Source organism: Poecilia mexicana, unplaced genomic scaffold (genome assembly GCF_051168715.1).
Source record: "Poecilia mexicana isolate PSO_F unplaced genomic scaffold, ASM5116871v1 scaffold_19, whole genome shotgun sequence".
Lineage (NCBI taxonomy): Eukaryota > Metazoa > Chordata > Actinopteri > Cyprinodontiformes > Poeciliidae > Poecilia > Poecilia mexicana.
The window spans coordinates 19,579,821-19,642,299 of NW_028263388.1; the positions used below are offsets into that span (position 1 = coordinate 19,579,821).

General features: G+C 38.8%; 4 protein-coding genes across 5 annotated transcripts; 1 reads left to right on the forward strand and 3 right to left on the reverse strand.

Annotated features, from left to right (window-relative positions):
* Positions 1-290: 290 nt before the first annotated feature.
* sec31b (SEC31 homolog B, COPII coat complex component) lies at positions 291-15,215 on the reverse strand. Of its 2 annotated transcripts, XM_014976874.2 has the most exons (26): positions 15,103-15,215; positions 14,090-14,322; positions 13,447-13,642; positions 13,264-13,359; positions 12,856-12,996; positions 12,247-12,389; positions 12,056-12,155; positions 11,809-11,970; positions 11,305-11,457; positions 10,722-10,952; positions 10,564-10,638; positions 10,371-10,463; positions 10,168-10,279; positions 9,872-10,050; positions 9,203-9,329; positions 8,875-9,020; positions 8,180-8,353; positions 7,918-8,070; positions 7,624-7,816; positions 6,062-6,454; positions 5,861-5,899; positions 3,775-3,833; positions 2,758-2,883; positions 2,531-2,650; positions 2,349-2,420; positions 291-1,670 (listed from the first exon to the last, which is right to left on the reverse strand). In XM_014976874.2, exons 2-26 carry the CDS (start codon positions 14,290-14,292, stop codon positions 1,491-1,493), a joined length of 3,666 nt encoding a protein of 1,221 aa, XP_014832360.2. In that variant the 5' UTR covers positions 14,293-14,322; positions 15,103-15,215; the 3' UTR covers positions 291-1,490. The 2 variants fall into 2 exon arrangements, with proteins under 2 accessions (XP_014832360.2, XP_014832361.2); XM_014976875.2 differs by lacking the exon at positions 5,861-5,899.
* A 246-nt stretch (positions 15,216-15,461) lies between these two features.
* ndufb8 (NADH:ubiquinone oxidoreductase subunit B8) lies at positions 15,462-17,671 on the reverse strand. Its single transcript, XM_015001253.2, has 5 exons — positions 17,518-17,671; positions 17,171-17,297; positions 16,932-17,031; positions 16,298-16,453; positions 15,462-15,622 (listed from the first exon to the last, which is right to left on the reverse strand). Exons 1-5 carry the CDS (start codon positions 17,648-17,650, stop codon positions 15,530-15,532), a joined length of 609 nt encoding a protein of 202 aa, XP_014856739.2. The 5' UTR covers positions 17,651-17,671; the 3' UTR covers positions 15,462-15,529.
* Positions 17,672-18,437: 766 nt separating this feature from the next.
* Positions 18,438-20,445, reverse strand: gpx9 (glutathione peroxidase 9). The gene is made up of 5 exons (XM_015001254.2): positions 20,221-20,445; positions 20,038-20,131; positions 19,046-19,176; positions 18,817-18,947; positions 18,438-18,736 (listed from the first exon to the last, which is right to left on the reverse strand). The coding sequence occupies exons 1-5, from the start codon at positions 20,350-20,352 to the stop codon at positions 18,679-18,681; spliced, it is 546 nt and encodes a 181-aa protein (XP_014856740.2). The 5' UTR covers positions 20,353-20,445; the 3' UTR covers positions 18,438-18,678.
* Positions 20,446-21,475: 1,030 nt separating this feature from the next.
* fbxl15 (F-box and leucine-rich repeat protein 15) lies at positions 21,476-27,804 on the forward strand. Its single transcript, XM_015001251.2, has 5 exons — positions 21,476-21,670; positions 23,604-23,763; positions 25,032-25,534; positions 26,217-26,444; positions 26,529-27,804. The coding sequence occupies exons 1-4, from the start codon at positions 21,645-21,647 to the stop codon at positions 26,404-26,406; spliced, it is 879 nt and encodes a 292-aa protein (XP_014856737.1). The 5' UTR covers positions 21,476-21,644; the 3' UTR covers positions 26,407-26,444; positions 26,529-27,804.
* Positions 27,805-62,479: the final 34,675 nt, after the last annotated feature.

Sequence of the window (62,479 nt, forward strand, 5' to 3'; positions counted from 1 at the left end):
ACTCCACTAACATAACATGAGAGATTATTGGCACCTGAATCTGGATTTAAATTAAAGATGCCAAGAGTATTTTCTTGAGCAGTGCTGGTAAGACATCTTCCCTGAAAATTTCAAAAATCCTGAATTATTGCTTCGACTTTTGCTTGATATCAGTCAAATGTATTAACATTCTAAATTAAACTAGACAATGCTTTGCCAGACTATCCCTGTAGATTAAATCCAACCTGTGACTAAAAGGACCTCTTGCACCCAGTGAATCAAAGAGACATTTTATGTTTGAAGACTTCAAATATCGTAAGTGGAACTTTATTTCAAAAAGATACCGAAATGAGTAAAGTAAGCAACATGGATTGTATAAATATCTGTGTAACCAAAACAGACACAGTGAGGCACTTTCCTGCCCTCTGCCGTCACAAAACAAACCCAGAGTTTAATTCTTTTTTTTTTTAAGTAGCTACAAAACTATGAACATCATCTGTAATTTGTCAGTTTGTAAAGATTTGATCATTACATCTATGAGATTTTTTTTTTTTTCAAAACAGATGTTACAAAATACAACATTGCTGTCTGCATGGAAGATGGAGTAACAGGACTTTAAACAGAGAGAGTGGCTAATTTCTTTATGATTCCACAGAAATTATTTGAAGTTTTGTTCTAAAAGCTACTGTTTGAATTCATCTTAGGATAAATGGAAAGCATGCACATTAATGCAAATATGGAGGGAAAAAATATCATTCACACAAGCTATCAAAGTTCAATCTGATAAAAAAAAAACAAAAAAAAAAAACGTTTGACGGGACATTCTTCTTCAGTGCTTTGGCCCAAAGACTCCCCACACCGTCATTACAAGAAATCAATCCTCGGAACAATCGGAAGTTCAAAAATGCTTTTGATGCCGTTTGTTTTTACAAAATGGTTCACACAGCTGTGTCAGTCTGTCCCTCCCTCACACAGAGAACACAGACGGAGTGGATTGTAAGGACGACCCAGATTTTATTCTCATGATTTATGAAAGTGTGAGCCCTGGATGTGTTGTTTTTGCAGCTGGAGCGCTGCATGCATTTTATTACACTTTTCCCCCCCAACCCCCCCCCCCTCCCCTCCCCCCAAACATCCACGAGCGCCATAAAGGAAAAATACACACTGCAGTACAATGTAACGCGTTTTATGGAAATACACCTGCTTTGCATCAACTGTTTTCATGTATTACATCACTATTTTCAACTCATATACTCAGCCACTTTCTGAATACATTCATGTTTTTTTTTTTTTTGTTGTAAAAATCAGCACAGCAACATCAACAGACATCTACACAGAAACCTCCACCTCACTGGCTCAAACAGCCGCGGCGTCCTCTGGGAGGGAGCGGGTTCCGTAACGCTAATCAGCCATTATTCTCGTCGTTGACACGTCATCGGCTCTTTAAGGAAATAAATATGCATTCAACAACATGGTAACACTGAAGAGTGGTCGGTGTTGTCTTCGGGGTGTTAGACGCCCAGCTTGTTGGCGATGGTCATGAGCACTTTGAGGATGGGCATGAAGGCAGAGATCTCGCTGAAGTTGCTGCTGCTGACCACCTGAGTGTGGATCTCCAGGCCCCGCTGGTAGTTTTGGCTCGCCACGCAGCGGCTGATCTCGTGGAGTCCGCTCAGGATGTTGTGAGAGAGCTTAAAAAAGAAGAAGTAGCATTTGGTAACTTGTTATGCCGTAGTTATGTTTTCCAGATTATTCAACTCTTGTATGTTTTTCTCAAATAAGCAGGGAACTTGAATCTTAAGTTTAACCTCTAAAATCCCCAGTCTAGTGGAATGGGCAGAATATTTCTGGGTTTAAGCCAATAAATAATTTACAATCAATTTGTTTTACCATTCATGTTTTTTTTTTGCTGTCTTTTTTCGTTTTGTAAGAGTAGTATAAACTCAGACTTCCTTGAACTGCTTATGAAAATTTATATTTTCCCCAATTTATTTTCATGCTGAAGAGGAGTAAAAAAAAAAAAGAAAGTAAATTTATAGATACATTTTATAGTACTGTCAGGCTTTTAATAAAAAAAAGATAGATTACTTTTTTTACCAGAAAAAAAAAGTTTTGGGCTCTGCTCTATAAGTTAGAGTATCAGTTAAAAAAAAAACATGCTGTAGACAAGAAAGCTGACATTTTTGTTTAGCGCTGTCATGGAGACACTCTGATCAGCTTCAGTTAGTTGACATCACGTCTCCGAGAACATATTGATCACCACGCAGCCTGCATGCTGACCACGAGCCGTCCGCTGCAGAACAGGCCCTCCCTGCTCCCGTTTGACTCAGGATATGAACGATTCTGCTTGAACACAAAGCGATCCTTACCGACTGCTCTCTCAGCTTGTCGTACAAGTGTCCCAAACGCTTTCCAGCATCATCGAGCTTCCTTTTTGTTTGCTGAAAAAGATTTATATGTTTTATGTTACCACATACTTTCCTCTGCAGGGAAAACAGGCTGCGAAATGACAACAAAAACCAACAGTAGAATGAAAACACGGCTGACTTACAGGATCTCCTGCAGCGAGCTGGCAGCGCTGCACCAAGCTGTCAAAGGTGGTTTTGAGGACCATGTGCTCCGCGGGGATTTCTTTCTGCTCCACTCTCTCTGCTGGCAGCTGCTGGAGGAGCTGAGCGACAAACACGCACAAATGAAAAAACATAAAAGCTGATGCCATTCCTGACGAGCGCAATACTGCTGAGGATTCAAGTAACCGGCCCTCCGTCGGAAACAAACCTGTACGTTTGGCTCCTGAGGGGCTCCGGGTGGGACTTGGGTGTGGTTGTGTGGCTGTGGGGCCTCCACTGGGAAACCCATCACAGGAGCAGTGATGGGGGCTGGTGGAGTGTAGTTATCAGGGAGCTGTACACACAGAAAGGTTCAAATGTGATACATAGAAATATGCCTTTTAATTTGTTTTCCTCGGCTGCAAAAAGTGAAACATAAACTGGTACTGAGGCTGGTTTTCCTCAGAGTATTTATTTTGAACAGACTATCAAAAGTAAAAAAAAAATGAAAGAAATAAGAATTAGTCATGCCAATTGAACACAATTTGTTCAAAAAGAAGCAGGTAGAAGATAAAAGATCTTTTGATCTTCTGAGTTGCTGCACTACTGTTTTCCTACTAACATGCAGCCTTAACTTCAGATGGGACTGAAGGTTTCTGTTCAGTAGGATGAATGTGAACTCTTACAATCAGTTTTGACACAAAACTTCCAGGAATCCACTGAGAAATTGATGATGAATAGAGATTTCAAGTGTCAAAATCAAGATCTCAGCAGTCTCCTGAAGCAGGACATGAACAAGAGGTGGCCAGACATCTGATGGACTAGAAGAATTTTTACAGGACAGGATGGACGAAAAAATATCTCAAAACACGATAAGATGAAAGAAAGAAAAACAAAACAAAACAAAAACCCTGAAAAGTATCACATTTGCATGCCAGAAAAGTTGTGAAACTGCTCATCATGTTTTCATTTTGTAGTATTAAAACATGACATTTTAACAGGAGTATTTACTCGTTTTAGATTCACAGTAAATGCTGCCACAGAAAAACCAAACTGACATTTTATGTCATTTATTGAACAACATTTGGCCTTAGGAGCAGTAGTAGTGTTTTTGAAAAATACTCGTATGTTAAGAAGAGACTAACATTGGCCAATGTTGATGCTGATATGCATCCCTACTATAAACATTAACCTTAAATGGTTGACTTCTTTTTTTTCTATCATCAAGCAATGAATGAATAAATACCTTCTTCTTCCTGGGTCCAGTGCGAACTGCTGGTGGATCATTCCAGCCATCATGTGGTCCTACATAAAAAATATTGTTAGTTTTTACATGGGGAAAAAAAAAATCCCAACAGATAGAAGTAGATGGCCAAAAATGCACGCAGAAAGCTGCTTTCATACTTGGAACTGATAACATGTACAAACAGTGTTGTGAAAACGCCGCAGACGAAACCAGTCAGACAAGACTTGTGTTTACTTGTGTGTGCAGCTCACTGTCTGCTGCTGAGGTGCAAAACTCATACAGTGTTTTGCAGAACTACACTGCTCAAAAAAAATAAAGGGAACACTCAAATAACACATCCTAGATCTGAATGAATGAAATATTCTCATTGAATACTTTGTTCTGTACAAAGTTGAATGTGCTGACAACAAAATCACACAAAAATCATCAATGGAAATCAAATTTATTAACCAATGGAGGCCTGGATTTGGAGCCACACACAAAATTAAAGTGAAATGTTCCCTTTATTTTTTTGAGCGGTATATTATATCCCTTGAATTTTTCCAAAATTGTGACGTTAACGGACGTTATTAGGTTTTATGTGAGGGACAAATCACAAATCACGCACATAACTGTGCACGGGAAGAAAGTGATTCACGATTTCCAAAGGTTTTTCCAAGTAATTACAAAAAGTGCGGCGTACGTTGGTGTGTGGTTTTCTTCCAGGACTGATCTGTATTGAGATCCACTCAACTCCCCAACGAGCCTCCCTGTTCTGGCCAAAGCAACAAATCCCCACAGCATGATGCTGCCACCACCATGCTGACTTATAACTTCCAACTCTGGAAGCTTTGCAGCAGCAATGTGACTAAATGAGGAAAAAGTCAAGGGGTATGAATACATTTTCAAGGTACTGTAGCTGGCATGTATCAACTCCTGAATTTTAGCATGGCAGATATGTTCTCTAGCTCGCCTCTCTCCCAGTTATTTGGCTTTTTTTTTTTTTCTTTAGCTTATGGACTTGCAAATGATTTCCCAATTAAGTCTGAATACGACGCTTTAGATTTCTTGTCACCTTTGAGGCAATGTTAGTCTGCATAGCAACACACTGCAAGTTAAAACATGTTTTTTCAACCGCTCAGATTTGATGGGTTTGAGCAAATTCAAACAGCGAAGTAAGGCAAAACATATGGGAAGCTTTCTATATGAAGTTCTCATAAGTAACAAATTAAACTACAAGCAATGCGTTCAGTTTAGGGTTAATAAATAGCTAGGAAAAAAATGTGGTGACATATAACGCCTACACTTTTATTTAATAATAAACCATATTAAGCAAGCCTTGAATGGTGATTGGCAGGAATCAAATAAAATCTTTTTTTTTTTTTTTCCTGACAGGTGATTGCATAACGTCTAAGCACAATCGGTAACAGCAGCACTGTTACAGAGAGAAGAGTCAAAGTGACCTACTTTCAGTATCAGTCAGAGAAAACACAGAAGTGTTGGAAGGTATTTAAATGACACATCAAGATAAAGCTTGAGGGAGTACAGCACAGCTGCAGTGTTTTGTCTTTCTGAACTTTCAGTTCTGGCAAAGAAGGTGCTGGAGTTGGAGATGGCTACGGTAAACATCTACGTTCTCCAAGAGCGCTTTGTCAGCAATGCTAACCATGCCTATCACTAAAACAAGGTGCTAATGATGGCTTAAAAAGTCAATTTGCTAATCATTAGAACAGCAAATTGTTCTGAATATTGTTGCTATATCTTCTATGCTACATTTTTGAGAATAAATAGGAAGAGGCTAGGTCAGTGGAGTACCAAAGCTAGAATCCAACCACAAAATTAGGATCATTGAATACTTCTAACTTAATGAAAAATAAACTTTAGTTACATTATTTTGGAATATAGAAACTCATTTCAGTCGTCTAAAACCTTTGAAATCTTCAGTTATTGGCTGATACAAGCGACAGACAAGCGGAAGCAATTCAACAGAAAAAGGAAACTTGCTTCAGCTATTGCATATGCATCATAGTCTACATGTTTCTGCTTTTCTGTTCATGCTGTTCTATTATTATAATTTTTTTTTTATATCAAGCACTCGTTGCGTCACCTTGATGATCACACTCGAAATTCAGCCAGGGAAACTTTCCTGCAAATTAAAAACGGTGTGACATCTGAATACAAGTGTTTTCTCATCACTATCACCCTACAGATGATGTTCTTATTTGGTAAAAATAATAATAATAAAAAAAATGTAACCAGGTTAAAGGAATTTCACTTCTGACTGGAACATAATTGATCCCATGTGTACCTGTAGGAGGGGGAGCAACTACAGGGGCCGGAAAGGGCTTTGCTGCAGGAGCTCCAGGGCCTCCTTGGGGATATCCAGCTCCCATAGGAGGGAAGGAACTAGATGCCATGGGGGGTGCTGGGCCTTGGCTGTGGAAGCTGCCAGGGAAAATGGGACCTGGTGCTCCTGGTTGCGAGCTGGGCGGCGTCATGCCTGCGGGTAAAGAGGTAGACGGTACAAATCCTATAGGAGGCACCCCGGGGCTCGGAGTAGGGGGCAGGCCTCCAGGGGTGGAGGATGAAGGTGGCAGTGGAGGCCCTGCCAGGCTTGCAGCTGGCATGGGCGGGCCAGTGGGAGAGAAGGGGCCGCCACTGGAAACGGGCTGAGGCTGGAATGGCTGATGAGAAGAGAAAGCTGGAAATGGACAGAAAGAGGAAACATTTACTTAAAACACAAAGTCTAGAAAATGATCATTCTAACATATTAATAAACAGTATTTTTTTAAAAAAATATTCTCTTTGACTTTTAAGTCAAAGAGAATATTGACATGTGTTGCAGATTTAATAAAAAAAACCCCAAAACACTAAGATGTCCAGAAGGAACAGGTAAACTTTAACTTCATAATGTTCTGGGTTTATACATTAATCTATCATTTCCATGTTTATGAATTTATATTAAATAGTAATAAAAAAACAATAAGTGTTAACTATATCATATTTTAGCTCTATCCTCATAATGGCTGCTAAAGAGTAGATGCAGCACAGTGAATCAAACACTGAGTAAAACCCAAGCTAAGAATTTCATGTATCCGTCTCTGAGCGGTGATTTAGGAGCAAATTCATTCTCTTTTGATGAGTTTACAAGTAGCGCGCTTCTCAAAAGAACTGTGCTCCCGAAGATTTAAAAAGTAAAAGCTCTGAGGAACATCAGAGTTCTCAGAAAGAGAAAAAGAATTCCCGCAGGTAAGTTGACAAAGAAAACAACAATCTTATCAGATCAAGTTTGTATGACCTGCTAAATCTGTCTGACCTTGCTGAAAGAACAAGGCGACTGTTCTGCTACTGATAAAGACGTTGTGAATTTTTATTTTACATTTACGAGCATGCGTATGAGAGAGCGAATGTGCAAGCGTGTGTATGCAAGCGTTCAGGTGGGAGTCTTTTACACTTTCAGATCAATCCATCTTCACATCGACTCTGCTGTGCGCTGATGAAACGCTCCCTCACAGCTAGACGCTGCTACCATTTTGCGCAGTGGGGGCGGCGTGTTAGTTTCACTTCACTAAAGTTTTGTCTGTAAACCACAAAGGTCCATTTTTGTCTTCTCAGACGAAAACATTTTTTTTTCCACTTTCATGCGGTGTGGCCTCTATGGCCTTAAATAGGTTTGTTATTTAAGTGTGCAGAAGTGTGTTAGTAGAGTCGTAGTTGCGATTTGGGAGATGCTTGGGCAAAGGGGTATTTTGCTTTATAACAGGAAGTCACACTCAAAGATTGTAGATTAAGAAATATGAAAAAATTCAAATAAGGATACGATACATTTTGCCAGACAGATTCTTTAAGCTAATTTTCAAGCTGCCAAACCTGGAGCTGTAGCAGGATGTTGCGGATAGGAAGGCCTTACAACTGGGCGGGTGGAACTGGGCGGATGTGCATGAGAGGATGGTGGCAGACCTGGGCCTGGGTTGGGTGGAGGAACTTGAGGAGTAAACATTGATGGCATTGGAGGCTGCTGTTGTGAAGGAACCTGTGGTGGAGCAGATGGCTGGAACTGACTCTAAGGTTAAAAAAAAAAAACAAACAAAACAGTATGTTGAGCAATTTAAACACAAATGCTGTGTGGAATCATGACTGAATTTACGGCTAAGCCATCTCTACCATGATTGGTGCTTTTGGTGCAGGAGGCTGAGCAGCAGGAGTGGGATTAGCTGTTGGCACGCCGACCTTGTTGAAGGAGTTTGGAGGTTGCTGTTGGGCAGCAGCCTCTCCCTGAGCATGGTACAGCCGGTCTCTCAGCATCCTGATGCCAGGCTGGTGAGAAAAAAAGTTGTACAGAAACCAAGATTTGGTTAATTCAAGTGAGAAATTACACAAAGTCAAACTAGAGGCTTTAAAATAAGATTTTTTATTTTTTTTTTACTTGGTCTGAGTTGTCAGGCAGGTATGTCATGGCAGTGGCTAAGCTGCCCTCTGCAGCCAGGATGCCAGCGTAGCAGGTCAGCTTCTCAGCCAGCACTGGGCTCTGCACTGCCACCTCACTGTTGCGGAGGCGCTCAATCGACTTCCGTAGCATCATCACTTTTTCAACCAGATCCTACAAAAAAAAAATAAAACAAAACACAATATTCACATAGATCCATGCACAGTTTTAACACAGGCTTCCTACTCCTTTCTCTTAAAGACTCAAATTTCTAACAAAAAGTGAGGAAAATCAATTTTCGTTCCAAACTGGTCAGACATAGATTAGATCTATTTCAAATACTAAAACACTTCTGAGCTGGATTATTCTGTATTAAAACAAAACACAACTCACTTTTTGATCTGTGAAACCAATATTTAGTTTGTACAAATTCATAAGAACAGAAGTTTAAATTATTGTTTGCCATCACACCTTTTTTTTTTTTTTTTACATAGTTTTTATGAGTGTATGAATCTGTACTATCACAGATTAACTCCAAAAACAATCAACTAGAAAACCAGCTCTTGTGAGGAAAATGAACATAATACATACTAAATAGTAAAATAAACTTTTAACATTTTGCTAATTTCTTAAAGGTCTAGAAAAATGTTAAAGTAGCTTTTATACCGATGCAAACATCCATACTGAGATTGTACCTCTAGCCCAAGAGGGGAAGAACATTCCCTGTGCAAGGCCCAACACTCCACCAGCTTTTCAATGTTCCCAGAGCAGATGTAACACAAACAGGCCTGCAGGCAGCGCTTCTCTGTGCCCTCGTGCACCAGCCGGTTTCCCAAGGTATCTGGCGGGACATATGGCAAAACTCCAAAATATTAAAGATAGAAGAACAACTGGAAATGGAGCAAGGACATGCATAGACTGGTGTTGGTGAGAAAGTCAAACCCTGAACTGCAATTTTACAATTCCCAGAGAGGGGAGGCATGTCAGGGTTCAAGTCGCACGCCAAGAAATGTTTAAACTTACCGCAAAAACAAGCAAAGTCTTCAGGGTGAGCGTAAGTCAGCAGAGCAGCAAGAGCTTCCTTCCAGTTGTCCAGCTCACAGTTCTGCACGATGTCCCTCCAGTTCTGGGTCACCACTGATGATATAAGCTGGAGTTTGTGGGAAATAAATTATGATTTAGCAAAACATTATGTTATATGAAGCTATATAGACTGATTACACACAGATATATACAGGCTACTTCAAGCATATATATTTAAATAGTTAATGCTACAGAAATCGGCTGTTCACAGAGTACTGTATCCATTGCACACTAAAGGAAAGTTGAGAGGAAGGAAAAATTGCAGTAGAAAATATGTATTACCTTGATTATCCAGGCCATTGTATGACATTTCTATATTGAAAATCCTTTTTTTCATCTGTAATATTCATATTTTCTGAAAAACTGAAGGTTGTTTTTGTGCTAACCCACAATAATCAGCAAAAATAACCTCTTATATATATATATATATATATATATATATATATATATATATATATATATATATATATATATATATATATATATATATATATATATATATATATATCACACTGGATGTAATGAATCCATATAATGTTTCTGACTGAAAAGATTTAACTTGTCATTAATATTCCAGTTTACTGAGAAACACCTGCATCACAATCTTACCATTGATATGCTGTTTTTTTGCTTGCTTAGGTATTTCTGCTGTGTCTTCTTGAGAAGGTCCTCTCCACCGCTGATGGACAGCAAAATGGCCTCAGCATAACGACCATCATTGAGACACAAATCCACGGCTCCCTCAAAGTTGCCAACCAGCAGCGCCTGGCTTATCAAACCGTCAGTGTCTGCAGAAACGATTGGCATTATGAATCAGGTGATCAACAGAAACTGCCTCGATTACAGTAAAAACAAACAGCAATGAGAAGAAAAGTTATTCTTATTTATTAAAGAAAGGTTTTTACCACATGATACAGGGATTTGGAAGGTGGAATTGTCCTTGGGAGTATGACTGAAGAAGTCTGCTGGTGAAATGGACCCTGAGGTTCTAGCATCAGCTGCAGCTTCATCTGATCTCTATAGAGAGAGAGAGAGAGAGAGAAAAAAGGAGATTTTATTCTTCCACTAGTTACGATTTCAAAACTCACAACTGTGGAGAACATCTGACCTCAGTTGTGAGACGCTGCATCTTCTCTGCAAGATCTTTGGCATCGACTCCATGGCCGTTGGACTGAAAATTCTTCCCCAGACATTTTGAAATCTACATGAAGATAATGTTTTTACAGCTACGACGTGGTATGACTCAAAGGAAAGGTAAGAAACATTAAAAACAAAAACAAAAACAAAAAAAAACAGAATACCTTTCTCTCCAATTCATCTTTGCTGAAACCCAAAAGTTTAAGGAATTTAATACGGGCCTCGTCCTCAAAGTTGACCTGTAATCCGAGGAATGTGACACGTCATAACCCCAGACTGAGTGAGAGATTCAGCTCGTGTCTAAACATGAGGAGACTCATACTAGAAGGAATTTCCATATGTCCTGTTCCGCATCCGACTTGGCGTTCTGAATCTTGGCCTGGCAGTAGTTGTTGAAGGAACCCGACTGCAGCGCCGCCTGAAGCTCCCTGGAGCGTTGGAGGAACTCTGTCTCCGTGGTAACCTGGCTCACAAACACTTGTCTGGGGACAGGCTGGGGGCTTTGCACCGGAGGAAGCTTTGGATTCTCAAAGGTTATCAGCTTTCCACCAAACTGAAAAAAAAAAAAAAAAAACCAGAAGAAAAACAAGTTCAATACTATGAAAAAACATGGTGTGTATCTAAATCCAAGAAGAATTCATCCCCTCTGAATATTTTCACATTTTCTTCCAAGTTTTTGCAACCACAAATTTAAATGCATTTTACTGGGATCACAGTAGTTCATAATGGTGAAAAGGAAGGTAAAAAAATATATGGTTTAGTTTTCAAACTTAAAATAACAATAATAAAAAAGAAATAAAAGAATCTGTAAAGCCAGCCTTTGTATTCAGACCCCTTTGTTTGGATACTCTTAAATAAAATCCAGGGCAACCAAACAGGATGAAATATTCTAATATCACACTTACCCCAAAGGAAGCTCCCACTGGCCTGCGCACCCATTTAGGTGGCTTCTTCAGAGGAGGAACGATGGTTTCCTGCACACTGGGCTGAGGAACTTGTAGAGGAGGCAGCACTTGTCCCGTACCAAAGGGATCCATTGTATCAAATGAAGAGGATATCTGGTAAAATATAAAGAACATGATTTGTTCAATTAACAACTGCATGCTAAATCAATTCAGTTGTTTGTAGAACAGAATATCTCTTTTTCCATTTCCAAATAAATACAAACACAGGAAAACTTTCACATGTTTAAATATGTGCATCAACTCTTTCTTTTTAGTACTTCCGCTATAATAAACTGTTGTTATGGATGTTTGTCAGGGGAAACACCAGTTCTCTAGGAAGTATTTTCTTTCCTCTTTCAAATTTAGCTATTAGTCAGCGTGATTTCCTTTACAACAGCACCATCTCGTGGACAGACAACTAAATGTTCAAAACTTTTAACATTTAAACTTTAAACTGGTAATCACCATGTCAGCTGTGCTTTGCTGCTGAGCCTTCAAGCTCCCTCCCATCACAGAGTAAACTGTGATTCTCCCATCAAACGACGCTGCTGAAAGAAGGGCCGGATTCCTGGGGCACCACTGGACATCAAAGCACCACTGGTTTGTAGTTGGAAGCTCGTAAATTACCTAAAATTTAAAAAAACAAGACACCAGTGAAGATCAATGCAGCCAATTTCAGAACTACATACTGGTAAATAAAAACTTCAAATACCTCTCCAGTGTTTGGATTCCAGCAGAGGATCCTGTTGTCTTTAGCGCTACTCAGGAGGAGCTCCGAATCGGATTGGCTCCACGAAATGGACAGAATTCCTCTGGAAGACGCCAGCGGCACAAAACTCAGAACAATCTAACAAAAATTCAATCAAATTTATGCCAACGAGAGATAAATCAATAAAACTGTACCGTTTATGATTTTCCAGCACTTTAAGGGGTGACGTAGCAAAGCGAAGGTCCCACATCTGGATGACTGGCTGTCGGTCATCTTCTGAGGCCAACACCAGCTGGGTGGCCACGTCAGGGTGCCACAGCATTCCCGAACAGTGCATCTTCAGTCACATAACAAGGTAGAATGCAAAAATCACAACACCCATTTACCATCAAAGTCTTTTCAATTAGATTTTTTTTATTTACTGGGCTGCACCTTTTATTTCAAAATTTCAGATATGAATAAAATTAAAATTGATAAGTTACTTTATTTCAGTTGTTCAAGTAAAAAAGTTAAATAAATAAAAGACATAAAGCCTTTATTTTTTTTTTTTAAAGTGAAATACTATTGCCTTTTTGATTACATTTTAAAGTGTGAAAGTTAGGGAACAGTATAGTCTGATTTCTATGTACTAGAAGAAACACTTACCAAACATTATATTATTGCAAATGTATTACGAATAGACAAAAAAATTGCTTAAAATAAATTATTAAGGGAGCCTTAATTACATGACCTGATGGACAACAGGCAAATCTCAATTATCTCTTTTTAATAACTGAAAAAAAAAGAAAAGAAAAACAACCAACCCTGTTGCTGTGATCACTGATCTTTATGATGGGCTCATTCTTCCTCAAGTCCCACACAACCGCTTTCCCACTGGGGTTAGCAGATGCCAGGATGTGCTGAACCTGCCTGTTCCACGACACAACACTGATGTCTTCAACGGGCTGAAACAGGAGAAAACAGCTGCTTGTCCAATACAAATCAGATAATTAACGGTCAGAGTGTTAAAGCACTTTGACAACTCTGGAAAAAAGCAGGTCAGTTTCACAAATAAGAGCAAAGGCGACACCATAAACAAAAGAGGTTCCACTCTTATTCAGGTTTCAAACTACAAAAACAGGAAATTAAATTTGAAAGTGACTGTGGTTTCAATTGTAAATAGCTTTATATAGTACAATAGAATCTGTGACTTTTCTAAATCCAGTACTTACCTGTGTTTTTGCTCCTGGAGTCATTGGGCTGCTGAAGTTATTTAGATCCCAGATGTAGATCTCAGAGTCATTGGCTCCAGAGGCAAGAAGATTACTCTGCGAAAGAAAAGGCCACAGATAGAAAATTATGAATTATACGAGATGTGCTTTTGGATAATCTGTCTATAATCGCAATGTATTTACCTGGAACGGGTTGAAATCAAGTGCACGGACTGGTCCTGTGTGTTTGTCACACTGCCCAACAACAGCCTCTGCTCCAGAACTTATGATAGCCTCTGGGTTATATACAGTCAATGTGCCATTTTCGCTTCCCCCAACGAGTCTCCCTCCAGTTCCATCTTCCGCCGTCCCAAAATTTACCCATACAATGCTGTGCAACCTATGGGAGCAAAACAGGCATTACTCCATTACCCCCAAAGCCCGCAAAAAATAAAAGGGCAGCCGCCCTCTACATGTGCAAAGAAGGTTGAGACATTCCAAAAAACAGTTTCACACTACAATTTCAGTTTACTTGTAAATAAAACAAAAACGTAAAACATGCAATATTTCATTCCACTTGAAAATTATGTGCTACTTTGTGTCAGTCTAGCACATAAAATGCTAGCAAAATACATCAAAGCTTGTGTGTAAAAATGTTCCAAGGGTGTGAATAGTTTTTACAATGCACTACAGTTGCAATAGTTAACAGCTATTGGCTGTAATAAGAATGCAGCATCATCCACCAGTAAGCAAAATCAAAAACCGAAACACAATGCGAGTTCTATGTACTGACTGATGGGGACTGCAGGATGTGCACGTTAAAATGTGTAAATGTATGATAGAGTACCTGTTTGTGGTGGGTAATGAACCCTTGAGCTGCATCTCCAGAGAGGGGTCGGCAAAATCCATCTCAAATATCTCTATGGCAGCTGTGGTGTTGAAAGAAGCATCGAGCTGTTGTGCTGATGTTCCTAAGGCCAGGTAGATCGGATGGTGTCCGGCAGGACTCCATGCCTGGTGGGCAGTCCTCTGAATTTCCTTCAGCCTCATCTTCAACTACAGAGGTTCAAGTTTCAAAGCCTAGGAAGGTGAGACCACCAGTGTATTATTTTATTATAGGCATTTTTTGCTGTACAGGTTAACATAACTAATAAAGATAAACAAAACCTGATGTTCTCAGTAGAAAAATAAATGCATACAGCGCTAAAATTTCCTGATTCTGGATTCCCAACTCTGGAATTGATAAAACACATTGAACCGACACCAGAAGACGACATCGCTCCCCAAATCATCCGTAGCTATCGATTTGGTTATATTCCTCCTTTTCCATTTTGCTGAAGCACAGCAACATCCGTTCAGATTATTTCTGTTACCTGCCATAGGAAATGCCTTCTAATCCAGTCTACTTCACACAGCAGTAACCCGAATAACAAAAATAATCGCACCATAATTATAGCTCATCGACAATTGATTCAAATTGATGTAGTTCTTAGTACTATAATCGTCAAGTTGCCAGACTACTATCAAATAAGATTTTTCTGTTTATCTGCCATGTAGCTAGCGAGTTAGCATTTCGCAAGCACACCTCGAATGTAGCCTTCATTAAATTTCACATTACAAACGAAATTTATTAATATTATTTAGCGTTAGGGTTAAAATGTTATATATTCAACCAATCTATGAAAACACCATATCTTAAGTTTTCCAGTTTATATACTCCCAGCCGATGCTGCTGTTGCTAGCTAGCTAGTCGTTAGCCACCACCCCAATTGCAGTACATCAAAGGCAAATAAAACAAAGGATAAAAAGACTCAATTTAAACCTCCTGGTTAGGAAAATGTGTTTTTAAGAGCAACTTACGTAAACTGTGTTACACAGCTTGACAATTTGCGTCTACACGCTCCAGTGCTACTTATCAGCGAAGCTAGCAGCCCAGACCAAAGTGCTACTGCCGTGTTGTCACTAAGCTACGGATCGCCCACAGGGACATTTTACATATAACCTCACATTTCAGCTGACCTAACGCCCTGAACTCATCGGAACCATATCTGGGATAGTACAATTGTCAGAATTATTTTTTTTTCATCTGCATATTTAAAAACATCAAGTGCTGCTTTTATTTCATGAAACAAATTATATTTAAAAACATCAAGTGCTGCTTTTATTTCATGAAACAAATTTAGTCTTTACATAGAACAAAATACAATTCCACACAGATATTTTATACATTAACGTAAGTCTTTATTTTTGCCAGAAATATATACAAGAGCAAAATTGTATTTTAGGTTTAGATTTCATAATTTTTAACTTCTTCTGGTGCCTTTGCACGATCTCCTCCTTTCTCCAAGTACAGGTTGTTGTAGGGATATTGCTTTGGGGCCTGAAACAAGAGAAATAAATGAGTGCATTACTAAATACATAAATGCAAAAATAAAGCAATGCGGAGCAGAAAAAGCAACAAGTACCCAAAGTTATCAGGGTGCATAACAAACATATTTCTTAAAGTGTTAAAGATCTGGTCTATACAAAAGTATGTAGCAGCCTTGTACAATGATAATTTTCCATATTTTCTTTGATCAAAGAGCAGAGTAGGTTGCACTAGTTTGTTTTGCTGCGTCACTATTTAGTGGCCAACTGAGCTGATTAACATTTTCCTGTGTTAATTTGTACCACAGTAGAGCAGAGTGTGGTGTGATTCGGAAATTTGCAGCAAGGATGCTTTATAATTACATATTTCTAGTATCAGTTATTTAGCTATATTGATTATTTTGACAACCATAGTAAATGGACTTAAACATGGTTAGCTTTGCCTATCAGCTCTGCACATGTACCAAATTGGTTTGATTTAGTCAAATTATATACCAGGATTTTGAGATGTATGATCTCTTTTTAAAGCAACCATCACTACAATATGTGTCCAATCCTCACTGAAATTCCATCAGCAATGTATAATGAAACAATACTAAACATAGAAAAGTCCATAGAATGAAATAATACACATTGACTTGAGTCAGTCTACTGTAATTTTATACACTAAAATTGGGTGTGTACTTACAATAGGTTGATAGGATGGAAATTTCTCCCCCATGTAGAACATGAACAACATGAACCCAACGAAACCAAACAGTTGTTTCCACATCGTTGACCACGGCACAGGGCTCGGAGATGTGTCCACTCGGGTTCTGAGGTACATGTCAAAATTCCAGTGCATCTACAATATTGGCACAACAGAACAACCTATTAATCTGATGACTCTAGATATGTTTTAAGCATTCATTTGCATATAGACAGACATTTTTGTCACAATTCCTCCTTGCAAAGTAGCTCAACCAAGCTTACATTATGTGGAGGAGCATCTAAACATCAGTTTTCACGTCTTCCCACAGAATGCTAAAAGGATTTAGTTCTGTATTTTGTGTTGTTCATTGCTATAATAAATGCACTGACGCTGGTTATTATAATGTGAAAAAAAAAGCAAAAAGTTGAGGACATATGAATACTTCTTCATGGGTGTCCAGCCATGCGAACTGTAAAACTGTATGGTATGGGACTTTGTATTTTATCTAAGAAAGCAATACATATAAATAACAAAAGCTTTAAATTGCCAGTATCTATGTTAATTATTAAGAAATAATAATATATCTACAATAAAAAAAAACTTTTAGAAGGGAATTTCATCCCTGTCTTACCGGCTCTCCCCAGTTCCTCCTCAAGTCAGGGTGGTCCCATTTGTACCAAGGGTCTCTCTCGTGTTGGGACCTATCTTGTAATTTTGGGTAATCACCGAAGCTATGGAAACAATAAAATTAAAGTGTTAGTTCCGAATGTCCATTATTGTCCATTCATTGGACTCCTTCTAAATGAGCAATGCCTATAAAATTATACCGGAATGCGACATAAGCTAAAAAGCTTTCAAAAAGAAGCTCACCCCTCTCCGTTATCCGGATACGGCTCATAGTCCTCAACCCTTAGATTGTATTTCTTTGCAGCAGCAGCTCTCTCCTCTGGGGTCTTTGGGTATGCGCCAGGCAGACTATCTTTTGTCGCACCAGAGGCTGAAACAGCAATAAAAATGCATTTCTGAAAGCAATAATGAACGTGTACACAACCCAATTTAAGACTCGCTCCACTCATTCAGAACAGCCGCTGACTCTCTGCTAGCTCGAGCTAATGGTCGCAATTCAAGGTTACGTCCATGAGAAGCTTCAAACTAAAAACCATGACAAATATGTTTAAAGAAATCTTTCATACCCACAATACTAAAACACGACCTACCTGCTCTACATCCCGATACAAGGGCCGAGAGGCCAGAACCTTTACCCTTAGTGAGAGCCTTGGCCAAACGTTGGAAACCAACACCAGCCATGTTTACTGGCTGCTGTTGTCTGACAGAATGAGAGGTACGCATGCGCGAAAACTGAACTATGGGCTCCGGTAAGGAACATTGACATTCTTCCGCAATTTACAAACATTTTCTCTGAAAAAGGCGATTAATAAAAAAATAAATAAAATTTTAAAAATCCACGTCTTTCTCAAGTAGAGAATTTCTGTTATCTGTTGTTCAGAGTTAATTTTTATTTTGCATTGTGCTGGGAATGTTTATTATGCAAAGTGGCATACAATGGTGGCTGTAACTGCAGTTGGTTCATGAGACTAAATACAAATACGCACTACACTTTAAGAATTTCATTAAAACTTTCAAGCCCATTTTTGATTTTTCTTTCAATTCAAATTTCTGTGATGATAAGTTATGATTTTTTAACGCACTCCTTTTATGTTCTTTTGTTATAGCGTACTATAATTATTGTGCTTTTTAAGTTTTATTGGACATTGTAAAATCTACACTGTTTAGTAATAATTGTAAATAATTGGAAATTGTGTATGATTTGGATATTTGAAAAAAAGTAGGCACAAAGTTGTGTTGTATTGCACATATACACTTAACAGAAAAAAAACACTAAAATTTGTGGTTGTGTAATGTGATAAAATATCATAAAGTTTAAGGAGTAAGACTCCTTTTGTACTACATATAAGGGGTGAGAGGCCAGAACCTTTTTCCTCAGCAACATCCTTAGTCAACTCTTAGAAATCAACACCAGTCTTGTTTGCAGGGCATAACTACTGCTGTGCTTAGCCGCTATATTTTTACGTTGGTTTTAAGCTAGGGTTCATCAATGATGACAATGACAAAAACAAAGTTCTAAATCTCATGCTTTATTTTAATTTAGAATCTGAATGGCAGTTCCAAGTCCATTTCCAAGAAGCATGACAGTGACATGGAAACTCCTCGAGTGGCTGAAAGGGAACTTGTTCTCAGAGAGAATGCACTGAAGCTCCTACACAAGTTCCTCTTCCAATCAGATTCAGCTCAGGTGCACATATGCATTTACTGAGTGATCATCACTCTGCCATCAGGGAGTGTTTCCCTAATGTCCATCAGAGAAGGTCTGCTATGTCTTTCTCCACCATTTCAATGGGACAGTGAAGTTCATACCTACACAGCAAGGAAGATGGCATGTAACAGAAAAAAAAAACAGCCTTAAATTAGCTGAAGGTTTTGTATGTGATATTTACCTTTTGAAAGGGGTGCCATCTGAATTAATAAGAAACTTCTCAAAATTCCATCTAATGTCATTGACACATACTGGGGACCAGTAGAACTTCTTTATATCTCCAATAAGAGGATTAACAAATGGCAGCGAGTCCTGTGGAGAACAAGAAGAGACAGAACAGCTGTGCTAACCAGAACGATTCTGAATCATTTGAGTGTATACATCTGAAATCTTTGTAGAATGCAGTATACCTTTAGATATGTAAAAAGAGGTTCTTCGTTCAACCCATTCACCTCGATCTTGGCAAAGACAGGAAACTTTGGTACAAACCCACTGCCAGGTCTCACATACTTCAGTACATTGAGCATTTCTTCATTCACCTCTAAAAACAGATGCATGTAAAATTATTTATGTATTTTATTTATTTCTGTGTTAGCACATGTCACTTACAAGTAAAAACTGTTTTATAAGTGGCATTATCATAGACTTACAAAAAGTGCTGACTGTTCCAGTCAGAAGTTTCCATTCACTTCTCATTCTCATGAATGTTGTGTTAATTTTAGGGCTTTTATGGTTGCATTTGAATTGTTCTTTTTACAGAGTGAAACAATAAAAACAACTTCAACAAATTTTGAAAATCTAAAATGGATTCACAAGTTTGAACTCACAATGAATTTTCTCGGATCCACTAAGGTTGTAAGTCTTATATCCAGGTTCAAATAAATACATATGCATCCACTAAAATTTTATTAAATTCCCCATAACGAAATGCAGAGAAACCACATTTTCCAATTGTCAGGTAGGTCCTGGCTGGATGTTTAATGAACCTTTGAATTAGTAGAGTTAATTTAAATTGGTTGGTTTCCTTCCAAAGACTCTGCCTTTAATTAAATATTTGATTTAATTTCAAACCTGTGTGTAAGAGAATAACTATGATAAATTGAAACCTATGCATTGTATTCTCTTTCTTTATTAGTTATCAAAATTGCATGCTGTTTAATCATCAAAAAGAACAATTTCAATATATCACTTCAACAGACAAAATAATATAACAACTCACCTTTTACTCCACTTTTGAACAAGGGCTTTTTATTATTATGGCGGTTCAGCAAAACAAATGTTCAGTATACACACAATGCAAGCAAAGAACTTTTCCCTATAAGTCCAACAATCTTTGCCTCATAAACATAATAAGATATAAAGAAAGCATTATAAGCTTAATTAAATCAGAGGAGAAACTTACCAGGTGACTGAAGACCAAACTGGTTGCAGGGGAAACCTAACACAGTGAAATTCAGGTTGCCAAACATTTCCATTAGTGCATTCATTCGGTGGTACTGAAAGAACATGGAAAATAATGGTTGCAGTAAGGCTATGTGGGTACACTACGTAGAACATTATGCAGTCAATGTTCTTGAAGAATCACCTCCTCAATTGTTGACCCTCAGAAGGTGGCAACATTGACAATGAGCAGCACCTTTCCTTTAAAAATGCTCAGTGGGACTTCCTCTCCTTCCAGCGTCTCAGCGGAAAAATCATATATTGACTTGTACGCCATTCTTGCTCTATGCCTTGTATATGGACTATGTTTACTGAGGAGTGAGCATTCACTCCGCTACTCTGCTGGCTGCTGTCATTCACTGAAACATAACTTGTTGGGTCAGCAGTTGTTCTGCATGATTGACTTCATTGTTCCTCTGGACAGAGGTGAGCTGGCCGAGTAGCTGACTGCTGAACTTAAAACAGCTCTTGTTTATCTTTGGAACTGGGGGATTAAGAGAACAGTTATTTCTTTTGATATATTTTGACATATTATTTGAATTGTGATTTTGACTTATGAGATTCAAAAATATTTAGTTATGATCAACAAATGTGGTTACATTGAAAAATGCATAATTTTATTGTGGATACATAGTCAGTGCCTATACTTTCATGTTACTAAAAATGCAAATAAATACTTGTTTTTGAAGATATTGTGTAAAGAACTCAAATTTATTTTCTGCTATTTTCATAAAAAAAATTCTAGCTATTTTTCTTTCTCTAACTGTGTGTGTGTGTGTGTGTGTGTGTGTGTGTGTGTGTGTGTGTGTGTGTGTGTGTGTGTGTGTGCTTTTTAAGATGCTTTGTTGTGCCAGTGGTGTTTGAATTATTGATGTTCAAAGCACTAAAGGGACATATAAGTTTATCTGAAAACACCTATTTTTTATGTGTAGAATAAAATAAGTTTGGGGGAATTTTAAAAGGAAGAAATAATATTTAACATCCTGATTTGGGAAATGAGCATAACATCGGGTGGCTTTTTGAAAAAAAATGACAGCTGTAACAAATCAGTCTATTTATAATCCCATCGTCTCTAAAATACAAAAAATCAGTCATGACGCATTCAAGTGTTCACCGTAAATGTTATGACCAGTGATGTATTTCCCGGGTTACTGTTATAAAACACTACAAAAAAATTCTGTATTTGACAAAAATTATTTCAAAATTACTCCATCAGAAAGGATTAGCACGTTATTTTTGTAAACGAATATAATTTAGGTGCATTTGCTTCTCTGGCTAAATGATTTACAAACTAAATTGCAACTCAGACTAATCAGGTACCCCATTATGTTGTGCTTTTCAGTGGCTGTATATAATCTGACAATTTTACAAAGTTCCGTTATCTTCTGTGAGATGATTTGCGCAGTTTTCTTTGTTGACAATAATTATTCCGACAGCCAGCGAATGCAGCTTTTGGTTTAGGTTACACCTCAAACGCTTTACAAGATGCTAAGGCAAAATACGCTCCTTAGGTGACAATGTAAAGAACAGCTCGTCCTGAAAAACAGCGTATTACGCAGCTGGTTCACAATGGATGAAGAAGGCAGTTGGCAGACGTAAGTAGCTTTTAAAACGTGTTTATATCTCTAAAAAAACAGCTGAGTTGGTGGCCCCGGCAGACTAGCTCTCCGGCTAACAGCGGAAGCGTAAGATTATTAACCAACAGTCACTGGAACGCAGCTCGTGCCATTTATATACAGGTGCTGGTCATAAAATTAGAATATTGTGATAAAGTTCATTATTTTCCATAATGTCATGATAAAAATTAAATTGTCATATATTTTAGATTCATTGCACACCAACTGAAATATTTCAGGTCTTTTATTGTTTTAATTTTGATGATTTTGGCAAACAGCTCTTGAAAACCCAAAATCCCTGTCTCAAAAAATTAGAATATCATGAAAAGGTTCTCTGAACGAGCAATAAAAATAATCATCTGAATCAACAAAGTAACTCTAAACACCTGAAAAAGATTCCTGAGGCCTTTAAAAACTCCCAGCCTGGTTCATTACTCAAAACCGCAATCATGGGTCAGACTGCTGACCTGACTGCTGTCCAGAAGGCCATCACTGACATCCTCAAGCAAGAGGGTGAGAAACGGAAAGACATTTCTGAACGAATCGGCTGTTTGCAGAGTGTTATATCAAGGCACCTCAGTGGGAAGTCAGTAGGAAGGAAAAAGTGTGGCAGAAAACGCTGCACAACGAGAAGAGGTGACCGGACCCTGAGGAAGATTGTGGAGAAGGGCCGATTCCAGACCTTGGGGGAAGCAGTGGACTGAGTCTGGAGTAGAAACATCCAGAGCCACCGTGCACAGGCGTGTGCAGGAAATGGGCTACAGGTGCCGCATTCCCCAGGTCAAAGGTCAAGCCACTTTTGAACCAGAAACAGCGGCAGAAGCGCCTGACCTGGGCTACAGAGAAGCAGCACTTTGGACCACTGTTGTTCAGTGGTCCAAAGTACTTTTTTCGGATGAAAGCAAACTTTGCATGTCATTTGGAAATCAAAGTGCCAGACTCTGGAGGAAGACTGGGGAGAAGGAAATGCCAAAATGCCAGAAGTCCAGTGTCAAGTACCCACAGTCAGTGATGGTCTGGGTGCCATGTCAGCTGCTGGTGTTGGTCCACTGGGTTTTACCAAGGGCAGGATCAATGCAGCAGCTATCAGAAGATTTTGGAGCACTTCATGCTTCCATCTGCTGAAAAGTTTTATGGAGATGAAAATTTAATTTGGTCTGGAATCGGCCCTTCTCCACAATCTTCCTCAAGGTCCGGTCACCTCTTCTCGTTGTGCAGCGTTTTCTGCCACACTTTTTCCTTCCTACTGACTTCCCACTGAGGTGCCTTGATATAACACTCTGCAAACAGCCGATTCGTTCAGAAATTTCTTTCTGTTTCTCACCCTCTTGCTTGAGGATGTCAGTGATGGCCTTCTGGACAGCAGTCAGGTCAGCAATCTGACCCATGATTGCGGTTTTGAGTAATGAACCAGGCTGGGAGTTTTTAAAGGCCTCAGGAATCTTTTTCAGGTGTTTAGAGTTACTTTGTTGATTCAGATGATTATTTTTATTGCTCGTTCAGAGAACCTTTTCATAATATTCTAATTTTTTGAGACAGGGATTTTGGGTTTTCATGAGCTGTTTGCCAAAATCATCAAAATTAAAACAATAAAAGACCTGAAATATTTCAGTTGGTGTGCAATGAATCTAAAATATATGACAATTTAATTTTTATCATGACATTATGGAAAATAATGAACTTTATCACAATATTCTAATTTTATGACCAGCACCTGTATAGCTGGCAATTAATTTTTAACTATATACAGCAGCGCCAGGGCAAACGCAACGGCACTCAATGCTAATGCATTAAATTACCCCATTGTGTGTTTACTCGTATTCGTTGATTTTTTTAAATTTTATTTATTTTATTTTTGTTTAAGCGTTTGCAGAGTCAAAGTTCAGCTGTAATAGGGTTTGTTTTCCTGCAGATGTCATCTCTTGGACCTGCCTTGGGAGGATGTTCTCGTTCCACACATTTTGTCCTACTTGCCGTTGCAGCACATTGTCAGCCTGCAGAGGGTTAGCAAGCAGTTCCACAGCCTCGTCCAGGTGTATCTGGCCAACTGCAGGACTTTTAATTTTTCCACCGTAAGTAATGGTATTGCAGCAGTAGTTTATAAATGTGAGGGAAATGGATGGATGCTTTTCAAAGTTGTATGAATTAGAATGCTGAAAGGTGCAGATGTGTTAATCTCCCTTTACTCTGATATTCCTTAACTGCAACCTGCTACGTTTGATAATTATAATTAACTGGAACGAATATTTCATTAAATTGAAATGACTTTTCTTATAAAGTGCCTTGAGGTGACATTGCTTTACAAATAAACTGAATTGAATTTGGAATCCAAAGAGCCATTTTTGCCCTCAGTCCAGGTCATATAGCTTGTCTAGAAGCTAAACTGTTCCATCATCTTTTGAAAATAAACGACATAATGCCTAATGAATGTCTCGTATAAGAAACAGCATTTTATTTAAGTTTTCAGCAATTAGAATATCAAAGACATAATAGCAAAAACAGAATAGTTAAAAATTTTGGGATGTTATTTGTTCAAAATTATGTAAGCAATAATGTACTGCTCAAACCCGCATTTAAAGACATCAGTTGGTTAATAATTTTTAGCCAAACTCATTAAAAATTATTGTGGAAGATTCAAAGAGCCACTAGCAGACCAATGGCCTAAATAAAACCCAGTGCAAACAGTTGCCTTCAGATGAAACCTATTAATTAGTGAATATAGTCCATATCTGTGTAACTTTATCTCAGTACAGTTACTATGCATTGTAAAGCTCTCTCTGAGATTTTTAGTGACCAAGACATGACTGGTCTAGCCAAGGGGCTAGCGGTAACTCTGGAGGAGATGCAGAGATCAACATCATAAATATAACTACTATAAGTTGTGTTCTCCATAAATCTGTCCTTTATTCAAGAGTGACTAGGAGAAAGCCAGTTGTTGAATAAAGCCATAAGAAACCCTGTTTACTGTTGGCCACAAGCTGTGTTGATGACACAGTAAACAAGTGGAAGAAAGTGCTTTATTTGCAGGCGATCCAAAAGATTTTTTGCAAATCACTACAACATCCTGACTACAACAACCCCAGCTACTTTTCACAGAATATCGGGCAAACATTTTAGTTAAGTTCAAGGGTTGAATACAATTCCCTGTCTCTCTATCCAGACTTTTCTTAAAAAAAATGTTTATAATTTTCCTTCTATTTGCACTACTCTGTGTTGATCTGTCACATACATTCGCATTGTAATATATTAAAATGTATTAAAATTGTAAATTAAATAATCAAGGGGGTCTGTATTGGTTAGCAAAATATTTCAGCTCCATGTTCCGTTTGAATATTTGCAGATTGGACCGTGCATCCCCAAGGAAGCATTTTGCACAATGTTAAAAGACAATAAAGTTCTCCAGAACCTGTCCCTTCAAAACTGTTCAGACTGGGTCACAGACAAGGAGTTGCTTCCTGTTATCGGCCAGAACCAGCATCTGCACAGGGTAGACATGAGTGGCTGTGCCTCCCTCACCCGCCACTCCTTAGTGGCCGTGTCCTTGAGCTGCACGCATCTCCAGCATCTCGGCCTGGCTCACTGCGACTGGGTGGACTGCCTGTCTCTGCGCAGCCTGGCTGACCACTGTGGAGGGCTTCGGTCGATCGATCTCACCGCCTGCCGCCAGCTGAAGGATGACGCCATCTGCTACCTGGCCAAAAAGTGTGCTGAGCTGAAGTCGCTGTCGTTGGCGGTCAATGCCAACATTACAGACGAGTCGGTGGAAGAGGTGGCCAAGAACTGCAGGGGTCTGGAACAGCTGGATCTGACAGGTTGTCTGCGAGTCCGGAACCAGTCCATCAGGTTTGTAACGTATTGATTCTAAAAGGGGAAACGATGATATAAGTAGCTTATTGTTAGCTTTGGTGTAAACTGTATTGTTATATCCTCATTTGTAAGTCGCTTTGGATAACAGTGTCTGCCCTTTATCCAAACATACATGAACAGATGAATAGAGAAAAGACAACACATTTAACCTTCCTCCAGGCAACAATGTTTGACATTTTAGTCCAGTTAGACAGGGCAGTAATTTGAACAATAGAACATGCCTATTTGTAGTGGTTTTCATACTCCTTGAGGTTTTTTAAGTTTTATGTTATTGTTATTTACCACGTGATTAATAATTAAAATGAGCTCGATAATTTCCATTTCCGATAATTAATTTTTTTTGTCATACAGTTTTGTTTACAGAGACATCGTAATTAATTTGATTTTTGGTTCCAGTTGTGTGTTTTTTATTTCCATTTTATTCATTGTTTTGGTTGTTGTTTTATTTAGAATATTTAATATATCTTCCAGTTCCAGTGTTCAGTGTTCTTTACAAAACGAAAGTTTATTAGTCTTTGATAGGGTAAACTTGCATATTACTTAAACGGTCTCAAAACAACAATTGCATATGCAGCTATACATATAACACTCTTTTTCCTAAAGCGTTTGATTTGATCATCCATTCATAAGTTCCCCCTGTTACTCCTATGCCCCAAAGAACTCTTGCAGAGTATTGCCCAAAGCTGCAGTCCCTGAGGGTGAATCACTGTCACAACGTGACCGAGTCGAGCCTCGACCCTCTCCGGAAGCGCAACGTAGTGATCGATGTAGAGCCGCCTTTACCGCGGGCCCTGGTGCTTCTTCAGGATATGCTGGGTTTCGCTCCTTTTATCAATCTGCAGATCTAGCCACAGGGAGAAACTCAAGAACGAGTTCTCAAAGTGAGGTAAGAACAGCAGTTGCTGTCGAGCTTTTTTTCGCCAGTTACATTGACGTGGTGGTTTACAGACTCGTCTTGCTTTTGTTGCAGGCGACTGGCAGCTGTCACTTGAACCCATATCACGTGATGGAGAAATGATTCGACTTTTCAGAAAAGTATGGATGTGGAATAAAAAAAACAAAAAGAGAACCTCACTGGATCGTGGTCAGCGCTGCAAAGTTAGAATTTAACTGAAAATAAGTTTGAATTTAACATTCAAAGAAGAAAGCCATGTGTGTTTTTAGCCTTGCTGCCTCTTGTCCAAAATATATTACTGCACTTTTTATTCACTTAATGTCGCAAGATTGCATTCCTAACCAAAAGCATAATGTATTTTTTGTTGTTGTTTGTTCCAAACAAAATGCAAAGCTACAAATGGTCTTATGTTTCATTTAGAAACATTTACAATGTTTGAGTTTAATTAAACATTTTGTTTTGCTTGAGTTTACTTGCAGAAAGGGTCAGTTCACCCAGGGCACACAAATGCATTTCCAAAGCTGTCACTGCAACACTAGATATTTGTTTTAATTTATTCAAGGTTTAATATCTCTTGAAACATTGAGGTTTTATCTGCTGTTTCACACTTTGCCAGACCAGAAGCACTCAGAAGTAACTGAATCATTATGTTGTTTTTGTGATGTGATTGAAGTGACCCATAGAATGATAATGTTCTAAATGTACAGCCTCAGCACGTGTTTAAAACACAAGAATTTATTTGGACTTCTCCCCATTAAGTCCAAGTAGATTTTATAAGAACTTGTAAAGCAGTTATTGTTCTTGTGACACGGCACATGAATTATGTAAGCAGTTAAATGGGGAAATGCCACCCGAAAAATTGTGTATTAATCTGCTGTAATTTGTAAAGCAAAACTTTTTTATGCATGTTGACTTTTTTTTCTTTTAAAATCAGTAGTCTAAAAACTGAGGGAATGACTGTTTTTTTTTTTCTTTGAAGTTATCCTCCTCCATTTGTTTCCACTTTCCCTTTTGATCCAGACACTGTATCATAAAGACAAATTAAGATCATGTATTGACATCTCACGCATTTCTGAGTTCAATTTAAAGCTTCAAACACTGAAGCAAAATCACTATAATAGCCCTGTTTTACATTTATTGTCCACTTGATGGCATAGTGGAGCAAATGAAGCATCATGAAGCTTTGGCTCATGAGTGGACCAATTGGAAAGAAAGTTTCAGTGCTTCAAAGCCTTATCTTGCTGTCACTAGTGGACTGGTATATGTTGCAGAGGTGAGGAGTTCAAATAGGATTCTAGATGGTAGGTGATCAAATATGTATTTCATGCAATAAAATGCCAATTATTTAAAATTTGTAGTGTCTTTTTTTGGGGTGATTTTTTTTTTCTTTAGTAATCTGTCTCTCAATGTTGAAGTTTAAGACTACGAAGAAAATTACCTACTTTGTTCTAGATGAAAATGGTGAAAATTCTGTGATGTATCAAATTCTCATTCCCCCCACTGTAAGTGGACAGCAATGTCTTGGTACATCTGAGGGTGTTCTGTACTGTTAGATATAAAAAAACTCAGAATATTGTTTTACATCCAAACCCTAACTGTTTGTTCACTAATTCTTGAGTGCTTTTTTTAAAACTTAAAGAGACACAAGATGGCAGCAACGAGTCAGGATATTTGTCTTTAGTTCTGTTTGAGAGCCTCCACTGGTTTAAACTCCAATTGATGACAGAAATATTACAGTTTTATAGCACAGATACATCACCAATAGTTCATAAAATGTTGCACTTTTCAGGGATTTGGAAGCAAAAATCTTGTAACTGACTTGTTTAGCGGGCTGTGACAACTAACATCAGCTTTAAAGGCCTTGTTATTGTCTGACGGAGCGAATGCACAACAAGAATTAAAGCTTTCCCCTTGTCACAGCTTCTTGCAGTTTCCTCTGGTGGTCCACTTGGCAGACTATGCCGAGTCTAGTCTCCGCGACAACACAACAGGTCTATTTTCCACATGACGGCATGGTTTACCCCATCTGCTGCGTGCTGTCCGCGTTGGTTGTGTTTGTAGGGCTTCAGGGATCGAGCAGCATCCTTCTGTTGGCTGTGTTGATCTTCATAATTTACTGCTGTCCCTCAGAGGAGGCTGCATGGTGTTCTTAGTTAGAAAACGTTCAATTTTAGCCTGTACAGTTGCTGGTTGCTTTTATGGACATTTAAGGATATCCAAATCAACCTAGTCATATTTATCTCATATTTTTCAATGAATATATACATTAAAAAAAAGTTTGGTTCTCTTTTATACAACCTCTTTTCCTCTTAAGTCACTCTGTAACGACCCAAAAGGCCCCAGTTCTTGTTGCTGAGCAGCGCTCCGTGGGTTAAAAAAAACATTTCAGGCTACATTCATCATCTAGGACCTCAATTAGCATTGATCTGCAGGAGGGAAAAGAAACATTGCCGCAATATGATATTCCATGGAGCAATTTCTGTTCCAGTGATTGAGTGTATGGGGGGGATTTCTCAAACACAGCCAGCCAAACATATTTTGTCTTCCTGTCAATAATCTGGCACTTGTCTAAATTATTGATCAATAGCAGCTGATCATTTTATACGAAGGCTCAGCAATGAAGTTGGTCCATTCCGTTCATGAAGCAGTTTTAGCTTCAGGCACTGTGTAATATATGGAACTCATTAAAGCAATGACTAAATCTAAGTTTATTCTCTGACTGCATATAAAGTCCTTACTGACAGTAAAGATGTTGTCCAGAGATCTGGGAGGTATGTTTATGCTTCTTGTGAATGCTGAGTCACGTAACAAGAATAAAAGAAGACTTTCATCATTCTAGAAAATACAAATAAGATGATCAATGTTTTGATTCTTTGGTAATTCAGTGTGTTTGAGTCATTTTTATTTGGATTCAACAGGATGAGGAAATCAATTTCACGTATATTCTCTTGAAAAACGATGCAAACTATGTTTTTTTTACACCTCTTCAAATTACAATGACAAGTCAATGACCAACAAAGTATGGCGCATATCAAAATGATACATGGAACTCTGGTATTTTTTGGCAATAAAACTTTGAGGGGGGCTGGGGGGGGAGCCCCGTTAGCAGTTTTTGGCTTACTTGCAAAGCATTTTGTGGAGCAGAAAACTAACTACTGAACACACCGACGCAAAGGTGAAACATGAGAATGGCAGTGTCATGCTGTGGAGGTGTTTTCTCTTCAGCAGGGACTGGGGAGCTGGTCAATTCTGACGGAGAGATGAGTAAAGTTACATTCAGAGTGATAGAAATAGAAATTTTAAATGAAAAGTTTCTATTTTGTTAATTTCGCTTGAATGAAATAGAAAAGATTGAATGTTCTGCCAATGGGTGCAATGATTGCATGAGTGCATTATATGTTAGATTTTATTTTTTGGAGGGGGATATGGGGCGGGTGGGGTCATTTTCTTATACAATCAACCTTTCTGTTTGCACCTGGCCTATTGCACTCTGCAGCACAGGGCACACACTAGTAAGCTGAGACTCCCCAGAGAATAAAACCAACATCCTTGTGCCATTTCCTTTCTCCTTTTACACAAACAAGGATGGACTACAAGACATGTCAGTAGTGGATAGAATAAAAGAACAATGTTCATTTTACTCAAACATATACCTATACAAAGTAAAATCAGAGAAATTGATCATTTGAATTTTTTCCTATATATATATATTAGGAACAATAATCAGAAATTGAATAAATTGATTTTTTTTTCTCTACCCACTGTCTCCACTGTTTTTGAAATGAACTTCATATAAGGCGAAGAGAGAATTACTGTAGCTGTTCAGATGGGCCTAAAATTTGAGTCAGAGATTTTGTTCATTTTCATATTTTTAATTAAGAGGCTTTCCCCCCTTTCGTCTTCCATCAGTTATTTCATTTATGTGATGTAGTTTATCTCCTCCAACCATTCACATACAAACTTATTGGATCCCGGGACTTAAGGATCCATCTTTTGGCCACCAAAGAAGCATAACTAATGGCAACATTACAGTGCCTTTGTGAGCGCGGGCATCAAAGTGTCGATCAGCCAAGCAAGAAATAATGTTGGATTTAAAAAAAAAAAAAAAAAATCTGCATGATTAAATGTGGATGTTTAAAAATCTGTGAGGCTCAGTTTAGACAGATATTGGAGGTGGAGATATACTTCTTCTTGTGGAAGATAATGAACCTCTTAAAGGTTTTTATGGTTGTCACTGATGTAAGGGTTTAACAAATTTTCTTCAATGCCCGGGCTATACGTAAAGTCAGGCATAGCCTCAGAGTGGAGAGACTGACGATGCAAGATATCTGGAAGTTTCAGCCACATTTTGTAATTATAAGCTCCAGAGCATGGTGTATAGGAAGCATGTGATTCACTTAATAATAATAATAATAATAATAATAATAATAATAATAATAATAATAATAATAATAGTAATAAATTAATAAATAAACAATAATATTAATAAATGAACAAAGAAATTAACAACAATAAAGAGAAATGACAATGCTGTCCATGAAAAAAAAGATTAAATCAATAAACATAACGACACAAATAATCAGAGAGAATATAAAAACAATGAAGCTGCTAATCATCGTGACATTTGTGACATTTGTCCTAAATTAACACAGAGCCATGGAAGACAAAGCTAGTTTCAACTAGTGATGGCGCCACTTTGTTCATCCACCAAAACCTGATCTCAGGAAACATGACTGGTACCATTGTTAGAATGTTCATTAATTTAATGTAAAACTTTTATTGCTTTATATAGTAGATGGAAGCATATTTTATTGAAAGTAATGAGCACTCATGACAGGAGAGAGCCCCTCAAAATGAGACTTGCTTTCCTGCTACCCATGGCTGCATTGTGTTTGTCTCAACATGCCACTCAGTTGGATTTCTAACAGTACATGCACAAGGCTTCAAAGAGAACAAATGAATGGCTGTTTTTTTTTAAGGACAAAAAAAAAGGCTAAACATTATGAATATTTCTGCTTTTGTTGTCATCGTACATCATGGGAATCGTTAATAATTAAATATAAGTCCGTTAAAAATATAGAATAAACAAAAGGTCACATAAAAGTGAGAATAAACATCACTTCATGAAGTCTGCAAGTTGATCAGGATCATAATAATTTGATAAAAGTGCCAAAAAGTTAAGTTGTAAAGATTTTAAAACATTTGATGACTTGTACTCACAAACACTAAGAGCATATTTTATCATGCGAAGCATCCATATCTCCTCCATGTATCGGAACATTTACGAGGGATTCACGTGTTAAACGTAGACCCATGCCTTGTATTTTAGTCCCAATCTTAAAGCGAGTGACCTTCATCTTCCCACACCTGACTCTGAGCACCTACCCTGTATAAACCCTGTATAAACACACCAGCATCCTAATAGAGAATATGTACTTAGTATAAATATGATGAGGATTCATCTTGGCAGGAGCATTTTGCCCTCTTACTAATCTGGGCCGCTAAACTGTGAGTAACCGTGTTGAACCTGTGTCGTCCAGGCAACAGAGATCAGAGTTCAGTGTTCTGGCTTAATCACAGATCACATCTTGTTATGCTTTGGTGGATGCTGTGAGATGCACGGTTGTCTCATGTTTTACTTTGGACGGAGACAAAAATCAGATTTAAGAGGAGGTGAGATTTCCCTGCTGAGTGGCTAGGTGCTTGAACTTTATTTCTAGCATTTATACCTTAAGTGATAGATCATCTGCATAGATTTACATTTCTGTGGTGTATATTAGAAGCTATGCTTGTTACCGCACACAGTCTGGAACACAATTTCAAACTTCTACAGGTCCTAATATCACCATGCCGTCCCATATTTATAATTCTCTATAAAGACTCACACAAAGGAAGCTCTCAGTGTTATCTAACAAATGGAGCACAAACAGCAAAATATGTGTTTGCTACAAGTCTCAGCCCACAGATTAATGACATTAACGAAGTTTCCATTAGCACAACGATCAGGGGAGACAGAGGCGTCCATGCGTAAATCCACATGACTGAATCGCTGATAAGAGAAAATGAAACACATCTCTACGGGCCAAGAGGGGCCAAGAAACGCCACTCCAAATTAGTCTGCGGCCCAATTTGTTGTTACTTCATTAACCGACCAGCATCTATAGAGCAGAGGAAGGGGGAGTTGTGACCAATGTTTTGGCCAGAAATGCCTTTATTAGACATGTGGGAGAAATGAGAGCCGGGAGAGGAGCAGCGAAAGGGCACAAGGAATTTCACGTTGCTGTGAATCTTGATTGTGAAATAACCTTGAGTATAATGCCAATGCGATGGAGCAAGGACTTTTATTTGTCTGTTCCTTTTTTTTTTTTTTAAAGCATTTTCAAAATCCCAGCCCACAAAGTAGAAAGACCAATTAATAAATAATGTGTGGAAGGATCCTCAGGGTTTAAAACAATGTTCAAATCCAGAGGAATGCGTCATTTAACTACAAATATCAGCGTGACACATGTAGTATTTCACTTTTCTTTTAAGCCATAAATCTCCATAGTTAAAAGTGGTGAATTATTTGTAATTACCCTCCTTGTTAAGCTGTGACTAACTGAGCTTTTTGTAAAGCTGGGTTTAATTTTGCTACTCACGCTTATCTCTAAATAAAGACCATAAAGACATTAACATCTCAGTCAAAAGAGGGTTACAAAGACATGCGTATGCCTTTGAGGCTTCCGTAACAAAACCAAACATAAATGAAATACACAAATACAAAAATGTCTGTTATTCTTACATCTGGTTTCTGCTGATACTGGGGTTTGTGAAGGAGCTAACACTTGTTCGGTTGAGGCCGGAGCCGTTTCACTGATGTGTGAGCGTTCAGTAAAATGATACTGATGCAGACTGCTGACACCAAAAACAATACCTCACAGACCGCGGGATAAATCACTTACAACACAGGACCATCTCCCCAGCGTCCTTCAGTGTCAAACTATATCACTGTAAAAGTGAGCAATGATACAAATAGAAGTGCGGTTTAAACTTTAACGTCCCACGGAGTAAATGTACAGTGTGTCGAAAAAGTGTTCACACCTATTAAACTTTTTCATCATGTAACATCCACAAACTTCAGAGTGCTTTAATGAGAGACTATTTGATTAATCATGACAAAGTAGTGCACAGGAGAAATACAATTATTTCTAGAAATGAAAATGTGCATTTTTATTTTTATACTTCAATACCCCTGGATGAAGACAGGTTTAATCGACTGCCTTCATAAGTCAGCCAATTAGTAAATAGAGGTCAATTCAAGTGTAAATACAGCTGTTCTGTGAAGGCCTCTGAGGGCTATAAGACAGCATTAGTGAACAAACAACATGAAGACAAAGAAACACACCAGACAGGGCAGGGATAAAGTATTGGACAGCTGGGTTAGTCTTGAACCACCACAAGCTACAAACCGCTCACCGTTTCCAAAAATAGAAACTGTGGCACAGTTGCAGACCTACAGAGACAATGACCTTAATACAGCTAGAGCTAATAACAGTGGATTTAGAGGAAGACATATTCTGGTTTTAGAATGGCCTAGTCAAAGTCCAGATCTAAATCCGGTTGAGAATCTGAGACAAGATTTGAAAGCTGATGTTCACAAGCCCTCCCCTTGCAATTTGTCTGAATTTGGAAATATCAGTCATAAAAAGCTGATGGAGACAAAGGTACTTCGAAAGACTAACGCAACAAACGTTACACACACTGTACTGTGTTCGGCTGTGATATAAAATCCAAATTTAGGTTTGTATTAGCCTTTTTGTTCATAAATTAAAAAAGCAGGAGATAATCTGAAAATCTGAAATGAATGAAAACATAAATATGTTAACACCGTGGCTGTGAGATCCCAAGCCTGCAGTAGACTTGTAGACATTCACATCATGTACGGGGGTCAGGGGGCTTCTGTGCACTTATCTGTTGAAACTGTCTGTCTGGGGTGGGTTGTTCCTTATCTTTTATGCCCCACTAATATCCTCAGGAGACCGGCACTGTTTGGCACCCTGAAATCAACTTTTTCTTCACCGCATGGGGAAGTCGGCTTGGGTGGAATCGTGGAATGGGGGGCCTGAGACGTGGATGCCATATGGCCTATTTTTTTTATTCTCTGTGGAGTTCGTGCCTTTGGGATTCTTGGCCTCTAAATGCACACATGACTCTTTGACAGATGCATTTTGGTATTTCATGTTATTTGTCACTATACAGACATATCACTTTGATTCTGTCATTGTTTTTAGTAAAGACAGAGAATTTTTCAAGTTGTTTCCTATGATGTGAAAATATTTTTTACAAAAAATCTTAAATCTTGTTATAGATGTTTTGCCCAGATAAGAGAAGAAGGAGGGAGAGGAAAAACTGTGATATGTTCTTTGGCAATATTACTTAAAAACAAAAAATAAATATGATGTTGTTCCCCTCATTTTTGCATGATGATCTTCAAGATTTTCAGTTGGATTCAACTTAAATGATTGACTTGGTGACAGTAGCAGCTTTGTTGAGAGGTTCCTTAGTTGTGGGTTTTGCTGAATAATCCAATTTTGCCTCACTGGCATGTCTCAATATGCATAAGTGCACAAGTATGAGTCTGCCATTAGTATTTGCTGAATAGACCCCCGCACCACAATGTTGTCACCTCACACTGCATGTAGTTTCTTAGGGGTGACGTGCAGTGTCATTCTTTATTCAAACACTTTGTGTCCAATGACATCCAAAATGTTTAAGTTTGCTTTGTTGTGGCCCAACCTATATTCGCCAAGGTTTTTACTGGCCTCTTCCATTGTTTTGCAGCACTCTTGAAGCTAGCATGAGGATGCTTTTTCTTCAGCAGTGGAGTCTTGTGTGGCGAGTGAGTGTTGTTATCGTGAAAAACACTGGACTACAGTAATCCCTGGCAATTTGTTTTGATTTCTTTGAGTGTGTTTATTACTTAGGTATTTACAGACATCTTGTGTGAATTTCATGCCAATAGGCAAATGTTATATATGTATTGAGAAATACTTTTAAGTGTTCAGTACTAATTATTCTGGCTTTTAATTCCAGCCAGAATAGAGAAAAAGTCCATTCATTCATTCATTCATTCATTCATTCATTCATTCATTCATATATATTTTTATATTTATAAACATTTATTTTAAGTTCTGGATTTACCGGATTAATTTTACTGGACTTAATTCTTTGGAAGCTGATATTTTACGACCGCATTATAAATTAATTAGCCAGGAAAGAGTTAGAAGTGTACATATGTATTTTTGCATTGAGCAATACAATTTTTTTTTTCAAATGGTACACATATTAGATAAAGAATTTTCAGTGTCTAGGAATTAACAGTAAAATAATGAATGAATGTGAACATGTTTGTTGTGTGTAACAGTGTGTATAGAAAATAATATCTTGTCATTTTTGTTTTTTCTTTCTGTCTTCCTCTCTCTCTCTGTCTCTCTCTCTCTCTCTCTCTCTCTTCCTCTCTCGTCCACCCATCAGCTCGCACTGGGTGCACTACTTTATTTGGCCAGTGGAGGACATGCTTTCCTCACAATGCAAAAGAGACACGCAGTGCTTTGCAGAAGTGTCAACACCTTTAAACTTTTTTGTAACAGTGTGTCACAATACAACAATGGACGTCACCATTTATCACTGCAGTTTTAAGCCCAAGACTTACCATGTGCAATTATGCACATTAATAGTAGGAATAGTGCATAATTGTGAAGTGGAAAGAAAATCAATCATACATGATTTTCAAAACTTTTAGGAAATAATTATCTGAGATGCGCATTTACATTCAGCTTCAGGTTTTCTTCCAGGATTGCTTCCTTGTTCCTGTTGAAGAAAAAGCCGAATCGCATCGTAATGCTGCCGTCACCATGGATAATGTTTGCATGTTCCCTCAGCATTCCACTGAAATGAAACTTGATATTACTTTTATTAAATATATTGTTACATAAACAAGAAAACTAATTTACAATGTAATTATTGTAACATGCTTATTTTAAGAAAGTTGAAAAATAGATAATGAAAAGGCATCAAGAAATGTTTCAGTGTTAGCGCGGGTTCCTGATAGAGCTGAACTAACACCTTGAACTTAAACAGCTGAACAAGTCTTCATGTGGCCCTGAAAACGTTCAGCTGAAAGAATAAACAGTAGGAAAGTTAACTGCATTTGAATATAATACCCTGCGTGTCAAAGTTCGTTGTCTTTTACAGAAAACGTTTCATGTTTTTTTTTTATTTTACTTTGCCATGGATGATGGAGAGAGAAAGTTCCTCCCACTTTCTGGGATGACCAGCTTTTCCCACACAGGTGTAACCCAGAGAAAGGTGAATCTACCGCAGCTCAGTATGTGACGCAGTCTGAGAGACCTCCATCAAACGTTTTTTTTTTTTTTTTTTATGAAATAGATTGAGGACAATTTTCTTGCTGACAGGTGGTCTACCTGGAAGGCCGGGGCTCCCCGCCAGCTGCATGTCATTTCTATCAAATGTGGCCGGGGTCTGTCAATTAAGAAAACACAGGGCAATCTGTGGCTGCTGAAAGAGATCTCCTTGGCCTCGCTCCCAGGCTGAGAGACGGCTTTTTGTTCCCAGGCATGTCTCACATACTTTCAGGGCGCAGATAAGCTCGGGCTTCATGAAGCGCCGCTTTATGTTTGCCCACTGTAATGTCTTTGTGGGGGTCAGGGAATATGGGGAAGAGCTGTCGGCAAAAAAGGTAATACCTCACCTCCTCCCTCCTCCCACACACACACATTATGAGGTCAGGAATCGAAGCCACAGGTTAGGTGGTCCTGAGGCCTGGATGAGGGGCTGTTTCCCTGAATGATCTATTCCTCCCATGTAGCCAAACCCTTTATCCTTTCCCTTCACCATAATACAAAAGACATAAACTGCAAAAGAAGTAGGAAGCTTTAGCTGCGAAATCGGATAAACACGGACTCCATTTCTCAGTATGCCTGTTTGGAGGGGTAGGGGATTTGTTTTTAGTACCTGCCGGACCACCCACAGACAGGTAAATATCGAGGTGGGGTGAAACATAAGAGGAAAGAGAAAAAGGTCTGAGACCCACTGCTGGGTGGGGGTTCAGGCATGAGAGGGAATCTCACAGGACGTCTGATTGGTACAACAACATGTGGGACCTCAAATAAAGTAAGATGAAAAGGAATGTGTTATTTTTCCAATATGTATGAACTCGAAGAACTTTAGCAAACATTTAATACGTTTATAGAAAGATTTGTCATTTTAGTACTTTCCTTCATCCCTAAACTTTGTGTGAATTACACATTTTGACCTGTTGATGTATTAACTTTAAATTCTAGTAAAATGTCAAGTGAAAACATAATGTTAACCATGACTTGGTTATAGTAACTTAACTTATTTGCTTTGTAATTTTTCCTTCATTCACACACATACAGTATATGCAGTCAGGTAGGTGCAAGAGAATTGGACTTTGTTTGGACCTTTCGTAGATTTAAACCATTTCATTGTGGTGGTGGCTGCATGTTTAGGGTTGTTGTTCTGCTGAAAGGTGAACCTCCACTCTGATTTCAAGTATTTTTGTCACCTCTAACAAGCCACCTTTACTTAGCACCATTTATATTTCCGACGTCTCTGACCAGTTTCCTTGTCGCTCATGAAGAGACATAATTCTGCCACCATCTTTGTGTGCAGCGTCAGTTTTCCACCACTTTTCCGTAGCTGCAGCATCGAAGTGTGTGACTATTACTTGTCCTATCGACAGATTTCCCACACCTGTTTGTCTTACATCATAAGTTCCTGCAAGACATTTTTACCCTCCTGTATAAGTGGGAGAACAAGCTTTAGTTTACCCAGAACGTCCCGTTAATAAGTCAGTTCTGAGTCCAAAGTGAACAGGCTCGTCTCGCCCACCGTAAAGAACTCTTCTCAGTTCTATCTTCGTTTTGAAGCAAACGTGCTCAGGTTTCTCCTTTGAATTTATTTTCCTTAAGCCTCCAAACTTTAAACCCCACAGTAACTTTATGTATTATAATTCAAAATTAGGCCACACATTTTTTTCCCCTTAAACTTCAGAGAAAGACTGGTAAACTTTGAATAAAAGATGGACTTTATTAATAATAATTAATTATTTTAATTAATATAAAAATATTTTGAACTTTCATTTTGCATTCAGAAACCTTTTCCTTATCGGAATCATCTGCAGAGTTAGTGTTGATCACTATCTGTTATTTTGTTAGGAAATATAGCTTAGCATGAGTTCTAATAAGTACAATAAATGTCATTTCTTCTTTGAAACATTTGATGACATCATGATCAGAAAAGAAGCGCCGGTTCATCCTTCACCCCGTGCAAGATGGGGTGCAAGAGAAAACATACATTTTTGTACATCTGTTTGTACATTTTTGAAGGTACTTCAATACAAACAAATAATAATAATAATAATAAAAAACCTTAAACCTAATTAAATTACAACAGTAAGTTGAATTGTAGTGTCTCAACAGAGGGACACAGGTTGATGCCAAAATGCACGACCTTCCCAAATTAATTTTTGCCAAATGCAAAAATGAAAGAAAACAAAAAAGACAAATAAAAAGCTATACATTAAAGGACTACTAGGGATTAAAGATAAAACTCTTTATGTGGGAAAGCCCTTGAAGATGTGTACTTCCCCACCCATCAATTGTGATATGCATGCATAAAAGAAAAATTAAAGTTGCTCTGGCTAGCCGAAGAAACTCTAACCCAGGGGTATCTTTTCTGGCCTGGAAAAGTGTGTTTGATGTTTTGATAGTGCTGGTAAATGTTTTGTTTTTGATCAAGACAAAATCTGATTTGCTTTTGTCCGCCCGACCGCTCACCCCCCCCTTCCCCCCCGAAATGTTAACAGCCACCGTCAAAAAAGCTTCCCTCACAGGCGTGAGGTATTTAATGTCCACTGGCCTATGGGTGTGGTTCCATCAGACAGATTTAAGAGCATGCTGAGTGCTCTTGAAAATTAGTTTTTTGGCAACTTCCTTGAATGCACACTCTCCCAGCAAGCCACCAAGGCTTTGTCAAGAGTGCGCTGGTTTAAGCTTGCAGCTTTTCGAACCTCCCATTATGCCTGACTCAGTCGGGCAGAAAGCAAAAAGAGCCCTCTCTGCAGTCATGTGGACATGCCGGCATTATACACACTTCAGTATTAGATATTTGTGAGTCATATAAACAGAAGGGAGGCCACTGAGGCTTCTTGAGGAAAAAACTTATAATTGGGGGAGTTATATAAGTGTCCAAATCCTCCTCCAGGGATTTAATTTTTTCCCCCCATTGTGTGTTTTTTTTTTTTTTGCTAAAGCAGAAGGACCTCACAGGAGCGGTGACAAATCCTTGGACACAAAGACCACGCTGATGCCTTTAAATGCTTATAAAGTCAAATTGAATGCATTTATTTGTAAACATCCAATTACTGTTGCTTTAATATAAATACACTTCTTTCTATTCATGTATTCCAGACTAAATTCTGCTTCACATTAAAAAAGAAGTAGAATTTGTGAAAACGCAAAGAAAAGCAGCATTATGAAATGTAAAGATGTGTATCAAAAATAAAGGGGAAATCTGGAACACTCAAATCTCTTTATAATATTTGTTTCTCCCCTTTATATTTTAATCCTACACCTTAACGTGAACATTTCTGTCTTCTTCTCTAAGACATTCAGCTCTATTTAGCCTCATGCACCCTTGTGTAGATTTGTTATGGTTCTCTTCTTCCTTTTCCCAATTATAAACTGTATAGATTTCCCAATGGTGAGTCCCAGTCCTCTCTACACATGTACAGCGAGCGTGTGTGTGCGCGTGGGCACATGTGTGTTTGGGCGTGCAAAGTCTGTGGCTCCCTGTTGGCCCAGATGCCGGGGTGTGTACAGTGTGTAAATCTGGGGCTAGTTGGGTTGTTCAGGCATGACCTGGACTATGTCATCCCTTGTCTTGTGAATGCCTCCAGCAGCGCTTCCTGCTTCAGATCTGACCGACGAGCCTCACAAACAAGGATTTAGGCCATCTCGGTCCCCCGCCATGCTCCCCCCTGCCCCACTGTATTGCCAGCGAGTTCAAAACTGTGGCTGAGAGTCTCTGCTTCTGATGATTTGTAGAATAGAAATGTAATGTCTCCATGTTACAACCATGTATATATATTTACATGTATGTATGCATATTTATCACAGCTTGTAAGATTTGTTATTTTTTGAGGCTAGTTGTCCTGCTGTTCTTTCGTCCTGCATCTTTTGTTCAGTTCGATTCACTTCAGTTCGCGCCAATTGATCCCAGTTATCACACACTGCATGAAGTTCAATTCATTATTAAAATTGACTTAAATGTTTTCATCAGTGAGTTGCAACAATCCCTCACACTGAGGATGCATGCAGCGACAGTGGAGAGGAAAAACTCCCTTCTAACAGCAGAACATGGCTCCAGCAGGTTTTCATCTTCTCTTGACTATTTCTCGGAATAATCCTTTCTTTGCCTGGCCTGTCAGTTTAGGTGAGCAGCCATGTTTTAGTAAGTTTGCAGTTAAACTTTTATAGATTAGACTGAATAGAGTACAGTGGGAAATTCAAAACCCAGTTTATTGTTTTATAACCTAACCCAACTTTCTCCCTCTCTTGTCTGCTGTGTGCCTTGGTCTTCATGATTCTGTTTCTTCAGTAAAGTTCTCTAACAAGTCTCAGGGTCTTTCACAGAGCAGCTGCATTTGTACTAAAATTTAAATTGGAATTCCTTCTGCTTGACAGTAATGCGCAAATGCATGTAGCGCTACCACAGCAAAGCCCAACAAAACGCTAAGGCTTGTGGATGTAACATGACAAAAGGCGAAAGAGCGGTATGAGTATTTTTTTTTTCTTCCAAGGAACAACCATAAAGCAAAGGTGTAATTTTTGCTACACACTCTGCAAATAATCACAGACAGTGTATGTGTTTGAAAAACAAAACAAATGGTTTTATTAACTCTTGCTGTCCAAGAAAGGCTGTTTGCTGACATTGAATTTGCTCACTTCCTGTCAGAGATAGCACCAAAAAGAGATTTACTGGCAGATCTACTTGCTGTCAGTGGAAACAGAATCCACCCCCTTTGTCATGTGGGAGAATTTAGATTAAAGATCTCCGGACTGATGGCACCGCAAATACTAACACAGCGCCGCATTTAAGTGAGTGCCAGCCAAGACCAGCCCTAAGACAAGCACACAAGCTCCAGCATTAACATGGTGCCGCTGAAATCAGATTATGTATGAGTTCAATTGACTTAATGGATTAAAAGAGACTAGATCCTATTAATGAAAAGGCTGCCCTACGGCACTGCCCCAGCCAATAGCAGGCTAATCTGGCATGCAAATTAAATCCTGCCTCAATATGCCTGCCTGTTTAATGTTATCCATTACACAGTTTCGCTTATTTATATATACTAATATAAGGGAGTAGGCTTATAAACAAAGTGAGGGAGGGGTTTGCTCTATAAATGGTGCTGAGCTATTTCCCCCTCAACCCCTGGAGCTGCTACTGGAGTAGGAAATAAGGAATGACACCAAAAACTACTATAAACTGTGAAGGATCAGTTTAAGCATTAGTTTGTTTTCACTTTTTGAGAATTTCGTTCAAGCCCGCGCTGCTTTGAGTGAGCTCATCTAAAGTGAATTAGAATATAATGGGAAACGTTTTTTATTTCAGTCATTCAGTTCAAAAAGATCAACGAGAATATGATATAGACTCATCAAACGCAGTATGATATATTCAAAATGTTGATTTCTATTAATTGATTATGTCCAAAATTTTGAGTAATACACCAAACCATTTTTGGAAAAATGTTACAAAAATGCCAATGTATGGGAAAGTATGTCTATGTACTATATGGCATACGCCCTCCTGCACTACTTGGCTGGAGTTTGTGTTTTGGATGAATTGCTGTATCAAGGCAACGTGGCATGAGGTGTTAAGGAAGGCTGTTTTATTAGCAGCCTTCAGCTCTTCTCTGATTGTCTTGTATCATCTTCTTGGCGCTACTTCAATAGATTCTTGGAGGAACATTGGTCAGGCCAGTTTGGTACTCAATAAACGACAGGGACAGCATGGCCACTAAAGCAGCTAATGGTACTTTTGGCAGTGTGACTTTGGACCAACATCAGCAGACACATGGCTTTCAAAATGATCTCTGAGTGTGGAATCTTCACACTCAGACCTCTGGGACCTTGATTTCCAAATGAAATGCAAACTTTGCATTTAATTTGAGAAGAGGACTTTGGACCACCAAGCAGCAGTCCACTCCTGTCTAGAAATGTGATTTTTTTTTAGGGTGCGATGTGAACTCGTAGTCATAATTTGGCAGTCGGCCACATTTAAAGTTGAGCCCGTTGTCTGTTAAGCTGCTCCCGCCTCTTTTACTCCTGCTATGTTTTTCATGCCTGGTTAGCTCGGAGCCTGCTTTGTTAGTATCAGAGGGAATACGGGTCAGAGAGAGGCCAGATTTCCCCTGACCCCTGCTGAAATATTTCAGCCAGGTTTAGCTGTGTCTCCAGTCTGAAAAAAATAAAATAAAAATAAAAAATGAGCCTCTCAATCTGGCGGGGCTTGAGTTGAAAGTGGGGGAGTCATTGTCAGACATTAGTGACAGGTTTCTTTTAGCAATGAGGTGAAATCATTGCTGATATTTTTTTGCATTGCTTTGCCAAAACATGCTTCCCTGCAAACTAAAAAAAAAAAGAAAAAAAAAAAGAGTAGCACAAGTCTGTTCCAATCTGGTTCAACCCCTGTCAAAGCATACTTCAGCAGGAAGCAGCTTTTTGAGCAAAATTGAATCAGACGCGAATTGAATATTTGCTGTTCATCTGACACGTGTTCCCTCACGAATATAAATAAATAAAGCCTTCCCAATGCAGGTATGCTTGAGCGTGTGCACCTCATTTCAAGCACAATTAACTTGAAATGGAGTGCTGCAGGATCAATAGTCCCCATTTGATCCAGAGGGGTGAAGGGAGGTGGGGTGGGGATGTTGGGGGGGGGGAGGGGGGGTCTGTCACTTCATGGAAATGGCACACATATGGTAATACAGCCAGCTTAACAACAACTTGGAGGATTTACTGTTGCCGTTTTCGGGGCAACATGAATAACAAACAGTAACCCGCTCTTGGGAGCCATCGTCTTTTATCCCAGCCTCAATTAATCTTAAAAAGAGATACCATTTGAAGCTAATGAACAGGGGGGTAAAACTAATGCATATTGATATCAAGAGGTGAAAGCATCAGATTGTCTGTAATGCTCAGAGCCATGGGAGGGGAGCTGTGCGGTGCAGAATCATAGCTATAGGTCGCCTGTCTCTAGTCGCCTGCCCAACAAAACAACATAAAAAGATAAATGAACACTGAATGACCCTGATGTGGCCCTGTTCCTTCATCATATAAATAACAAAAAAAGGAGGATGAATAAAGCAGACCGTGCTGGGGGCCAATTCCCCAATGGGTGCTTATATAAAATGCAACTTTCAGGCGTTCTCCCTGCTCAGAATGTCGCATTTATTTGCAGGACTCTGTTTCAATTTAAGGGGAATGGCAGCTGAAGGAGGCACAGGGGACAGTGTCTCATCACCGCCACTTACCACTCTTATAGGCCTGCTGCCGGCGAGGAAAACCTCAGCAGGCAGCTCCACTTAAACAGTGAAGACCTCTACCAGTCAATGTAATGTGGGGAGCTCTGATGGCCTCATATTCCCAGAACCCGCGTGAGTGTGTGGGTGTTTGTTCGCGTGGACGTTTATGTTTGCTGCCGAGAGTTCAGTGAAAAAACAAAACAAAACATTGACAGTGTTTTAGAGGGATGAATGTAGTAGCAATACGTCAAAGGTTTTTCCATCATCTTCCACTGCTTTTAATTTGAAGTTTGTACAAAAATATTTCATGGTTTTCAAGGAGCCAACTCAGAGTTAAAGCAGTGAATTGTGCTGGCTTTGGATGGTTTGGCCACAGTCTCTGGGATCACTTGATCTGAAAACTATTAAGGTGAAAAAAAAAAAATCAAGCGACAAACTGAGACTAGATGTGGAAGTATCTTCAAGAGTCAGGGATCAACAGGGAAGAAGAGCAGGTCACTGAAAACTTTAACCTCCACGTGGAATATATACTCCGTTCACTCTATTAGACAACTGCTTCTGTTTAAAAAAAAAAAAAATCAAATAAATATATAAAGTAAATGCTAGCATTCACCTAGCACTTACTGCTGCGCTTAAAAGATCACCAGTTGGAGATGGATACTGCCTTAGAAATGTGTCTAAGAGTTGAAAAAAAAAAGATTTTCAAATGTTTTTCACACTCTGAATGGATCTTGTTTTTTTTTTTTTTGTTTTTTTTTTTTGTTCAGGTCAACGTTATAAGATAGATTTTAAATCACATTGGGTCTTTTCATTCCCTCCGTACATGCCTGGTTTCTCTCAGGGTACTCTGGCTTCCTTCCACAGTCCAATAACATGACTTTCAATGTCGCTGGTGTCTCTACTGTGTACTTAGGTGTGAGTGTGTGTGTACATGGTTGTTTGTCCTGTGTGTCTCTGTGTTGCCCCGTGATGGAATGGCAACCTATCCAAGGTGTACCCCGCATCTCGCCCAATGACCAGTGGAGACGGGCACCAGCTCCCCTGTTGCCCTACACAGAGAAGCGGGTATTGACAATGGATGTGTCTATTACCTGGTTAAATAATGTAGACCCATCAGGCCATCATCACCTTGTTGTCCTGTAGGATAAGGAATAGAAGGAGGTAACATTTTAGTTTCTATGCTCTTCTGTCCACCAACCAGCTCCCTAAATTCCTGAGGCATGCAGAAGCTCCTTTAAGTCAGGGCTGAAGCCTTACTCTTTACCGCAACTTTCCTATAAAGTAAAGACCAATTTAGCCATTTCTGCATTGAATTTTTGTTAAATCTGTTATTTTGTTTTCTTGTGAAGCATTTTGTAAAAAGCTGAATGTGTAGATTGTGTTCTACAAAAAAAAACTTGCTTTCTCGTGTTGCAGAATAATGCCCACATTTATGTAGTGCTAGTAGGATCAGAAACAGAAAAAAGATATTAGCTAAATAAAATTACAACATAAATCTAAACAAATAGCATTTTTTTAAAACTACAGGGATTCCTTGAAACTCTACGTAAGTATACTAAAATATAATGATTTTACACCATTTGCAGATTATTCTCTGAATGTGTGGATAAAGATTTAAGAGCAACAAACTACCCCAAAAGTGACACACACTGCAGTTAGAGAAACAAATCTTATCTTGTGAGTTCTACCGAGGATCCAGACTATTACAGCGGGACTTGCTGCCCAAGGACGTTCCTGAGAGTGCTCTGGAAAAGATGGCATACGGACATTGCTTGCCTAAAGGGTTAATGTTGATGAAAAGCAAACAAACACGTCCATAAATAGGTGCTCTCCCTGCAAGAAGGACTTCATACGCTACGAGCTCATTTGAAATTCAGCTGAACGTCTCACACACGATGGTCGAACATACAGGGCTGACAACGGGGGGTAAATTAGAGCTTGGAGATGAATTATCAAACAATTAAAAAAACGTGAGGCAGAGCCAAAGGGAAACAGAGCACAGATGATACTGGCAACAATTGTTGGAAGTCTTTTTTTTTCTGGGTTATATGGATCTGTTTTGTCTGCTGATGTAAAAAGGGGTAAAAAAAAAGAAAGTTGATTTCAAAAGTTGTTTCTCAGAAAATAATAATGATAATAAAAAAAAAAACATGGCTAAAATGACAGGAAGATCTGTGACGAGGGGAAATTTCTGTTCCCACTCCATACTGTGTTCCTGCTGTTTTCATTTTGGCTTCAATTAAAGATCCCGAGTGTGACTCTCTGAGAGAAACCTGCCTTTAATTAGCTAGTCCAAGTTCATGGAAACAATTGTTGTTTCCCCTAACATGTTCAATTTGATGAACCCCAGACTCCAGTTTCATCGCTGTGAGTGAACAAAGCTTCGGGTCCCTTTCCCTGCAAGCTGCTTTGCAACTAAAATGGCTAATACTTTTTGAATATCATTAGGGATACTGTATATTTATGTGGGTGCTTTTTTTTGGACTGCAGGTGGGCTGCTTCATCACTGATGAAGAGGTCAGGAGCTGGCGAGGACCACATGGTGAGAAGCAGGCTGCTGCCTACTGGTCAATAATCTATTAAAGGACATCCCTCCTCCTTCGCTACGTGACTAATGCCTTTCACTGAGATGGTCTTCCAGAGGTTAATGCTGCTCAGCTGACCCCAGGCCCCCGCCACGAATGCTGTCAATGGCTGATTTGAAAAAAAAAAACAAAAAAAAAAACAAACAAAAAAAAAAAACACACAAACTAATGCAGAATTGTTAAGTCCAAGAAAAAGAATACATGGTTTTTAAACTTTACATAAATTGGAACATTTTGGCTGGTATTTATGTTCAATCGTCTTGGGTTCAGGTGCAGTTCCAGGTGCCACTCGGCTTTGCACGGCTTTGCACATCTAGAGAGTAAGGTTTTCTCAGATGAATTTAGGTCTGGACTTTAGCTATGCCATCCTAAAACATGGATTGTCCATGATCTAAGGGGATTTCAGTTTTCTGCTGTGCATGATTTAGGGTCACCATGTTTCACAGTGGGTATGACGTGTTCAGTCTCTGATTCTGTTTCACAGTTAAGCCCTGCTTTTTGTTTGTCTTTCATATAAAAGCCCAAAGGAAATATTGACACTTTTAGCTGTAACATAACAAAAGTGAAAAAAGTCCAAGGAGGAATGAATACTATTGCAAGGCAAACGGTCCTTTTAAGTTCCTATTCCAGAGATTTAATCGAGAACCAGATTAAGATTATTATTTCTTCATTGTATAGTCTAGTGGAGCCATTCCAAAGTCAGATAAGATGAAAAGTCTTTTGCTCCAACATGACATTGAAAAAGATTACACATCACAAAAGCTCTAATTGCTTTAACAAACAGACATAATCAGTGACTTGCATTTGGAGTTTGATGTGACTGTTTGGGGCTTCCTCAGCGACTCTCCATGAATAAAACTACAAATAAACGAATCTCTCTGCAGCATCCTGAATGGTAGAGCATAATGTTATGTTACAAGCCTCAGCTAGAATCAAATTATGCCACAATTCCTAAATCAGATTGGTTCAGACGTCACCTGTGGCCTTATTTTTCATTTTCCTTTTTTGTCCGCTGCCAACCTATTTCAGAGGTAATTCCATTAGAAGAAATGAACAATATCAAACATATATGTTTAGACTGTGTCAGCACAAAATTTCATTCAAACGTATTCTGAATATGTCCAAAAAAAATAAAAAAAGTTAGCTCTCCCTATCGCCCGCATATACAGGTCTTGTAGAAACTCACAGCACAATGGATTTCCAACACAGAACGGTCACGCAGAATTTTATTAGCACTAAAATCTACGACGAGAAAGAGATCTCTCTTTGTTTCACCGCTCTGTTTCAGTAAATCACCTGGTGCCTTCGCAGGCAGCGGTCATTTGAAATTCTAGCAGCAGATCTTGTCTGACTGCGATGAGGACCACGGGCGGACCTCATGTCTACGTGTGCAGCAGAAGGAAATTAGCTGCACCTGAATGACAAGGCAAAAGGCTCCTATCCCCAGAGGGACTGTGATCTACACACAAACTCCCTTTTAATAGACTTACACCTCATTTGGCCTCTAAAGCTTGTTGAAGGGTCCCAGAGGACGGGGAGGGGGGGACGTGGGCCCCTCAGAGGTCAGCGCGCTGCTCGCTGTAAACCAGCTGCAGTGAAAGGGAGAGCTTGATTAGATGGCCATTCACACCCAGAAGGGGACAATGCTACATTTTCCCTCGCAGAGCAACTGGGACATTTTATCTGGCCTGTCACAAGCAATATTTGTTATGCTGAGGGAAGCTGTTTGAAAGAGCTCAGAGGAGGATGAGCGATGCTAAGTTCAAAGACAGCCAGCTGCTTTAAGTTCGGTCACTTCTGTTTAAACACAGAGATAATTTCCTCTGGATTTGGAGGGCTTCCACACATTTCACAACTTAATGGAAATGTGTGTTTTTGAGGAAAGCTATGATGTTAAGCTTAACAAACAGAACTCGCAAAATGTACATCAAAACATGTTCTACATCCTGCACTGAGACACATTCATGCAAAAATAGTTGGAAAGACTTGACTTGGTGATTTGCTTTGGAGAAAAATAATCTGAAAAGCTTGATGTATACTTGAATTTGGCTCCATTTACTCTGACACTTTAAAATGAAATGCAACAAGTTACCTTTATAAATCCCTTAATTAGTAAATAACAGCATCATGGAGACCAAGGAGCACACCGAGCAAGTCAGGGATGCTGTTGTGGAGATGTTTAAAGCAGAGTTAGGTTATAAAACAGTATCTTAACCTTTGACTATTCCAGAGCTCCGTCCATCTGTCATCCAGGAGAACAACTCCAATGGATGTCCAACTAAACTGACAGAGCAGAGAAGAAGAGGCTTAATCAGAGAAGCAGCCCAGAGGCCCATCCATAGTAAATCTGGAGGAGTTCCTGAAATCCAAAGCTCAGACTTGGGTGGAAGGGCCTAGTTAGTCAAAATAAATTATTTTATTAATTAAAAGATGTTGCAAGCCTTGAAAATTGCACATCACAGACTCTTTAAAGCCACTCTGACTTAAACTATTTTGCAAAACAAAACATCTCAGGTTTTTATTTGATTATAACTTTTAGATTATTGTAACTTTGAAGATATTTTCTGTCGTGATTACTACACAAATTTTCTCTTAATGACAGACATGTTTTTCATACTTTATGTTTTTTTTTGTTTTTTTTTCTCCACATTTTGAGTTTTATATACTGTATGTAAAACCATCTTGTTTTACACATAGGGCAATTTATTTGGCAGGTCACCTTCTTCAGTTCCAGTGAACATATTTTAAGCATTTAAAAAGTTAGCGAAATGGACATTTTTATTTGTGTGCCTGGTTAGAAATACTGCCTGTCTGTTTTTCTTTGTTCTGTTTTTTTTTCTTTTCTAAGCATAAATCTCTCGGTGACATTCAAAACATTGATGGTTAATTATTTCTGAGGAGGCTTTCTGCATAGCCCTTGTTTCCCCGGGTTAATTCAGAAACATTCCCTTGTCTTCCCAGGGGTATAGAGTTTGCATTTTAAGTGAGGCCCAGCACAGACACCCAGCAGCATTTTAACTTCCTAAGTTGAAGTGTGGCTGGGGTTAAGTGGTCCCTGTGCTCACAGCACCTATCTCAGCCCAAACATGACAGCTGGGGACTTGACTGTTACTATGGAAATCACCCCTCTTCCCCCCACCTCCTCCTCTGGGCCTGTCCACCCGCGAATGTGCATGAAAATGCCCCAGACTGCTCATTTGAAACCATACAAGTCCTCCTCCTTCCCTCTGTGTTAACAAGTCAACTTTTCTGTTGTTCCGCCTTGTTTCAAACTAGCTCTGCTGTAAGTGGAAAATTTACTTAGGGTGCATTTTTGTGTTAAACAGTGCTCATGTTGACTTTTTCAGAGAGAACACGAGAATCCTTTCCTGAAAGCCGGGTGGAGACGGAGATGTACTTCAAAGTCTTTCTAACTTGTAAAGCAGAAAAAGGAAACAAAAGTAAAGAAGTTCTTCTAGGTTAATATAGTGACTAGCCAGTATGTTGGCTCAGGTTGTTGTTTGGTGAGAAAATATCAGGAAGTTCTCAGACAAGCCAGCTTTACTCATTGCCTTGTGTACTGGGGGTGTGGAAATCCAACCTGGTCAAAACGTGTGACTTTTCAAGCATTTTTCACATTTTCGATTTTGTATCCTTTTACCTTTAATTGTTTGGGGAGTTCTTAACAAGCAAGTTCTGCTTAAAGGGTGTTATTAGAATTGTCAGTACTTTAAATATTACAAAAAGTATTCTCTAGAAAGAAGTGCATCGGTTTACAAAGCCTTCAAGAAAAACTTGCTTCAGAAACAAAGTTTATGTTCAAACAGGAACGTACTGAAATAGAAGTTTTAAAGAATAACTACCATGAATAATAATCTGCCACAGCTTCCCGTATTCTGTGCTTACAATCACTGTTTTGAATAAAACTCAGTATGAATTTTTATCCATACAGTGAGAGTGCTCTCTTTCTAGGGTGGAATAGTTTCTAAAATTTTCATTAGCAGATTATGCTTCCACAATGAAAGAGAACACATTTTTACCAGGAGATCCAGGAGACTCGGCCAGCACCGCTTGTCTGTTTGATCGGCTAATAAAATCGGTAGCCATTTTGCTACAACTCAAGCATTTTACAAGGAGGAATATAAGTATTTAGCGTAGCTTAATCTGCTCTTGGGCTAATGAAGACAATAAAAGTTATTAAAGTCGTATCGGTGTTGACGGAGAGGATGCAGGTGGGAGCTGGACAATGTTGTGCCAACCCTTCTCCGCTCAGCCCCCACTTTCCCCGGGGCAAAGCGCTAGCCTGCTGAGAACACATATGAGCGGCCTACGCGAGGACTGAGGCTGAGATCCCAACCGCTCCAACCGCCCCCTCCTGCCGGCTTCTCATTCGTCATGCCGTGTGTTGGCACAGCGAAGGATAAACCAGTCCGATCTGTGGGACAGGCGGCGAAGGGCACATGAGAGCAGCTTTCCCACCGGAGTCCCTGGACCAGGACGTTCAGATTAGAGGAAATTTGTTTCACAATATTGTGGCCTCCTGCTTTCCAAGGCTGGGCCCGCACAGAAGGCAGAAGGAGAGATTTGGGCGGTGGCCAAACCTTTTCAACGGGCTCCTCGTTCACGCCACATGTGCCGAGTTCGACTCCCCACTGATCCTGCTAGCTTTATAGCCTCCCTGCCTGATGGAACAAATGCTACACTGCAGAAAATAAACTTATCTCATTTGGATGACAACACATTCCCCCAGGTTATAATGTTGCACCATTTTGAAAAGGCAGACAGGGTCAATTGTACATTTCCAGCTCAACCAGGGAGTTTTTTTGCTGTGAAAATGCCTGTCTCACCACATGCCTGACAATGAATTTGGAACAATTTGCCTTATTGACTCCCTTGGAGCTTAGACTAGTGTATTCCCTTAGTGTTTTGATAGCGTGCTCTTTTTTTTCCTGACATATATTTCAAAAGGACCCTCCCATTTTCTTTTTTGTGAAGAAGCAGCAACTCATCTTATTTCCATCCAGTACATAACAATGTGTGTGTGTGTGTGTGTGTGTGTGTGTGTGTGTGCGTGTGTGTGTGTGTGTCTTTTGAGGAGGACGTATCACATGATTGATGACCTTTGTAGATTATCCCCAGTACAAAAGCCATCATTGAACAGCAGGGCTGCCATTGTGTGTGGGATGTCTCCCATTGATTTAAGTAGTATATTTTCATGATCTATAAAGAGACCAGCTGGAGAGAAAATTGTTTGCTCTCAAACATTTAGTGTCTAAAAGCCATCACACTTGTGATTAGAAAATGATCACCACTCTTCCACTTCTTTTTCCCCTCATTGAACAATACTCCAGTTACAGCCTTGTGTGCATAGTAAGAATGGTAAAATAAAGCCCCTTGCATTACATCGAAAAAGCAAACCCAAATGATCGAAAAGCAAACATTGCTACCCCTGTGGTCTCTGCATCACAAATATGATGTCATTTGCAGCACTTTGAACATTTTACCAATTTTACCTTTGTCTCGTTTGCCTTCATCTCTTTTAATGCCTTAAGGAGACACGTGGTTTTAAGCAAATAACGCTTCGGTATTACTGCTCTATGATTTCTGTGATATTATGGAACATAAGATGTAAATTCAAGCCAAGCCACACTGATACCAATACCAATACTAAAGAGGACTAAAGAGAGCCCATACAACTGTACCATGACCATGGCTTTGATCTGATCTGGTTCTATGTTGATGGATCTGCTGGCTGCCATCAGACCTCATACTTGTTTTCATAAAATACTGGTCTATTAGGCATGTCAAAGTAAGGTCATTGAGAGGTTCCAATTATCTTTTTTCCCACAGACAGAAAACCAAAATATATTTATTTACAAGGAGGCTAGTACAAAACATCCCGAGGTAGAGTTTTGTACCGGAAAATATTGTACACAAAACGGACAAAAGTACAAATTTACAAAATTGTGACTCTCACGCTCTTTGTAGGGCGTTGATCTTCAAGTCCGGGTTGGTTAAATTATTAATTTTATGTAAGCAAAAAAGAAAAATGTACTTCTGTATACTGAAAAAAAACCCTGCAGTGTCTCATGTGTAATAGTCCTTGCATCAGAATCCGAATACCAACATTTTCCTTTTTATTCCCTATGTCTTAAAATGTTAGATGAGCCTACGTGGATAAACTGATCATTTAAGGAGCGACCATCTACATAAACAATTGGCAATGATCAGAACTATTATAACATTTAATTTCTAATTACAGTACTTGAACCTCCGCAGAGACAAGGAATGAAGTGACCATTCTTTGCTCAGGTTCCGAATCTTTTCTTTAGTCAGCCTTCACATCCGTCCCTATAATAGAGCTCTTCTCTCCTCAGCGGACCTATTAAGCACAGATTTGTTTTCATCCCACTGACATCCTAAAAAGACGAGAGCTCTTTTCACACAAAAGAGCCATGAAACAAAACGTGAATAAAAAAGACTTTACAGAAATTAATTCTCTCCTGAGCCGTTGCGTCTCCATCTTCTGGCAAAGAATTGGAGTGTCCTAATTGCTTTCACTTAGCCTCCGTGCTTCTCAGCTATCAACTTGCTTCTATTTAATTCAAGTGCCACAAGATGGGGGAGAAAGTAGCCGCTATGGCCCTGGAGCATAATAGACAGTGGAGGGGATACTCCCTCCAAATTGGAAAACACTGGGCTATAGATTAACAGAAATGAATACCATTAGCCTGGCAATGAGGAAGTAATTTCCCCCCCTTAGGTGTTTTGAGAGGCAGTGTCAGCCTACAAAGGGGTGGCAACTCTGTTTGCTCATGCTCTTCTTAGTTGACCCTTATGAATTTTTTAAGAGCTGAGGGATTTGAAACAATATTTAGAATCAATTTACTGTTTTTAATAAATAACTGAAAATATGATTTGCAAAAAAAAAACAACCCTGATTTAATTAAGAAGATTAAAGTCATGTCATATCATTAGATGTAATCACAGAGACAAAACCTCTTTTTTTTAATTCATATGGATCAGGTGGTCTCAAAAGGGATGCTTGGAACTTGCTAAAAAAATAAACAGATTAAATACATTAAAGTTAGCCAGAAACTGAGGTTACTGATATTTAGTCCTACTCTGATTATTTGCTGGAAAATTTTTATGAACGAGAGCTTTTCTAGAGACTTTAGAAAGAGGAAACTAAACCGTATGCACATTTTACTTACAGTATGTTTTATAACCAAATTCGTCCAAACTTCGTTGTAAATGCTATCTCCAGGCAGCAGTCTGATGTGTATTGTAGACGCAGCAAACATCTGCAGACATGAGACTGTTCACTGATCTTGATCAGGAAAGGCTGTTTTCACACTCCTGCAGCTCAGAAGATGAAAGTGAATGACAGGTGCATGAAATAAAACCCATCATAAATAAGAGCTTTCACTGCTGTATTTGGTAAGTGATGTTCAGCAAGTTTGTTTCTCCCCGGGCTTTAAGCTTGGCTGCAGACTTTACGAAACCTGACGGGTATCGTGAACACGTGACCGCTGTCCACACCCAACAAACTCTTCCTCCTCTTCACTTCAGGTTAACCAGGTGTAATTTAAAATCCAAAATTCCTGACAGTACACTTTGTGATGCAATTGCCTGCAGGTTCTGCATGGCTGTTTGGATCAAAGACTGGTTATCTCTTCCATTGAGCTGTTTTAACCTCTGTCCACTTTCATCACAGGACGACAGCAGTGAATTTCCGAAGCAATCAGGACTAACGTTTCCTGGCAGGCGTAGACTACCATCTTTTAACAAACAAATATGCAAAGCCAAGTAGAGTTTTAAATTAAATCAGTGCAAATAAGATGCCAAATTCTTTCTTTTTTTTTACACCACCTAGTATGAACATTTTATATGAGCGTGTTATACATTTTAGCGCAAAACATGTTTTTTTTATTTTCTCATGAGTTTGATCTTTTTAAATGTGATTTCCTTTAAACAAGCATGAAATGTTTTACATGTAATTGGATTACAACCACATTGTTCACTTCAACATTTGTTGAACAGCTTGTTCATCATCATCAACTCTGACAAACCAGTAGAAGAAACATTTTTCTACTATAACATCAAGCATGCTGCAGAACATAATGCCAAGCAGAACGTAAAGATTTTAATGTAATTTGTTTCCAAATTTGCGAAAAACAAATCTGAGTACTTTCTTGGGAGACTTTGAGATTTACTGGCGCATGCAACTTTATAGTCACTAAGTCAGATTTCATCTGACAACACTGTGTTTTCAAATTACAAAACAGAAAATCTCATCAAACTATGTTGCTCTGGATTATACTTGATACTCAAACACAATTATTTAGCGACGCCAAGCCTTTACCCGCACTTCGGTCTGGAGAAAAGAATTGGCTAACATCCTAAGATTGTGCAATGTCTAGTATTTGGGGTAAATTGAGTTTTTTACCCCCTCTCTCTCTCTCTTTGGTGGGGTGAAGGATGAGGTGAGGGTACATCTGAGGATTTTTGAATGCTGAGACGGACCAGCTGTGTTTATGGATTCTCAATGCACCTGCTGGGGCTTCAGACCAAGTGCACCAAGGGGATTAAGCACCAGGGCGCAGGGGCACTGGGAAAAGTGGAACAAGGAACAACAGATCCATGTTAAGGAAGCATGTCAACACCTCCCCAGTGGGTGTCTGTGCCTAAGTCATTCACTGCCAGCACTGGTAACGAAGGTTTTCAAACCTAACCTAACCACATCCTATTTAAGCTTTTAATCAAATATGTCCAGTCAAAGAGGACATTTGCAAACAGATCCATTGTGGTCAGAGAACCTTTCCACATGGCCATGTTTAACCAGAAATGAGAACATGTTTGGAATTTTATGTTATAAAACAAATACGTTCATATTTGCACAGCTAAATGAAAGGTTTAATTTTTTTTTTGCACAAATAAAAACTGATATATGTGGGATTAACTTAATATAAAAAAAAATTGCTCATTTTTCAGATTAGAAAGAGAGCATCTTTTAACAAGTAATAAAAAAGATTATTACTTTTTTTTTTTTTTTTTACTTTGACTGGGACATTCAAACATACAAATATGCTTTGGTCTGAATTATTCCATTTCTGGCTGCATGTTTAGCGAACATTTTCCCACCGCTTAAGAAGTTCATCTATCAAATGTCCCAGGCACCATAGTATCATCCTGCCATCACCTTGTTTCACTGTTGTCATGGTGATTTTCACAGTAATCTTCTCCAACAATTAAATTGTAAATAAATCAAATAACTGAGTTGGTTGCACTGGATTTTATTTAGAGGTATCAGAGTAAACGGGGCATGCCACAGATTTCCAATTTCTCTTTGCAAACAAAAATGTTTAAAAATATTATTGTGACATAAGAAAATGTACAAAAAAAAAGTTCTGAACACTTTAACAAGAAACTGTATATTAAAATCAATGTGAGGAGATTAAAACTCTTGAGCATTTAAATGTAGAATCTGTCTACAGGCATTTATGTTTTGCTGGAGTGTGTTAATTCTTGATTACAATGTTGACATTTTACTTGGAATTAACCTGATTAATGTCACCGAGCATAAAACCCCGTAGCTCAGCAGTTCTCATGATCACAGGAGATGGATTAAGAAAGAAGGCTTTCAAATTGAATATACCTCTCCTTGCTCAGCATGCTAATTGTGCCATTTACCACCACTTGAGTCACTGACCAGTGCTATTTAGTCAAACTAATGATGATGCACAGTCCAAGCCATCCCTTGATAATTAAACTAAAGTTACGTGTCTTTTTCTGTGCTTGCTTTTTTGTGTGCGCCTGTTGTGTAAATTAACAAATCTGCATGGAGAAATATGGAGCCGCAGTCATTTGTCTTTTCAAATCAAGACTTATTGTTTTAGAACCCTTCTCTCTCACCTGTTATATATTCCCCAAAAGTCAGAAATGGAACCCCTTCATTATGCCCATGTATATTATTATATTTATAAAATGCTGTGTATGTTATTAACATGGCTGTAACTTGGAAGGAAAGTGATATAATTTATTATGCGACCTTGTAAGGATAAGCTTAGGCAAACCAAGCATAAAGCATATACATTTGTTCGAGTGACCTAGTCAAAGTCCAATTGAGAGTCCGGGGCAAACCTTGAAAACTAATGTTAATTCCAATCTGCCTGAGGTTGAGCTGTTTTATTATTATTATTATTATTATTATTATTATTATTATTATTATTATTATTATTATTATTATTATTATTATTATTATTATTATTATTATTATTATCTCCTACTTCACAAGTAACACTAATGAACTTTGAAAAAGTCTTAATGTAGGTGAGCCTGTGACAAAAATTGTCTCTAAAATGCCTGAAACAGCCATTTTTGAAGTTGTTTCATCTAATCTTATTTTTGTTTTTTTCATAAAGCTAAATCCATCATTTCATTAACATTTTGCAACAGTATGTTAACAACTCCTACAACTTCAAAATCTAGGGCTCCTAAACGCTCACATGGTTAACATACCAAAATGAACCCTTTCTTTCTTTAACCTTACAAGCTGCATCTTTCTAAACTTAAACTATCAGGGGTTTAAAAAATGCAGCATCAAGTGTTAAAATACAGATGTACTTCAAAGCTTTTCCCTCTCTGGCCTTACTGCCTCCAACATCACTGGGGTTTTAAAATGATATGCCCATAAATCCCCCAGTAAACATGTTACATTTGTTCTCAGGCAAAATGGCTCTGCAGAGCTCTTCCTCTGAGATGGCGAGCCTGATTGAGCCAGGGAATAAGTAAATGAATAAATAGGCTGATGCTGAATTTTCCCCTCACTTGCCTCCACTGACACAAATAGGATCTACAGTAATTTATAATGCTGTTAGAGAGGCAGCTCAGTCTCTAACTGAGGTGTCTGTCACCTCGCTCGCAGAAGGCCTTTCGGTGTTGGAGTGAAGAACCTGCAGCGACGCAGCTTTCTGCTTTGCTATTCTGTGCACACAGCCCAAAGGCTAAGTGACATCAAGCCTCATTATTGTCATCACATGCCACATTTGTAACTGCTTAGCGAGCAAATTGTGATAAAATAGACCGATGCCCCCTTTGAGCTTTCTCTGGCTGATCAAGCTGGACTTTCTATAATGTTGGTATAGGAGGAAAAAGGAGAAGGGTTCTTTTGTTGGAGAAATTCAGTTTTTTTTTTTTTATATCATCTACTTTTTGTTTAACAAATGGCAAAGCATCTATGGAGAGATTCCAGCAGAAGTTAGAAAGCTGGAAAAGCTTGGCTAACAAGCTGACAACTCTTAGCTACAATAATGTTGAAGAAGACTTCATTATTTTTAAATGGTGAACGGACTGAATTTATGTAGTACTTTTCTAGTCAGACCACTCCACTATATACACCCACCCATTTGCTGTTCAGCGTTCCCGGATTCACCCATTTATGGATTTCCCTGTGGAACGTGACTCTAAATAATTTGTAGAAAACCTATTTGTAGATTTTTTTCATTAAATCATCATTTTAAAGCTGATTTAAAGAAAATATATCTTCGGAAGCTGAAATATGAAATGCTACTCTACACACTATTGGTTGGTGTTTGAAAAGCAACCAATCCGGGAGCGCTATTTATTTTTCCTTGGCTCTGATTGGCTGCACCACCAAGAGTGAAGATATGAATTACCACAGATGTTAGCTTCTACGCTAGTGCTAAGAAGGTTTTCACTGTGCATATTAATGCATATTGAGGTCAATGTATTTGTTTCTCTCATGACCTGGATGCATCATTACATCCTTCAGTTAGTTAAAATATGCCAAAAAAAGTTGGAGCATCATATCTTTAGAGCTAATCACATCACAACTTCAGCAAACATATTGGTCAGGGCAGAAGGGTTAAGTTAAGTGTTGCAGAGAAATAAAATGACAACTAAACATGGCATGTCAAATCGACTAAATATATAAAGAGTCCTACAAGAATGTTAACATTTATTACATAGATGTAAATGTTTATTTTTATGTTTTTGATTGACTGGTTAGAAATGAAAGGTTCGACATTGTGAGTGCAGGTTTTAATAAAAAACACAAACAACCAAAAAAGGGACATTTTACGCCATCGGTAGATCTCGGTATTTGTGTTTATGAAATCACATTCTTGCGAAAGAAGCGAATGTCATCAGTTTCCAGTCTTTTTCTATGTAAGAAGATACAGTCGAAGATTATGTTTAAACCTCCATATCCTTCAGAAAAAGATGTATCAAACACCTATGTATGTTTTTCCTTAGATGCCTTGAACTAACCCGAATCCATCAGAAATATTTCCCCCCTGATTCTACGATAGTCTAAACAGAGCATTCGCCAGCGTTTGTCGATAGGTGTGACATTTCAGTGTCGTCTCCAGTAAGCTTTCGCACATCTTCATGTACCAGTGATTTGGTTCCATTTTTTTTTTCTTTAAATCAACATGCAGGCATAATGAGGAGGAAAATCTCCTGCTTGCATCAACCTCAATTTGGTGAAATGAAAACCTGTCTTAAACAAAGGAAGAGACCCCCATGGTGTCTGGGTCTACAATTTCTGTCACGTATATTCCTCAGAGGTTTCATGTGACAAAACACAGAAAGTTGCTTTGTCCCTCCTCTTGTCACGTTACACCCCTTACCCATAGTTTTTTTTTTTCTTCCTCCCTTTCTGTTGTCTGGCTGTCTATGCTGTCAGCCCATAGCCTGGCACCTGCTCTCATGTTCCTAATTAGTCTCATTTAATTAATTATATTCTGCGGCACATCTCCTTACTTCTGGCTTCCTCCGGATTGTGTCGGCTTTGTTTCAAACTTGAGGGAACGTCAGTTCTCAGTTGGGTGTTGCTGTTCAGTAAGCACTGGGACTTTCACGCGAGGACAGTGAAATAGGTGTCTGAGGTTTGTAACTCCCTCAGCAAACCATTTATCATGTCTCTTCACAAAGTTTCCGTGCATTTTCTGCATCATTAAAGTGCTTCGTAATAGCCTTTGGGGAGATTGACATTGTTTTTGCTTTTGGTTGTGGTTTGATCTCATGAAGGGAATATCTGATAGCGTCAGCGGCTTCACAGCTGCTTCTTCATCCTCCTGTTACACTGGAACGCATGATGAGCTGAAGAAAAGGTTTCATCAAATATTTAAAACATGATCAACACAACACAATGGGGAGAGATCAAACCTTTGACTGCAGCGGTCAACCACAGACTTATTGGGTTTCAGGCACAGAAAACAGACCTGCATCAGCAGTGGGGCAATAGTAGCTCTTGTGCGACAGAAACTGCAACAGGTTTTTTTTTTTTCAAAAGAGCTTATGTGTTTTTAACATATTTAATGGCTTTCTGGTAATTGCACTTGTTGCACTTGTTGGAACCCGACATTAATGTTGCTACAAATGCTACTTTCTGACAGGATGAGGAGAAACAGAAGGCCACTCCTCAACATGTTGAGTGACTTAGAAGTGCTTTGTAACGATTAGATTTGTAGCGTTTAGATATATGTAAAGCTGAGACTCAAAAATATTTTGAATAGAATAGAATAGAATAGAATAGAATAGAATAGAATAGAATAGAATAGAATTATCCCACAGTTTGGAAATTCAGGACACACATTTTGTAAAAACATGTCTTCTTTTTCTAGTTTACTCAGTTTTGTCTTTTTCTTTTTACCTAACATAATTTTTGTTAATTTTTGTGGTTTGGTGATAATTACTGTTGTTTTTGTGACTTCTTATTCTTGTGTTTTTATGATGTAGAGTACTTTGAACTGCTTCTTTGCTGAAATGTGGTATACCAGTAAACTTGCTTGATGAATTGATTGATAATTACAGTGTTTAAAAGTTTTTTTTTTTTTTGTTTTTTTTTAATTTATCTTCATTTTGTAATAGCTCTTGGTTTTGATATGGCTGATCTGGCTGACTGCCCAGAGTGCCATTCCACTGGGGGTATAACAAGGTTTCCATTGGAAAATGGCAGAGGATGCCTCCCTGTTTTGTGCGCAGAGAAAACGTCGACAAACAATACACAGAGGAGCCCAGGATTGAAGGAGGTTAGGGACCACAACTGAATGCGAAAAGCTAAAATCTGCTAATATTCGAGACCATCTTCGGATACAAAATATGCCATTATAATGCATTAATAAGCACAGTGCAAATTGTGCTTTTATCTACAGTCTTCCTTACTGCTGCTCTAGGGGGTAGAGCCAATCAGCAGCAAGGAAAATGAATGGTGCTCCTGGATTGGCTGTTTTGCAAATGCCAACCAGTAGCATGTCAAGTAGCATTGTGCTAAGGTATTTCAGCATCCCAAGCTGCATTTTCTTTCAGATATTGTTGGTCTACAGGTAGATTTCCCTGCAAATAATTTGGAGTTCAACTGAAAAATCAGCACGAATAAATGGGATCCACTGTCGGTGTAAGATGTGTCAGGCTTAGCCTCACGTCTCAAAACTCTGTTAATAAATCTAAACTTCTTCAAATTTTAAGGAAAAAAATCTACATTTTTAAATAATATTTTTTTTGCTTTATTCTCATGAACCCAGTATTATTTAGTGTCTTATTTCATGATCTGAACATATTGTGACTGTAAGTGTGACTGTTTGCTTTACAATGATTTGGCAAAAAAAAAAAAAAGTAAATAAAAACAAAGGCTTGCCCTCAGCACAGTTCATCAACAACCACCACAGTTAGTGAGACTCCGTAGTTCTGTACTTACAATGAATCCATCCAAAATAAGAACATATTTAATGCGGGAAAACTTCAAATAATGCACGAAGCAGTGAGTGTTTATGACACCGTTATTTAGTTTAAAAAAAAAATACAAAAAATTGTTGCACCGTTGTTCACTGACATTCACTTGTTTCATTGTCAAACGGAGTAACACATTCTGAACAACTCAGAGGTAGATAATTGAATGTTTATTTGACTCCAACAGCTGTTGCAGAAAAAATATTTATCTGCTCTGTGAATAATTACATTTCCTTTTGCTTTGATTGTTTCCAAAAGGACCTGTTTGTGGAAAAGAAAATGACAAGAAGTCAAGTTGACAGGCCTGGAGTGAGACAGTTAAATGCCCCTCGCTGCTCTGGATAATTAATAAATAAAGTACCAGGGGAGTCCTGTCATGGCTTCCTCTATGACAGGGGCTGTCTCCAGTGCGCTAAAGCATTAAATGACCAATTCCTGTCAGGCTAACTTCCACTGCACTCCCCTGGCACCCTCTCCCTCATTCTCCCCGTCTCTCTTCTCTTCCTCCTCCTCCTCACCCTCACACTGTCTCCCCTTCTGCAGCGGCGAGCTACTTTGCTCTCTTTGCTCTGAGTTTTTCAGCGACTGATGGCTCTAGTTCATTTCTGCTGAATTAATTGGTCCCTGAATGAATTCTGTTGACAGGGCAATTCATCATGTGTTTGGCCTGACAGTGACTGGGGTGTTGGGAGTGTGGAGGCGGAGGGTGGTGGTAGGGGGTGGGGGGGAGGGAGCTACAGGAGAAGCTGGGGTTACAGAAGGGGGAAAAAAGAAGGATGGGGGTTGATGGTTCTCCATCTATTATCTAGCCACAGTCTGCACTGGATTTCTCACTCGTTCTCTGAATATTTCCCAAACAAACAGGCCTGCCTGACAGCTCCAGCCGATTAGCGAGTTCCTCCGTCTGCTTTGGAGGGTATCCCCATTACCGACCAGTCAGGTAGCGAGGAACTATCAGCCCAGGACCACCGGTGCCTGTTACAGTATGTGGAACCTGACAGGATCACTGAGCAAGGTGCACTGTACGAGGCTTTTAATTGCTTCATGTATCACACAATAGCCATTAGGGTAATTATTTACTGGTGAAGTGTAAATGG

Bases quoted from the DNA above. Each gene is read 5' to 3' on its own strand.
- fbxl15 (XM_015001251.2), top strand. From the start codon at position 21,645: ATGGATGAAGAAGGCAGTTGGCAGAC. The intron at 23,764-25,031 runs GTAAGTAATGGT...GAATATTTGCAG, and splicing joins GGACTTTTAATTTTTCCACC to ATTGGACCGTGCATCCCCAA. The intron at 25,535-26,216 runs GTTTGTAACGTA...TATGCCCCAAAG, and splicing joins GTCCGGAACCAGTCCATCAG to AACTCTTGCAGAGTATTGCC.
- sec31b (XM_014976874.2), bottom strand. From the start codon at position 14,292: ATGAGGCTGAAGGAAATTCAGAGGACTGCCCACCAGGCATGGAGTCCT. The intron at 10,953-11,304 runs GTAAGTGTGATA...TTTTTTTTTCAG, and splicing joins CAGTGGGAGCTTCCTTTGGG to TTTGGTGGAAAGCTGATAAC. The intron at 2,884-3,774 runs GTATTTATTCAT...CTGTGTGTACAG, and splicing joins CTGGACCCAGGAAGAAGAAG to CTCCCTGATAACTACACTCC.
- ndufb8 (XM_015001253.2), bottom strand. From the start codon at position 17,650: ATGCGTACCTCTCATTCTGTCAGACAACAGCAGCCAGTAAACATGGCT. The intron at 17,032-17,170 runs GTGAGCTTCTTT...TTGTTTCCATAG, and splicing joins TATCCGGATAACGGAGAGGG to CTTCGGTGATTACCCAAAAT. The intron at 16,454-16,931 runs GTAAGACAGGGA...CCAATATTGTAG, and splicing joins GGAGGAACTGGGGAGAGCCG to ATGCACTGGAATTTTGACAT.